Genomic DNA, 72,089 nt, shown 5'->3' on the forward strand with positions numbered 1-72,089 from the left:
CTCTGGTTATCCTTACTCATTGTCCAGCTTCGAAGCTCGATAATTTGGGTAACCTATACATTTGCTGCCTAGATTGGTAGTTATCTATACTTAGAATATCTTTTACACAAAGGACTACTCAAAAGATTGGTATTTCATTCATAAGAAAAGTGCAAGTACAACGTTTTTTTTCTTACCCAAGCTCAATGGCTTCGGGGTGTACATCCACAATTCAAAAAAAAAAGGGAAGGGAAAAAAGAAGAAGAAGCTATCATGCGGGAGGATTGCCAACCATATTCGAGGGATCCAGCACTTCAACCTCGTCATCACTCTCCTCCCTTGACGAGTCAGGCTCCTCATCTGTTGCCTTGGCCACTTCGGGGGCTAAGCCCGACATCGTAATGGCACCGAGGTCGAGATCAGGGAACATCCGCTAGACCAGGTACCTGCATAGCTTGAACCTGGAGCGATAGGAGCTCGAGCCATATTCAACCTGTAAAGTGCGAAACTCAAGGGACTCCTTGAAGTGCTCAACAGCTTGGTTCATTTCCTCTATTTGCGCCTCCTGGATGGTGGTCTGGAGGATTTGGGTACGCTCCTAGACCATGGCCTCGAGGTTTTCAACCTCTCACTGAAGTCGCGCCTTCTCTTCAGTTAGTGCGGAGATCCGCCCTTCCAGGACCAGGATCAGTTGCTTGTAGCCTTTAGCTCCCTTTTTGACTTGAAGTGCTTAGCCCTAAACTAGGACCAGCTCGCGATGAAGCTTCTGCAACTCCACCTTGGCGTCCTGAGTTTCCTTTGAATGGATCGTAGATTGGCAAGCCAATGCATGAATAGTAGAGTTAGACAGTTTTGTATGCCCTTAGCTTCAATCTGATTTGATGTACTTTTGTTATTTAGTGGAAATAAATAAAGTGCATATTTGATTCATGTTGTTTGGTTTAATTCTGTGTAAAACCCTAAAACTGGACATTTATAGAGACTCATGTTAGTTTTAAATGTTCACAGCCGTTGGATAAGTCTGGGGAGATTTATCCTGCCAAGGCTGATACTGGTGTGCCACCAAGTGTTGGGATGGCCTGTCTCAGCCACCAGGGTAAGACCCGAGGCACATGCAGTATGGGATTACTTGAATCCTTGAACCGGACTAGATTTCCAGTATTGCCCTGGACCTTGGAGATAGATGGGCAAAACTGGAGAGTTACACCTGACCCCTAGACTCGATTATGACATTTCACTAGGTGTTGGATCAGGCTGCCTTTGATATGCCATTCAGTGAGATCCTTAGTGGGGATCAAAACCTGGGTATGTTGGGGCAGTTTGAGAATTCATCTGAGTGGGTGATCATAGTGACAGAATCAGCCACTTTGTTGGACAAAGGGTAATGATCGGGAATGCACTCTCTCTGATGGAAACCAAACTGCCGGCAGTTGATTTCAATCGTTGGAATTTTGTTTTGCAAAATTAATTATTTATATATATATATGTACGGTTTCGAATTGTTTGCAAATGGTTTTAATTCCCAGGATCCATGTGAGAGGAGAGTGCGGCACTGTTCCTTGCAGCCGAGGGAGAGGTCCTCTCTTGTCGGGCAGTGCTTGATCATTAAGGGCTGAGAGGTTAAGTGTAAGACCATTGAGGATAATACCTGATGGGCTAATCTTGCACCTGCCCACAGTCCCTGGGTTTTTATAAGATGGCTTGGCCCAAGGACCACTTAATGTAAGTGTTGGGCCCATAGGGTCCATATGATGGACTCAAGGGGTTCATTGAGTTTTTCAGTGAATTCGGCTGGGCCTTGTATTAAAGGCTGGGCCGAACCCATGTGGCTGGTGTGTAGATCAATGCTTGGGTCCCACGCCATACAAAGAAGCCCAACTGGGCAGCGGATTGGAAAGTAATTAGACACTGAACACTTAATGGGCCAAAAGCCCATTTCGAGGTGAGCTGATATGATCACCCATCCATGGGGCGAATTTGAGATTAAAGTTAGTAAAAGGATTGGGCCTTTAGCCTTATCCACTCTTAGAGACCAAATTCAAATTAGATTTGAATCTGGTAACCTCCTGATAAGATCAGGAGTAAGCTAATTCTATCTGCAAAAGGATTAAGATTATCCCCTATCCAAATACTGATTTGGATTGGGATAACTCCTAAAAAGGAGGTTTCTTAATCAAGAAGAAAGGAGGAAATTTCGAACCACCTTGAAGAGGTATAGGATACCTCCTGCGAATTTAGATATGATCTGATTCATACTCTCCAGAAAAACAGGAAAAGCAGTTCAGCCTTTTTCGTTTTGGAGATCTCCTCCTGCCGCCGCCATCTGCCATTGCAAGATTAGATCTTTGCAGAAAAGAAAGTCAAGAAATCTGTTCTTGACATCAGTCTTGCAAGAAAGACTGAAAAAGATTCAGTGTTTAGTACTTCTAGAGGATTCTTGTGAAGGATCCAGTGTGTAGGATGCACCCTGCTGGTTCTGTTCCATTCACAGCTGTGTCATCTTCAACAGGAACGGATCTTGGAGCATTCTTTGGGCGTGAACACCAACTTTGGGAGATACTACTTCTCCGGATCAGGTATATTCCTCCCATTTATCTTTTGGTACAGATCTGGTTTGATTATGGTTCAAGTAGGATCCTTGAATACTGTATTCTAAATTTAGGGAATATGATTCCCAGTTGAGAGAAGGTAGGAAATTTTTGAAATTCGCCCACCCATTCCGCAACCTTTATGGCATCCATTTGATGGATCCTACCATTCTTTCAGTGGTATCAGAGCCACAGGTTCGAATCTTGAACCAAAAGAAAATCAGATCTGACCCTGCGCAGATGGATAGAAGGTGTTCTTTCAGGATTTGCGCAGATTGTTTTTTTATTTCAAGAAACTGTTTCTTGTTAAGGGCGATTGATCTGAAATTAATTTTATTAAATCCAAAATTTATTTAGAATTGTTCTTTATTTATTTTGATTTAATGGACTGTTCGAACCTGGAGATCACAGTGCAGATTTGGCGCAGATAGTCTGCGCACCCTTTTTCTTTCTATTTATTTATATTCGGTTTGTAAATAATTTTTTTTTTATTTTAGACTGAATGTATAGGATTTGATCAAGAATGTAATTAATAGAAATAGGATTTCTGTTATTTTTTCTTGATTAAAGAAGAAGGAAGAAGAAGGCGGCGCTGGAGATTTGCAGTTTGAGAAATCGCTTTCTGCGATTTGCAGTTTGTGAAACTGCAACCCTTGTGATTAACCTTTGTTTTGCAGGTGGTGCGAACAGTCCATAGTTTGATTTGTGATTGTTTGAAATCAAAATTATTAATTTCAGATCTTTCATGAATTAATTCTTGAATTGAAAATCAGTTTTGGATCCTCTCGGACTAGATTGGACCAAAACTGTTTGGACCGAATCTGGGGTTCGATAGGGACTGTTTTTCAGTCTGTATTTCTCACACTTGCTGTTCCAAATCTGATGTTCAATTACAAGGATTAATTCGGCCCACCTGTAAAGCCCAGTTTTAAAGGGTTAAAACTGCAAAAGGCCCATTACTGTGAGATAAGCTGTATGGGCCAAACTGCTATCTACGATTCAGCCCATACACCTAGTAGTCATTAATTGTTAATGACTTAGTTTTTAAATGGGCTATTCAATGGGCTTTACAGCAGTTAATTGATTGGATCAATTCCTCCTTTACATGTGATGTTTGGATGTTTGATGTGCTGCGACCATGGGCCATAAGTACTTGGCCCATGAAGACTCGTTAGTGGCTCTTGCGCACACCATGGCTGAATGCACATCATTGCCATGGTTTCCTTCAAGGTCATTGGATGACCCCTCTTTGCTTGGTGGGCCCCACAACCCTGAAAAGGGATGCGTACGGAACCCCTAGCCGATTAAGGCCCACCAGAAATCTGACTTTATGAAAGTCAGTGGGAGCCACTCTGGTTTGACCTAAATTAAATCTAGGGCGTTTTTGTTCCCTCCAGCAAATATGAATGCATGTGATAGGGAGACCCATATGATGGACTCTCTAAAGGCCTTCCATCATTAGCACAATGATGGGTCCTTCAGTAATGAGGAAACGCACCATAAAATTGGGCTATCCATTTGCTGTTGGATCTATTAGAGTGTTTCATAAGATGATAGGGGCGTCATAGACCGATGTGGGAGGGGCTTCACCAGAAAATGGGAACTCTCTCACGGTACCTTGGCGTAACCTGAATATGATGGGTAAGCACTCACTGGACAGAAAGGTTTACCTGAAAACGGCTCTGAACCTTGTCTGACAGAGGCCAAAGGGAAACTCATTTGATGAGTGGATATGATCCGTCACAGAAAGGTGGTGAGGTTATGCAGCTGAAACAGTTGGCTTCACGCACCCCATGTGATTTCCCACATTTCCAGAGACATTTCGTCGTCTCCGTCACTGAGAAAGGAGGGAAATCTCAGAGATGAACAAATGGGAATGGAACATAGATTAAAAGCCATATCTATGTAGGTAACATGAATCAAACTAAGGTTGTGGACTAATGATTTTGCTATTTTATCAGAAAATGGCAAACAGTCAATTTGCAAAGCTTCTAGACGATAACAAGCTAAAAGGCCCAAACTATGCCGACTGGTACAGAAATCTTATGCTGGTCCTAACTTTCAAAAAATTAGACAAGGTAGTGAAAAATCCTGCACCGGAACGTCTGAGTGATAGGGCTTCTGAGGCCCGGAGGAGGGACTACCAAGAGTGGGAGGATAAGAACTCCCTAGCCCGCTGCTTTGTCGTTGCCTCATTAGACAACTCAATACAGAGGCAGTTCGATCAGATCGAACTAGCCAAGGACATATTGGACAGTCTAAGAACAATGTATGAAGAGCAGAACCGTTCTACTCGACAGAAGGTCCTGAAATTGTTCATGACCGCGCAGATGACCAAAGGGTAGAAAGTTCATGACCATTGTCTTCGGATGATGGGTTACATTAACTAACTTGAAGCTCTTGGATCCGGGCTAGATCTTGGCACGCAAGTGGATGCCATCCTCAATTCTTTGCCCTCTTCCTTCAATGCGTTCACAATGAACTACAATATGAATAAGCTGAATGTCAGCGTCCAGGAACTCAGCAATATGTTGCAGAGAGCCGAGGATCTACTCAAGAAGGATGAGCCTGTGGTTATGCTTGTTGAAGCTAACAAATCGGGCAAGAAAAAGAGAAAGGCAAAGAAGCCTCAGAAGAAGGCTACCAATCCTAAGAAGCAGAAGAAGAACAAGGCATCTGATGTCTGTCACTTCTGCAAGTAGACCGGCCACTGGAAGAGGAATTGTCCTGCCTACCTGGAATCTAAGAAAGGTAACATCGAAACTTGTGTCATAGAAACTAACTTGTTAGTTACTTCTGTGTCCTGGTGTGTTGACTCCGGGGCTTCAACTCATGCGTGTAACTCACTGCAGGGGTTCAAAGTTAGCAGAAGGTTGAGTGAAGGTGAAGTGACATTATTCTTGGGAACAACTGCAAGTGTTGCAGCAGCGGCAATAGGAACCGTAGAATTAGTTTTTAAAGAAGGAATGCTTGTACTTAAAGATTGTCTTTATGTACAGAACTTGAGAAGAAATTTAATTTCTGTTTCAAAGCTGTGTGCTGATGGATATACTGTTTATTTTAGTAATATGATTACTGTTAAACGGAATAATAAATTCATCGCATGCGGGGAACAAGAGAACGGTCTCTATGTTCTACATCCTTCTCTGGAAACTAACTTAACCGAAACTACGTCGGTCGAAAATCCCAAGAAAAGGAATCGTGATACAGTAAGTCCCACGTGCCTCTGGCATTACCGACTTGGCCATATCGGTATTGACCGAATCACAAGGTTGGTAAAGGATGGTCCTTTGGATTTTCTAACTGTAGAAAATCTTCCCACTTGTGAACCTTGCCTTCAAGGTAAGATGTCTAAGCGGCCATTTGACGGTAAGCCTGAAAGATCTGAAGGCACACTTGACCTAATACATACTGATGTATGTGGTCCCCTGAGTGTTAGGACACAGAATCAACATGTGTACTTCATCACCTTTACAGATGATTTTTCACAATATGGTTACGTGTACCTAATGAGACATAAGTCTGAATCATTTGAAAAGTTCAAAGAGTTCAGACAGGAAGTCGAGAAACAGTTAGGGAGAGAAATTAAGGCCCTTCGATCAGATCGAGGTGGCGAGTATCTCTCTGACGAATTCAGGGACTACTTAAAGGCCAATGGGATAGTGTCACAATTAGCTCCTCCTGCTACACCTCAACTCAACGGTGTTTCAGAGAGGAGGAATAGGACCTTGTTGGACATGGTCCGATCACTTCTCGTACGCTCACAATTACCCACATCCTTTTGGGGATACGCATTAGAGACTGATATCTACGTGCTGAATCGGGTTCCAACCAAATCAGTTCCTAAAACTCCATATGAACTTTGGACCGGAAGGAAGCCAAGTGTAAGACACTTGAAGATTTGGGGTTGTCCTGCACACGTTAAAAGAACAAGTGCGGACAAGTTGGAATCTAAAACCAGTCGTTGCCTGTTTATAGGCTACCCAAAGGATTCGGTGGGTTATCTATTCTATGACCCGAGTGAGCAGAAAGTGTTCTGTAGTCGAAATGCCCAGTTCTTAGAATCCGATTACATCCTGGACACCCATCGTCAGGAAATAGTTCTTGATGAGGAAAGCTCAGGAGCAGTGGGAGATGTCCCACAAATTCCAGGTAATGACCAACCTAGAAGAACCACCCGGGTATCCAGACCACCAGTCCGATATGGTTATGACCAGGATAGTTACCTGGTGGAAACCTTGACTAGTGAAGAGGATCCCGTGACTTACGCGGAAGCTATGTTAGACATAGACTCCCAGAAGTGGGTGGAGGCCATGAGAGCTGAAATGGACTCAATGGAGACCAATGGAGTATGGACTCTAGTGGATCCGCCCCCCGGGGTAAAAGCAATTGGTTGCAAATGGATCTACAAGAGGAAGAAGGGCCCCGATGGCAGGATTGAGACCTTTAAAGCTCGCTTGGTGGCGAAAGGGTATACTCAGAAAGAAGGCATCGACTATGAGGAAACCTTTTCGCCCGTGGCCATGCTTAAGTCTATTAGGATCCTGCTAGCTGTAGCAGCGTACCATGACTATGAGATTTGGCAAATGGATGTCAAAATCGCGTTCCTAAATGGAGATCTTAGTGAATATATCTACATGCAGCAGCCGCAAGGCTTCATTGCTGCTGGTTAGGAACACATGGTATGTAAACTTAATAGATCCATATATGGACTTAAGCAGGCTTCTAGGAGTTGGAACATCCGTTTTGATTCTGCAGTCAAAACGTTTGACTTTGAGCAGAATCCAGATGAGCCCTGTGTTTACAGGAAGTCCAGTGGGAATAAGATCACCTTTTTGGTGTTGTACGTGGACGATATCCTACTCATTGGGAATGATGTAGGAATGTTGACTTCGGTCAAGGTATGGCTATCACAGCAGTTCTCCATGAAAGATCTTGGAGAAGCTTCATACATACTGGGTCTTCGACTCTATAGAGATAGATCGAGGCGGATAATTGGATTATCCCAGGCTGCTTACATTGACAAAATTGTCAAGAGGTACAACATGGAGAACTCCAAGAAAGGAAACGTTCCTTTCAGGCACGGAGTCACTCTCTCCAAGAAGATGTCTCCCAAGACTTCTGAGGAGATTGAGAGCATGAGAGACATTCCCTATGCCTCAGCCGCAGGGAGCATCATGTATGCCATGCTGTGCACTCGCCCTGACATTGCTCAGGCGGTGAGTGTAGTAAGCAGATTCCAGGCAAACCCAGGGCAGGAGCATTGGACTGCTGTGAAGAACATACTCAAATACCTTCGAAGGACAAAAGAGTTTTGTCTGGTATTCGATGGTAGTTCACTGCAAGTTCTAGGGTATACTGATGCCGATTTCCAGTCGGATCCAGATGATAGAAAGTCTACATCTGGGTATGTTTTCACGATAGGATCGTGTGCTGTTTGCTGGAAAAGCAGCAAACAGGGGTCCACTGCAGACTCCACAACCGAGGCCGAGTACATTGTCGCAAGTGAAGCTGCCAAGGAAGCCGTGTGGATGAAGAAGTTCAAACACGAATTGGGAGCGATTCCATCTAGCACATCTCCCATCCCGTTGTTGTGTGACAACAGTGGAGCGATCGCCCAGGCTAAAGAGCCTCGGGCTCACTCGAAGTCAAAGCACATCGAGAGAAAGTACCATGTACTGCGGGAGATCGTTGGTAGAGGGGACGTCCTGATTCAGAAGGTAGCATCAGCGGATAATGTGGCAGACCCATTGACTAAGCCACTGACACAGAAGGTGTTTGAGAAACACGTGGAAAGTATGGGACTCCGGCTTGTACCAGATTGGACCTAAGTGCATGTGGGAGTTGTTAGACAGTTTTGTATGCCCTTAGCTTCAATCTGATTTGATGTACTTTTGTTATTTAGTGGAAATAAATAAAGTGCATATTTGATTCATGTTGTTTGGTTTAATTCTGTGTAAAACCCTAAAACTGGACATTTATAGAGACTCATGTTAGTTTTAAATGTTCACAGCCGTTGGATAAGTCTGGGGAGATTTATCCTGCCAAGGCTGATACTGGTGTGCCACCAAGTGTTGGGATGGCCTGTCTCAGCCACCAGGGTAAGACCCGAGGCACATGCAGTATGGGATTACTTGAATCCTTGAACCGGACCAGATTTCCAGTATTGCCCTGGACCTTGGAGATAGATGGGCAAAACTGGAAAGTTACACCTGACCCCTAGACTCGATTATGACATTTCACTAGGTGTTGGATCAGGCTGCCTTTGATATGCCATTCAGTGAGATCCTTAGCGGGGATCAAAACCTGGGTATGTTGGGGCAGTTTGAGAATTCATCTGAGTGGGTGATCATAGTGACAGAATCAGCCACTTTGTCGGACAAAGGGTAATGATCGGGAATGCACTCTCTCTGATGGAAACCAAACTGCCGGCAGTTGATTTCAAACGTTGGAATTTTGTTTTGCAAAATTAATATATTTATATATATATATATGTACGGTTTCGAATTGTTTGCAAATGGTTTTAATTCCCAGGATCCATGTGAGAGGAGAGTGCGGCACTGTTCCTTGCAGCCGAGGGAGAGGTCCTCTCTTGTCGGGCAGTGCTTGATCATTAAGGGCTGAGAGGTTAAGTGTAAGACCATTGAGGATAATACCTGATGGGCTAATCTTGCACCTGCCCACAGTCCCTGGGTTTTTATAAGATGGCTTGGCCCAAGGACCACTTAATGTAAGTGTTGGGCCCATAGGGTCCATATGATGGACTCAAGGGGTTCATTGAGTTTTTCAGTGAATTCGGCTGGGCCTTGTATTAAAGGCTGGGCCGAACCCATGTGGCTGGTGTGTAGATCAATGCTTGGGTCCCACGCCATACAAAGAAGCCCAACTGGGCAGTGGATTGGAAAGTAATTAGACACTGAACACTTAATGGGCCAAAAGCCCATTTCGAGGTGAGCTGATATGATCACCCATCCATGGGGCGAATTTGAGATTAAAGTTAGTAAAAGGATTGGGCCTTTAGCCTTATCCACTCTTAGAGACCAAATTCAAATTAGATTTGAATCTGGTAACCTCCTGATAAGATCAGGAGTAAGCTAATTCTATCTGCAAAAGGATTAAGATTATCCCCTATCCAAATACTGATTTGGATTGGGATAACTCCTAAAAAGGAGGTTTCTTAATCAAGAAGAAAGGAGGAAATTTCAAACCACCTTGAAGAGGTATAGGATACCTCCTGCGAATTTAGATATGATCTGATTCATACTCTCCAGAAAAACAGGAAAAGCAGTTCAGCCTTTTTCGTTTTGGAGATCTCCTCCTGCCGCCGCCATCTGCCATTGCAAGATTAGATCTTTGCAGAAAAGAAAGTCAAGAAATCTGTTCTTGACATCAGTCTTGCAAGAAAGACTGAAAAAGATTCAGTGTTTAGTACTTCCAGAGGATTCTTGTGAAGGATCCAGTGTGTAGGACGCACCCTGCTGGTTCTGTTCCATTCACAGCTGTGTCATCTTCAGCAGGAACGGATCTTGGAGCATTCTTTGGGCGTGAACACCAACTTTGGGAGATACTGCTTCTCTGGATCAGGTATATTCCTCCCATTTATCTTTTGGTACAGATCTGGTTTGATTATGGTTCAAGTAGGATCCTTGAATATTGTATTCTAAATTTAGGGAATATGATTCCCAGTTGAGAGAAGGTAGGAAATTTTTGAAATTCGCCCACCCATTCCGCAACCTTTATGGCGTCCATTTGATGGATCCTACCATTCTTTCACGGAGATCCGCCCTTCCTGGACCAGGATCAGTTGCTTGTGGCCCTTAGCTCCCTTTTTGACTTGAAGTGCTTAGCCCTAAACTAGGTCCAGCTCGCGATGAAGCTTCTGCAACTCCACCTTGGCGTCCTGAGTTTCCTTTGAATGGATCGTAGATTGGCAAGCCAATGCATGAATAGTAGAGTTGGCCTGGCAAAAGAAGACCAAGGTCAGTAAAAAAAAAAGAATTGAAGGTAGGATACTTACCACCATATAGTGGCTAGCAGCTAGCCCCAAGATCCGAGTTGAAGGCATGTCAGCTCATTTCGTGACCTCGTCATGGAAAACGAGATCCCGGCTCTTGTGCACCGCAAGCGTGTGATCCATTATAATTTCTTGTGTGCTTGCGGGAGCACTCTTCGGTTCGGCGTCTGCCTCCTCAGGCACAGATGAGCCTCCCAGTTCCTGGGGACGAGCTTCCCTCTCGCGGTCCTTGCCCACGACTGCTTTAGGGAATGCAGACGGGGCCTCCTCCTTGGGTGGCTTAGTGGAGATCGACTCCACAGCTAGAACCTCTGTTGGGCCAAAGGGTGAAGAGTCGGCTTCCTCGTGAGGTCTCTTTGCGGCCCTTCGCTTCTTCTTCTGGGAGCTCTTCAAGAGACTCTCTACATCGACCTCTGTCATTGTGGCTGCAAAAAATAAGACAGCTAGTCAAGAAGCTTAAAATATATTTTAAATAAGTACCCAAAAAAGAAACCTACCGGGAAGGCTCAAACCATCTCGCACCAGCGCCTCCTCGGCCAAGAAGCTTTTCCTCTCGAGGTTGATGTCCCTCCAACAATTAATCACTGCCCTGGTCTCTGCATCCAAGCTCACCCCAAGGTCCTTGGTAGCCACCCTCCAGTGGGTTGGGAAAGACTACCCTTTTGGGTTATGGACAATGAGATACCGCCTTTTCCAGGTAGGAACCTTGTTCGGGCAGTCAGATAAGATTTTGAATTTGGGCTTGGGAGATATGTAATAGCTCTGTCTTATGTTCTTGCACAGACAGGCTGGGTTTCGCTTGATCGCACAGATCGATCTGAAGATGTCAAGGGTTAAACATCAGTTATAGGCATGGAACAATGAAATAGTGCCAACTATGTTCCAAATAGAGTTTGGATGAAGATGGTAAATAGTGATGTTGTAAAATCTAACTATTTCTATCAGAAAAGGATGAAGAGGGAAGCGCAGCCCTGCTGCGAGCTGCTCATAAAAAATGGCGATCTCATGGTGATCGTGAGCCCAAGTAAATTGACCTAGAGGAAGACTAAAAACTAAGCTGTTGAGAAGGCAGTAACGGGACACTAAGTACATTACGTGTCAGAAGTTAGGGTGGAAGGACCGAACTCATCGGGATCCTGACCTCGGGAAGAAGATGGGGCTCACGATTTGGAGGACGGACCCGCATCCTGAGCTTCTATCTCCCCGAGCTGAGGTGGCTCGACTTGTCACATCATGAACTCCCTGCAGCAGGTCAAGACCCCTAGCTTAGGGAGTGGGGAGCAATTGATGAAGGGGAATTTGGCACGACCCCATAGCAGGGAGACACGTGGATGTGACTCGAAATAAGTGACAAATCAACATGACCATATCGACACGTGGACATGACTCCCCACACCAGGTCAAGACCTTGAATTAAAATTACTTCGGGCAAAGATCAGCCCGGTACCAACTCGTGACTAGGACAGCGGTACCAAGTCCGCTACAGGTCGAGTTCAAATAGATGAGCCACCTTGGAACAAGCCTACCTCGGTGCAAGATCACCTCGGTACTAAGGCACTTTGGCATTCAAAGCAGTTAAGGTCCGTGGAATGCAAGCTCAGGCAAATCGCCACTAGGTAGCTCACTACCAAGTCGCCCGACACTTCACTGGCAGCCCGCTACCTAGTTTGGTCGACCTCCTTATGACAACCCCAAGGATATCATCACCGTACCCTGCATCCTACGGGATCACACTCTGTAATGACTACATTAGCTCACCTACTCCCCGATTCAGGCAGAGGTGGGCAACCTTACCGGTTGGTGGCACTATTCCCACCTAACACGAAAACGGATCCCGTCATAGTGAGGATCTAGGAACCACTTCACCAAACCCGCAAGGAATCAAGTATATAAAGATTTCACCCCCCAGGGGCAAAGGTAATGCGTAATCTTGCTCTCTAGCTCTCTAATTCTTTGATATCATGTTCAATCTCTCTACTAAAGTGCTAACTTAGACATCGGAGTGTCCCCACCGGATAAGCCACCGCAGGATCTCTAACTCATTTCTTGCAGGTACCTCAGTCCACGTCGTTGGTGACAGTCAGATCGTCTCTAGTAGGGAGCAGATGGATTACGCCACATCACCAACTTTTGACAATCAAACAGTTATCAGAAGAGTAAAAAGCATACTTTTCGTCTTTGTTTGTTTCTTGCATTTTCTTTGCAAATTCTTGATAAAGGATGTATTATTATCTGGTTGCTCTTCTTCAATTAAATCAATATTTATTCAACACCCACTTATAGTTTAAGATTCAATGTTCACCCGGTCAAAAATTTTTTTTTTTGGTGAATCAGTCGAAGTTCAGAATATTGACAAAAAGGAAGCAGCCATGAAAATGAAAATTAAGCATGAAAAGGAACCTGCTGTGCTCGGTCTAACTATTTTTGTTCCCATCTTTAGTAAATAATTGGCTTTCCAACATTATTTTTGGAGTATAATTGCGGTCTTCCTTCTTTCTGGTATCGTTCGATCTATTTAATAAGAAGAGAATGAAAAGGAGCTAGCCTTGTATGGCCATGTCACGTCTGTAGACCATAGTCAGAACTCAGAACTGTTAGTAAAATGGAGAATATGCTTCACCGTTTTCGATTGCTTCTTCTCCTTCTGTGTTGCTGCATGAACAGCATTCCTGCTCTTGACGCCAACACTGATCGAGAAGCTCTGCTATCCTTCAAATCCATGGTTTCTGACCCTCGAAATTCTCTTATTGGGTGGAATCAGAGTGTCCCTTTGTGTGCCTGGTTTGGTGTCTCGTGCACCACCACTCAAAAGCGAGTCCGCTCACTACTCCTTGTCCGACTCGGGCTTTCCGGTACCATCCCCCACCAGCTCGCCAACCTCACCTCTCTTGAAATTCTTGACCTTTCCAGCAATGATTTCCATGGCCCAATTCCTCAAGAGTTCAGTCGTCTCGCTCGCCTTCAACATCTCATTCTCCTTAACAACTCCCTCGCCGGTAGCATTCCCGTTGCTCTCTCTCGCTGCTCCAACCTTGTAAACTTAACTCTTCCATGGAATCAACTTACCGGTAGCATCCCCATCGAATTTGGTCGTCTCTCTATGCTCAAAATTCTCGAACTCTCGAAGAACAACCTAACAGGTATCATCCCTCCTACACTTGGAAATCTCTCTTCTCTTACCGTGCTCGGCCTTTCACAAAACGAATTAGTGGGTAGAATTCCCAATGAGTTGGGCCATCTCAAAAACCTAGTCATTCTTCAGATCTCTGTGAATCAACTCACTGGTGAGATCCCTCATTCGATTTTTAACATCTCCTCTCTGGAGTATATCTCTGTAACACAGAATAGCCTCGTCGGGAAGCTACCGGTCGACATGGGTGTTGGCCTTCCGAATCTAAGGCAACTCTACATGGGGATGAACAAGCTTGAAGGACCAATACCTAGTTCATTATCCAATGCTTCACAAATTCAAGTCCTCGATCTTTCTTCAAATCTATTTCAAGGATCATTTCCTTTACTTGGCGGGCTGAAAAATCTAATCTCCTTGAACCTAGGCTATAACAACCTTACTTCTACCACGGAGCTCAACATTCAAATTTTCGAATCTCTAGCAAATTGTATCCAATTGGAGAAGTTCATAGTACCTTCTAATCAACTGGCTGGAGAACTACCCAGTTCTACAGAAAATCTATCCTCTCATCTCCAAGAGTTCTGCGTGGACAGAAATTTTCTGTCAGGCGGATTCCCACAAAGGATAGAGAAGTTTCGCAACCTCACGGTCTTATCACTCTACAAGAATTCTTTTAAAGGCGCCTTACCGTCCTCCATAGGACAGCTTCACAACCTACAGAGGTTTTCTCTTTACCAGAACATGTTCTCCGGAGTGATTCCGGATAGCTTCCGCAATCTTACTCAACTATATCAGCTGTTTATGGCAAATAACCAGTTCTCTGGTATAATTCCCCAAAGTATAGGGGATTGCCAGAGTCTACAGGAATTGGGTCTAGACGGTAACAGACTTAGTGGAAGCATACCCAAGGAGATTTTCAGGCCCTCAAACTTAAGGATCCTGAGCTTGGCTCGAAATGCTCTAACTGGTTCTCTGCCAACTGAAGTAGATGGGCTTCATCAGCTTATGTTCTTGGACATCTCTGACAATCAGCTATCAGGTGCTATTCCAGCAACCATTGATCATTGTTCCAATTTGCAAAATGTTAGCATGGCTAGAAACAAATTCAATGGCTCAATCCCAAGGTCAATTGGCAAATTGGCGGGGCTAGAGAGCTTGGACCTTTCATCTAATAATCTTTCAGGTCCATTCCCAGATGAGTTGGGGAATCTTAGGGTGTTGCAGAAATTGAATCTATCTTTTAATGATTTGGAAGGACAAGTACCAAGAAACGATTTCTTCAAAAACCTTAGTCGGGTTTTTCTGCAAGGAAATACTAAGCTCTGTATTGTTGAGGATGAGATTGCAGGAAAATTGGGAATCCATACTTGCACTAGTACTACAAGAAGAAGGGAAAAGGGATCTGTTGCACCCAAGACCATCATTCCAATTGTTAGCATCGTTACGCTTGGCATTCTGTTCTACTCAGTAAAGGTATTGATAGCCCAGAAGAAGAGAGGTAAGGGGAGTAACTCGCTTCTCTCCTTCGAAGGGCAGCGGCCTAAGATATCCTACTCACAGATATTGGCTGCTACAAATGGTTTCGCTGCGGAGAATCTGATAGGGAAAGGTGGATATGGTTCTGTTTATAAAGGAATCATCAATGGCGGTATAGAAACAGGTGAAGATGGAAGCCCTACCCTAATTGCAGTAAAAGTTCTCGACCTGAAACAGAGCAAAGCAGCTCAGAGCTTCACGGCAGAATGTGAAGCGTTAAGGAATGTTCGGCACCGGAACCTTGTGAAGGTCATCACTTCATGCTCAAGCATTGATCATAGAGGAGACGAATTCAAAGCCTTAGTTATGGAGTTTATGTCCAACGGAAGCCTTGACAAGTGGCTGCATCCAGAGGACACCGAGTCTGGTTTGAGTCTGAACTTGACCCAGAGGCTAAACATTGCCATTGATGTGGCTTCTGCCATGGATTATCTACATAATGACTGTGACCCACCTGTTGTTCATTGTGATCTGAAACCAAGCAACATACTTTTAGACGACAACATGCGCGCTCACGTTGGGGATTTCGGACTGGCAAGGCTTCTCTCAAAGTGTCCAACTCAAGTGCAGAGCAACACTATAGGAGTTAAGGGTTCTATTGGTTACACCGCTCCAGGTATCAAACGCAAGAACTCCGATTAGAAATAATAAAACATTCTCAAATTATTTTCTTCTATTTCATTGTTCATAGAATTCTCATTATGGATATTTAAGATTTGAATTAATCCTCTTTTTGGTGTCTTAGAATACGGTATGGGAGGCAAAGCTTCAAAAAGTGGGGACGTCTACAGTTATGGGGTCCTACTGTTGGAGATGTTCACAGGAAAGAAACCCACTGATGAGATGTTTAAAGATGGTAGATGTCTGAACCAATTCGCATCAGCAGTGTATGGGAATGGAATTTCGGAAATTGTTGATTCAAGGCTCTTTGAAGATGATAATGGTTCAGAGCACAACGGCAGCACCAGCAATTCTAGCTTTGATAAAATCACTACCATTAGAAGTAGCAGCAGCTCTACCAATAATTCTCGTAGAAGGGAAGAATGTCTGGAAGCAGTTGTCAAGGTTGGTTTGTCATGTACAGCAGCTTTGGCTAAGGATCGTTTAACCATGAGAGAAACTCTAACAAAGCTTCTTCAGAACAAACAGACTTTGTTAGAGTCATGAAATTGACAACTTTCCTCTGTTTTCTCTGTGGTTTATGGATTTGCATATTTGTATAACAGTTAAACCAGACTTTGTATTTTGAACGAGAGGAATGAATTATCTACCATTTCTACAACCTTTGAATTTTTATAATGGGAAGCTCGAGCAAGAGACGCATTAATATACAAAATTATCTGTTGAGAAAAAGGAAAGAAAACACAAAACAGAGCACACAAGGCACGGATTGCAATAGGAATTCATTCAAGCCCCAAGGCACCAACACGATAATATCAGATAAAATGAATTCAAACCTCAAAACAAGAAAGTTTTATATTATTGAAGCAAATTGGTCTTTTCATGCATTAAAGAAGAGTTAATTATAATTAATACGAGAAATGATCTGATAATTACAATCGTTTTTTCTATTTAAATTTTTAAATTAGAAGGGTCAAAAGTTGGTTCATGCATTTAGTAAGAGTATTGTATCTCTACAATTCATGAGACGACCCACGAAATCAATGGTTCAAGAAGGTCAACTTTTAGAAGATAATTGTTGGATATATTCAGATTGTTCAAAGCTTTTTCCAGTATCATGTCTTTCCGCCGGTATAATTTTTTATTTTGTTTGTAATGGTTAGTGTTAGATAAATTCAGATACGACTGCTTCAAAAAATTAATTAATTGAAGCCTATAAGCTGAATACCACCGTTGGTTTTCCTGGGTTCCATGCTGAAGAAATGCCTTTATTTTTGGGTAAAATATTTAAACTTTTTATAAATAAACTTAAACTTACCCTAAACTTTCAAAACTAAATTAATTGTGGACGACCCAGATGAAACATACCCTCCGTTATAAAATATAAAAATGTTAAAAACCCGTTAACATAAAACATTACTTGAGCTGTTTAATATCTTTAAGAGTTCTGCTTTGCCCTTCTTTTCTCAGCTAATATAGATCTAAGTTTTGCTAACTAAACTATAGTTTTAAGGAAAATGGATGATCCACACCTACTGGACAAAATGTCTGAGTGGGATCAATCTAGAATACCTCTCCCCCACCACACACACCCAATCTCCCTATCTTGCATAGTTTGCCTAACATTAGGAGATCACTATTCTGGTCATCGGTTTTTGGGTTAATGGTTTAATCATTTGGTTTGAATAGATAGTTCGTTCTAACGAAAAAAATTAAAAATAAAAAATGACCATAAACCATTGAACATGTTGATGGATAGATAGTTTAAGCCAACGGATCATTGACTGATTCAATAATTTTTGGCCAAAGACTGGACTTAGGGTAAAATGGAACCAATTGCATGAACAATTTTCGGGCCAAATGGTCCAACCATCTGAATCAGAGGCATTTAAGGCATCACATATATGTAGGGAATCCCACTCTTCAAGATAAAGTGTATTGTTTAACGAGTCAGACTTAATTTGGTCTTCAAAAAAACATCCAAATGTTTGAGGAAGACTTACCACAATGAATGGTAGGCCTCCCAACCCAATCCGTCTCTAAGGCTACGATTGTGAATCAGCCATCCACAAGACTGCCCAATACGGGGATGTGCTATGGGATGTTGTGGGGCGAAGTCTTCCCTCAACTTTTTTATTCTCTTGCTTTCTGTCAAATCAAATGTAGCCTAAAAAAAAAAAAAACATACTGACCTATGCATTTTCATTTGGCCAATGGGGAGTGACTTGTGATCCTCTCCCTTAAGGCTCAGTTTGGAAGAAATACAAAATGCAAATTCATAGAGTATAAAACCTTGCATTTTATATTATTTTGTATATATTTATTTTCAAACTAAACCTAAAGCCCAAAACCCCCGACTTTGATGAAGTGAGATTTATCCCCGGCTCCCAACTTTAGCAGACTATCAAGCTAGCTGGGGCCTTGCACGTCTACCGTTGGGGACGTGTAATACAAAAATGGAAAATTATTCATGACCCCCGCCCGCCCCCCATCAATGCTCTTTGGGTCGCTGCCGAAGGCCATGATTTTCTTCTTCTATTTTAGCCTGAGCAATGAGCTTAGTAAAAGTGAAGTCAAAGCTTGTGTTTTACCTAACGTCATTAACCAGGTCCAGCAACAACAACGAAATCAAAGCCTCGATCAAGTGACGTCGTTAAAGGGCATCCGTTATCAGCTATGCCTCATACCTCATCGGGTGCCGGTTATCTCGATTCTCGAACCACCATTACATATTTACATATTTACATTACATTACATACCAATGGTCGATGGGGCCGAAGAAAAGTCTAAATAAGAAACTGTACCATGCGATTTACAAAAACAACCATCACATGCAAGTATTAAAGTATTTTATTTGGACAATTTCAACAATTCTCTCCTCTCTCTTTTCTCCCTTATTCTTTTCTATTCGTTCACGTGACAATCCTCGGCAAACCATTTGAAAACCAGCACGAGTGGTGCATGTGCCTTGCACATATACGAGAGATCGAGACTTGAGGGATTGAGACTGGGACAAGTGGTGTATGTGCGTTGACTACATCAATTTTAATAGTCTATTCAAAGGATAACTTCATATTCCCTATGATAGACCGCCTATTAGATACAACCTTGGGGTTCGAGCTATTGAGCTTTATGGATGCTTATTCTGGTTACAATCAAATTGAGATGATTCGAAGGGTTCAACCGACTAGGTCAACAATGGGTTAAAAACATTGGTATCAGTTTGGGTCGATTTAATTTTGGTTAGTTTAGCCAAAACAAAACTTACCTAACACAGTACGGTTGGGAAATTGCTGAACCAAACTTGAATGGAAATACTAGAAAGTTACCTAGCGCGGTGGGGTCCGGGTCACTGGTCGACACACAAGAGATTTCATTGTCCTTATTAGTGACTATGGTTTGATTGATATGGGATTTCATGGACTAGCTTACACCTGGACCAATAAGCGTTCAGCTCACATATTAATTCGAGAGCACTTGTTCTGTGCAATTGCACCAAACTTGTGAAAATGGGTTCAATCTCGACGTTGTTAAGGGCAAGGGGAAGAAGAGAGATTGGGGGAGAGAGAGAGAGAGGAGGGGGAATGTGAAGTTGTGGAAGATGAACAGTAATTTTCTAGTCAGAATAGTTATTACAAGGTTAGTATGAGGATTAAAAAATATTATAGGCCGCAAGGCTAACGGAAGGGGGTATTTGTCTCATGATCATAATACACGGAGGTCTTTATCGCAAAACAATGTACATGGGGATCCTTATCACAGACCCCATAATACTGGGGTTGTTTGCAATTTACCCTAAATTTTATTAACAATACAAATAAGTCGTAGAAGGGATTGGGGGATGTAAAAGCCTTACTTTCCTAGAAAATCTATTTAGACGGAGGTCATCCAAACTATAAAACATATACAAATAAAAAGGATAAAGATGAGGAATTTTCTTAAAAATCTTCCCTCAACTTTTTTATTCTCTTGCTTTCTGTCAAATCAATCATAGCCTAAAACAAACATACTAACCTATACATTTTCATTTGGCCAATGGGGAACAACCTGTGACCCTCTCCCCTAAGGCTGGTTTGGAAGGAGTACAAAATGAAAATTCAAATTTGTAGAGTACAAAACCTTGCGTTTTATATTATTTTATATATATTTATACTCTTTTCAAATATAAAAGTGCGAAACCTTATATTTTGTGTTATTTTATATATATATATATATATATATATATATATATTTGCAGTGTACATTTTTATACTTGTATTCCTTCCAAATAAAACCTAAAACCTAAAGCCCAAAACCTGCGACTTTGCTGAAGTGAAATTCATCCCCAGTTCTCAACTTTAGTAGACTATCAAGCTAGCTGGTGCCTTGCACGTCTACCGTTGGACGTTTAATATAAAAATGGAAAATTATGGTTCATGCTTAAACTTTCAATGGTTTCAATCTATTTTTTCGATTTTAAGCCTTATTATTGATTATTACTGATGTAGCACAATCTGGTCACTCCTATCTGGCGCTCGAGTGGCTTCTGAGGGGTACCTGAAACTGAATGAGAGATGAAGAACTCCCGGGGGTTTTCCCGGCGGGAACGCTCCAATGCTTAAGTTAGTAATGTGTGTAGGAAGCTGAAAGAAAGCGAAAGCTAAGAGTGCAAGTTGCGTTGGTAATTCCAGATACCTTGTTCCTCGAGGGTGATCTCCTTATAGCAGAATTCCGTTGCTCCCAGCCCTCTGTCTTCTAACAGGGCAGGTATAACCGCCACTGTCAGTCTGCCGCAGCCACTACAGGCAGAGCTGAGGTGGCACATGCGGGGCCATCGCACAGGGTACGTGTCTGTCAGGCGTGGGACGCCTTCCTAAAGGTGGCAGGTGCGACGAGGGGACATGCCTACAATTCGCAAGCTTGTCAGGTACGGCAGTCGGGCAGGAAGCCATCCTATGGCATGCCGAGCTGCCCTCCTGCGGATTGCCCTGAACTGGGCTATCCCTTAAGTGATGGGCCACCTCCTGCCGGTTGTGCCGAGTTAGACGACCCGAGGTCTTTGTGCCTCGAGGCGTTCGAAGAGGAATTGGTGTGTTCTAGCTTGGGGGTGACTCGAAGTCCATTGGGAGGAGCTTGGGTCTCAGAAGGGGTCAGGGCACCCCGGAGCTCGGGACCCCCAAACTCCCTTGACCCCGGGTAGGAAATGCGGGCGAGGCGGCTTCCGGCGAGTAGTTTACTCACCGAGCTGCCACGCCGAGCTCGGTGGGAGTTCCCCACCGAGCTGTGCTCTTGTCCGTTGTGCTGAGTCACCGTTTGAGCTAGGTCACGTCTACATGTACATGAGCTACGAGGTCGGGCCAAATCACCCTCCATCAATTGCCCCCCACTCCCTGCGCTGGCGGCAGTGACCCAGCGCGGGGAGGCCATGATGCGCCGGGTGGATTTGATGCTGGTGTTTGTGTTGCATCGCAGTGCATTCCATCTAGCTGTACCAGCCTAGCACCTGGCTCGACCGAAAAGAGGTCTGGGACGCGTCCGGGTTACGCGTGGACTTCACGTAACTTGGACTTTGCAGACATCAAAAATGCGCTAAATCATTTTCGCCTCGAAGATCCCATGGTTGCGGCTATAAATGGGAGGTCCCTTGGCCATTTTCCAGTTCGTCCTGTCCTTCCAGCCCGGCTTGCGTTTCTTAGGTGAGTCCTCCCGAGCCTCCCTTTCCCTTCTAATTCGGTATGTCGTCTAGTGCAGATGACCTCATCGACGAACCCAAGGTGGGCACCTCGGCTCGGGATGTCCCCCTACTACCCAGCCGTTTGAAGTACGGGTGGCTTCGGGTCATCTGGCGTCTACCTCCCACCAAGGTCGGGAACCAGATCAGTTCGGTCCCTCCCCAGCGAGTACTTGTATAGTCTTTCCGCCGATAACTTCCCATGGGAGCACGGTCCCAATGAGATTGTGATCTTCAGGGAGCAATTGGTAGTCGGGCTCAAACTTCCTCTTCACCGCTTAATCATTGAGGTGTTGGTACACTTCAACATTACCCTAGACCAACTCCACCTGAACTCCATACGGAATGTGGTGGGGTCCATTTCTCTTTGTTTCAACCATTCCCTTTCCATAGACTTAGATGTCCTTAGTACAATATTGGCCATAAAGAAGAGCGCTTCGGGCGCTCTCCCCGGACATAGGCGGTCTTACTACCTGTCCCCCCACCCGGGTTTTAAGCTTATGCACAAGCTCTCAAGCAAAGTCCCAGCTTGGAAACGAGACTACTTCGTAGTCCGGAGTAGCATAGGGTGGCCCTTCCCCACCGATTGGAGGATAGCCGTTCAAGACCCTGGTGTCATCCTAGACGGGAAGATTAAGAAGGAGCTCCAGTCGCTGGCTAAGCCAGGGTTGCATTATAAGGACTTTACCTCTGAGGAGAAGCTCGCCTGAGCGGGCTTGAGTCCGGGTAGGTTTTTCCCACTTCGGCTTTTTCGCTCACACATTTGTTTTGAGTTACTGATGTCGTCTTTCACCGCAGGTCCCATGGAGGTGGAGAAGATAGATAACCAGAGACTCTTCCACCAGATGAAGAGGAAGAAGTGCATGGTAAAGAAGGCGCGCGTTGAGTCCCCGCCAGCTCCAGCCGAGCTTCGACCTCCGTAGACCTCTGCCTCGGGGCCCGAGGTGGTAGGCATGCCCATCGTAGACTTGGAAGAGGAGGTTGTACCTAAGAAGCCTGAGGTGACGGCGGAACCTGCCGTTGAGCCCGCCAAGGCCACTGCCGAGCCTACCCAGCTTGCTAGGGAAAGCACTCATCCCGCTACTGCCGAGACCTCTGAGAGCTCCACTCACGATGTGGAGATGACGGCTTCTAGCTTGGAGGGTCAGGGGAGCCAATCCGTCCTGAACCCCAAGTGCAGCCTGAAGAAGAGCACACTTGCTTCATATCCAGGGGAGGTTAGCGAGTGGGCCAAACTCACTCCTGGTCAGCTCGGCGCTCGAGCTGCTACTCATACCATGGTGGTGAGTTTCTCTTCTTCTCTTCTTTTTTCTTTCTTTTTTTTTGTGACTGGTTTCCTTTTCGCAGGTGAACACCGCCATTTGTGCCTTGACCCTCCAATCAGATCGGCACCTGAGGCGTGCTCTAGAGGCCGAGGAGTCTTCTCGCGTAGCCCACACCGAGTTGAGGGCAGCTCGCAGTCAGGTTCATCGCCTGGAGAGTGATCCCTCAGCTCAAAGGAGTTTTATCGTGGCATTGATGGCAGAGAAGGAGGAGCTGGCCCAAGACAAGGACAGGTTGATGGTCGAGGTGAATGGCCTTAAGGTCGGTCAGGAGGCCTTAGGGCTCGAAGTAAGCAGCCTCAAGGCAGAGCGGGATGCCTTGAAGCTCGAGGTGCAAGGCCTCAAGGAGGCGAAGGGGAGGTTAGAGCATGAAGTGGGGTACCTCCAGGAGGACATAAAGGAGAAGATTGCAATCTTCGAAGGTGCTCTTGAAGAGCGAAGACCCAAGCCATCATCAATTATGTCAAGTCTTCGAGATTCGATGATGTGATGACGGAGGCCTACCGTAAGGGCTTCAAGTTTAGTCGGTGGCTGATTAGGCACCTCTACCCCGAGCTAGATACGAGCGCCATCACCACTTCGCGGATCACTGATGACATTGTGCGTCAGTCAAAAGACGACCTTGATTCTAAGGATGAAGGTCCCGAAGATGGAGCGGAGGACGCCGGTCTGGACGTCGTTCCTAAGGGAGTCCCTGATAAAGGCAGCGAGCCCCCAAAGTAGTTTGCTCCTTATGTTTGTAACTTAATCTTTTCCTTTTCTGAACTGTAAATGTATCATCGTGGGCCTTCGAGCTCGGGTAAAAACTCTAGTACTTGAACTCTTTTTAATAAAAGTTTCTTTCAAGTATCTCTGAGTGCAAAAATATTTCTAAGTGTGAGTGGACTCCAAGTCGATCGATTTAATGTGAGGGTTACCCGAGTTGTCAAGCCACCGAGTTGGTGGTAAGGGTAACCGAGTGAAGTTGTGTTGCTTTGGGTTGCGCGGGTTACTGAACTGAGTGAGAGCAGCAAGGGTATAGGTGTTAGACAGTCTTGTATGCCCTTAACTTCAATCCGATTTGATGTACTTTTGTTATTTAGTGAAAATAAATTAAAGTGCATGTTTGATTCATGTTGTTTGGTATAATTCTGTGTAAGACCCTAAAACTGGACACTTATAGAAACTTGTGTTAGTTTTAAATGTTCACAGCCATTGGATAAGTCCGGGGAGATTTATCCTGCCAAGGATGATACTGATGTGCCACCAAGTGTTGGGATGGCTTGTTTCGGCCATCAGGGTAAGACCCATGGCACATGCAGTATGGGATAGCTTGAACCCTTGAACCAGACCAGATTTCCAGTATTGCCCTAGACCTTAGAGACAGATGGGCAAAACTGGAAAGTTACACCTGACCCCTGGACTCGATTATGACACTTCACTAGGTGTCGGATTGGGCTATCTTTGATATGTCAATCAGTGAGATCCTTAGTGGGAGTCAAAACCTGGACATGTTGGGGCAGTCTGAGAATTCATCTGAGTGAGTGATCATAGTGACAGCATCATCCCCTTTGTCGGACAATGGTAATGATCGGGAATGCACTCTCTCTGATGGAAACCAAACTGCCGGCAATTGATTTCAATCGTTGGAATTTTGTTTTGCAAAATTAATATATATAAATGTATATGTACAGTTTCAAAAGATTTGCAAATGGTTTTAATTCCCGGGATCCATGTGAGTAAAGTGTGTGGCACTGTTCCTTGCAGCCGAGGGAGAGGTCTTCTCTTATCGGGCAGTGCTTGATCATTATGGACTGAGAGGTTAAGTGTAAGACCATTTAGGATAATACCTGATGGGCTAATCTTGCACCTGCCCACAGTCCCATAAGGTCCATATGATGGGCTCAAAGGGGTCATTTAGTTTTTCAGTGAATTCAGCTGGGCCTTGCAATAAAGGCTGGGCCGAACCCATGTGGCTGGTGTATAGATCAATGCTTGGGTCCCATGCCATACAAAGAAGCCCAACTGGGCAGCAGATGGGAAACTAATTGAACACTGAACACTTAATGGGCCAAAAGCCCATTACGAGCTGGGCTGATATGATCACCCATCAATGGGCGAATCTGAGATTAATGTTAGTTAAATTGGGCTTATGACCTTATCCACTCTGGGAGACCAAATTCAAATCAGATTTGAATCTGGTAACCTCCTGATAAGATCAGGAGAAAACTAACTTAATATGCAGATAGGATTAAGATTATCCCCTATCGAAATATTGATTTGAATTGGGATAACTCCTAATTTAGGAGGATTTCTTAATCAAGAAGAAAGAGGAGAAACCTAAGAAAAATATCAGATTTTGAACTAGGGTTGGTATCCAAGATATACCTCTTGCGAATTGAGATTTGATCTCACACAGACTCCAGAGAGAAGAGACACAGTTCAGCCCTCTTTGTCCCTAGATTTCTCCTCCAGCCGCCGCCATTCCCTGTTGCAAGATTGGATCTTTGCAGCAATAGGAAGTCAAGAAATCAGTCTTGCAAGAAAGACCAAAAGATTCGGTGTTCAGAGTTTCCAGAGGATTCTTGCAAAGAATCCCGTGTGTAGGACGCACCCTGCTGGTTCCGTTCCATCCACAGCTGTGTCATCTTCAGCAGGAGCGGATCTTGGCATCTTCTTTGGGCGTGAACACCAACTTTGGTAGATATTGTTTCTCTGGATCAGGTATAATCCTTCCTATTTCCTTTTGGTTCAGATCTGGTTTGATTATGGTTCAAGTAGAATCCTTGAATATTGTATTCTAAATTTAGGGAATATGATTCCCAGTTGGGAGAAGGTAGAAAAATTTTTGAAATTCGCCCACCCATTCCACACCTTTCATGGCGCCCATTAGATGGAGTGACGTCGTTAAAGGGCATCAGTCATCAGCTATACCTCATACCTCATCGGGTGCCGGTTATCTCGATTCTCGGACCACCCATTACATATTTACATATTTACATTACATTACATACCAATGGTCAATGGGGCCGAAGAAAAGTCTAAATAAAAAACTGTACGGTGCGATTTACGAAAACAACCATCACATGCAAGTATTTGGACAATTTCAACAATTCTCTCATCTCTCTTTTTTCCCCTATTCTTTTCTATTCATTCACGTGACAATCCTTGGCAAACCATTTGAAAACCAGCATGAGTGGTGCATGTGCCTTGCACATGTACGAGAGATCGAGACTTGAGTGATTGAGACTGGGACAAGTGGTGTATGTGCGTTGATTATATCAATTTTAATAGAGTTTATTTAAAGGACAACTTTCTATTCCCTATGATAGATCGCCTATTAGATACAACCTTGGGGTTCGAGCTGTTGAGCTTTATGGATGCTTATTCCGGTTATAATCAAATTGAGATGGTTCAAAAGGTTCAACCGACTAGGTCAACAATGGGTTAAAAACATTGGTATCAGTTTGGGTCGATTTAATTTTGGTTAGTTTAGCCAAAACAAAACTTACCTAACACAGTACGGTTGAGAAATTGCTGAACCAAACTTGAATGGAAATCTGAATGGAAATACTAGAAAGTTACCTAGCACGGTGGGTTCCGGGTCACTAGTCGACACATGACAGATTTCATTGTCCTTATTAGTGACTGTGGTTTGATTGATATGGGATTTCATGGACTAGCTTACACCTGGACCAATAAGCGTTCAGCTCACATATTAATTCGGGAGCACTTGTTCAGTGCAATTGCACCAAATTTGTGAAAATGGGTTCAATCTCGACATTGTTAAGGGCAAGGGGAAGAAGAGAGATTGGGGGAGAGAGAGAGAGGAGGGGAATGTGAAGTTGTGGAAGATGAACAGTAATTTTCTAGTCAGAATAGTTATTACAAGGTTATTATGAGGATTAAAAAATATTATAGGCCACAAGGCTAACGGAATTGGGGAATAGTTATTACAAGGTTAGTATGGGGTCTTTGTCTCATGATCATAATACAAGGAGGTCTTTATCACAAAACAAAGTACATGGGGGTCCTTATCACAGACCCCATAATACTGGGGTTCTTTGCAATTTACCCTAAATTTTATTAACAATACAAATAAGTCGTATAAGGGATTGGGGGATGTAAAAGCCTTACTTTTCTAGAAAATCTATTTAGACCGAGGTCATCCAAACCTATGACCCTCCCACCTAAGGCTGGTTTGGAAGGAGTACAAAATGCAAATTCAAATTTGTAGAGTACAAAACCTTGCATTTTATATTATTTTGTATATATTTATACTCTTTTCAAATATAAAAGTGCGAAACCTTATATTTTGTGTTATTTTATATATATATTTGCAGTGTACATATTTATACTTGTATTCCTTCCAAACAACCTATGACCCTCTCCCCTAAGGCTGGTTTGGAAGGAGTACAAAATGCAAATTCAAATTTGTAGAGTACAAAACCTTGCATTTTATATTATTTTGTATATATTTGTACTCTTTTCAAATAGAAGAGTACAAAACCTTATATTTTCAAATATAAAACCTAAAGCCCAAAACCCCCGACTTTGCTAAAGTGAAATTCATCCCCGGTTCTCAACTTTAGCACACTATCAAGCTAGCTGGTGCCTTGCACGTCTACCATTGGACGTGTAATATAAAAATGGAAAATTATGGTTCATGCTTAAACTTTCAATGGTTTCAATCTATTTTTTCGATAAAACTTTAAGCCTTATTATTGATTATTACTGATGTAGCACAATCCGGTCACTCCTAGCTAGCGCTCGAGTGTCTCTTGAGGGGTACCTGAAACTGAATGAGAGATAAAGAACTCCCGGGGGGTTTCCTGGCGGGAACGCTCTAATGCTTAAGTTAGTATTGTGTGTAGGAAGCTGAAAAAAAGCACAAAGCTAAGAGTGCAAGTTGCGCTGGTAATTCTAGATACCTTGTTCCTCGAGGGTGAGCTCCTTATAGCAGAACTCCGTTTGCTCCCAGCCTTCTGTCTTCTGACAGGGCAGGTATAACCGCCATTGTCAGTCTGCCGCAGCCACTACAGGCATGGCTGAGGTGGCACGTGCGGGGCCATCGCGTAGGGTACGTGTCTATCAGGCGTGGGACGCCTTCCTAAAGGTTGCAGGTGCGGCGAGTGGACATGCCTACAATTCGCAGGCTTGTCAGGTAAGGCGGTCGAGCAGGAAGCCATCCTATGGCATGCCGAGCTGCCCTCCTGCAGATTGCCCTGAGCTGGGCTATCCCTTAAGGGATGGACCGCCCGCTATCGGTTGTGCCGAGCTAGCCGACCCAAGGTCTTTGTGCCTTGGGGCATTCGAAGAGGAATCAATGCGTTCCGGCTTGAGGGTGACCCGAAGTCCATTGGGAGGAGCTCGGGTCTCGGAAGGGGTCACGACACCCCGGAGCTCGAGACCCCCGAACTCCCTTGACCCCAGGGAGGAAGTGCGGGTGAGGGTCTGGAACCAATCCTATCAGCTGATCCATCTCAGAATTCACCCCTTAAATGACTAATCAAATTAGCCCAGTTCGAAATGGGCTTAAGGCCCACTATGGTTATGTATTCATTTAACCTTCCAAACTACTGCCCAGTTGGGCTTCCTTGTATGGCGTGGGACCCAAACATTGATCTACACATCAGCCACATGGGTTCGGCCCAGCCTTTGTTACCAGGCCTGGCCGAATATACTATTATGGACAGTGCACCCCCTGAAACCCATCAAATGGGCTCTATGGGCCCAACACTTACCCTAAGTGGTCCCTGGGCCAAGCCACCTTGTAACACCCAAGGACTGTGGGCAGATGCAAGATTAGCCCATCAGGTATTATCCTCAATGGTCTTACACTTAACCTCCCAGCCCATAATGATCATACACTGCCCGACAAGAGAGGACCTCTCCCTCAGCTACAAGGAACAGTGTTGCACTCTCTCTGGTATGGATCTCGGGAATTAAAACCTTTTGCAAATCATTTCGAAACCATAATATGTATACTTTTATATCTCATATAAAATATATTTTGCAAAACAAATCTCAACGATTGAAATCGGCTGCCGGCAGTCTTGGTTTCCATTAGTGAGAGTGCATCCCTGATCATTACCTTTGTCTGACAAAGGGGCTGATCCTGTCACTATGATCACCAACTCAGATGAATTCTCAGACAGTCCCAACATACCTTTGTTTTGACCTCCGCTAAGAATCTCACTGATTGGTACATCAAAGACAGCCCAATCTGACACCTAGTGCAGTATCATAATCGAGTCTAGGGGTCGGGTGTAACTTTCCAATTTTGCCCATCAATCTCCAAGGTCCAAGGCAATACTAGAAATCTGGTCCAGTTCAAAGATTCAATTAATCCTACACTGTATGTGCCTAGGGTCTTACCCTTGTAGCTAAGACAAGCCACATCAACCAACTTGGTGGCACCATAGTGTCAGCCTCGTCAGGATAAGTCTCCCCAGACCGATCCACTGGCTGTGAACATTCTAAACTAACACGAGTCTCATTAAGTGTCCAGTTTAAGTGCATTACACAGAAACATACCAAGGGAACATGAATCAAATATGTACTTTTATTCATTTACAATAAATTCATAAAGTACATCATTTTGATTGAAGCTAAGGGCATACTGATGAACCTACAATTTATCTATATTTTATGAGGTTTTTGCATGAAAATTTATGCTGGTTTAATTAGATTTTGCCCTATTTTAGCTTGATTGCAAGAAAGATTTTAGGGGCAGCCAAATCAAGAAAAAGAAGGCAAAAGCAAGAAAAGAAAGCCCAAAATTTATCAAGTTCAGCCCAGCCCAGCCATGAGAGCAAGGGAGTTTCATTCGGCCCAAGTAGTGCAAGCTAACTCTTTGGAAAATCCAAGGGAAGAAGCCTAGCAAAAAGGAAATTTCAGTCCAGCCCATTTTTAGCCCAAAGAACAGCCTAGAGTGTAGCCTACATGAGTTCAAAAGCAAGCTAAGTTGTAGCCCAAATAGCAGCCCAAAGGGAGCTAGGGGCGGAAACTCCTAGAAGTTTCTTGAAGAGAAGGAAGGAGCACTCTAGAAAGTTCATGAGGGGTGTAATACACCCAATTCTAGAGACTTCAAGAAAGGGCAAGAGAAGAGAAGAAGGTTAGGCACAAGGAAGAAGAAGAAGAAGAAGGGCTGAAGGAAGTTCAAGACGAGCAAGTTAGAAGAGAAGGTGAGTTCGAAATTGGGGGTTTGTGATTCAAAGATAATTTGTAATAATTCAATTGTAGTTTCATTCTCCTTTAATTTGAATTTTATTTCTTTGCTATATTTTCTTTCTTCTTTCTCCTTCTTCCATTCTTCCTTCATGTATTTCAGCTTGTAAAATTTCAGTTCAGCAATCTAATTCTTTTTTATTCATTCGAATGGTCATGAATTGTACTTGGAGTTTCTTGAATAAGGGTGTTTTTGTAGATTACTTCGACCAATTAACCTTCAAAACTCAGATCTGAATTCTCAAATCTGAGATTGCAAGATCTGAATTGGTTGAAAGAGAATTCAGATCTGCAATTTTCAGATTGGTCGAATGGATCTAAAGCTTGAAATTCCTAGAGTGCTTTAGAAAGACTCTAGGAATTCAGATCTACTATTCAAGAACTGAATTGGATGCAAAATTAGAGATAACTTGCACAATTCAGTTGGTGATCAATTCAGTTTTGAATTGATGCCTTAGAAGTGTTTGAAGAAATGCATGCATGGGGATTAGATTCTTGTTAGAGATAGAAGAATTGTCACTCATACATAGGATGAACATGTGTTTGAGAGAGGCTGTTCATGACCTTGGGGTTTCACCAAACCAAGGCTCAATTATGATTTATTCGAATGATCCAAATTGATAGATTGCTGAATTCTGAGATTGAAATTTACTGCTTACTCTTCTAACCTGATTTGAAGGCAATTGGACCAATGATTTAGATAGATTTTAATTTAGGATTTTTAGCTTTCATTAAAGTTTTGATTTATTCGTTAATTAGATAAGAAGTACTCAATTTAGTATTGATACTTGTTTCCTAAATCCTCGTGGGAACGATACTTCACTCACTACTTTATTACTTGAACGACTAGTGCACTTGCTAGTGTCACAATGAGCCACACATCAAGTTTTTGGCGCCGTTGCCGGGGATTTATAGAAGCAATATTAGGAAACATTGAGAATTCTTAATCTGGTATCATTCAGAATTGCATTCATAGTTGGTTTAATTTGCTTAATTTTACATTTTAGCTTTGAATGCAACTACTGTACTACTGTAGTTATGTTTCTTCTTTCTTAAGTAAATTACTTTCTTTTTCTGGTTTCAGTTTCATTTTAATAAAGGCATATTTGATTTCTATTCAATCTTGGTGTTGTTCCCTTCAAAAAGAAAAAAAAAGAAAAAAATTCACAAAAACATGAGTGTTGCAGATCTGAGTTGCATTCGGCACTCAGATCAGTAGATTTCAGATCTACAACACTCAGCCGAAAAGAATTGCTTGTGTTTCAGCCTTTTATTTCCTTTTCCATTACAATATATATATATATTTATATATATATATATATATATATATATATATATATATATATATATAAATATATATATATAATGAAAAAAATGGAAGATCTTTTGAACAACAAGAGGAGCAATTGAGAATTCGGATCAGAATTCAGATTTGAGTTCAGATCTGAGTTCCTCTAAACTCAGACCTGAACTGATGCAATTTTGAGGGGAATTGGGTGTCATCACCACCCCAATTCACCCTAGGGCACTTCTGCTATTCCCAAAAACAATTTGGTAGCAATAACTGAAGGTAAGGCAATTGAGAATTCAAATCCGAACTCAGACTTGAGTTCAGACCTGAATTCTGCTATTGCAGAACTGCTCAGTTCAAATCTGAGTTCAGATGAACTTAGACCTGAACTGATACAAGTTTGAGGTGAATTGGGTGCCATCATCAGCCCAATTCACCCTATGATACATCCGACATACCCCAAAGGTAATTGGATAGCAAAGAATGAGAAAGAAAATTCAGATCTGAACTAATACAGATCTGAACTATAGTTGAGGACTGAATTGATACAGAGCACATTTTGGATTTTGGGTGAACTGAACATTTGCTTTATCCACTTGTAACCGAGCTACATTAGCTAAGGAGGTGTATGTTTGGATTGAATAATTGTTATGCCTCAGATATTTAATAAAAATTAGCACTTTCCAAGTATTTCTATTAGCATTCAGATCTGTAGTAGGGCTGCTACAGTACAACAGTTAGCAGACCTGATTTCAGGTCAGGTTTGTGCTTTCGAACACCCACACATTCTTGGATGCTCTTTGCAAAATAAAAAAAAAAAAAAGAAAAAAAAGAAAAAAAAATTCTATGATGACCAGCTTTGATCTCTTTTGAGAATGAACTGAACTTGAACTCAGATCTGTTCTACAGCCTGCTAATTTGTAGCAGTAGCAATGCCAATAATGCAGACCTGATTTCAGATTTCTACAAAAGTTGTGTGGACCGAATAGCTTGCAATACCAAACATTGCAGACCTGATTTCAGGTTTCTGCAATCACTGAACATGAACTACTCAGGCTTGGATATCCATTTCTAAATTTAAAGTTTTTGTTGGCCAACTCTGTTTTCTAATAAAGTTACAGATATGAAGTGCAGGTGGTTTGATATGAGATCTGATCTAAAATATCTTTGGACTGAGTCTTGTTCTGTAAAACTGCTAACATCATTTCTGAATTGCAGCAATTAACAATACCAAACATTGTAGACCCGATTTTCAGGTCTTAGCAAGTGTTTGATATGCATCAGCTATACAGGTTTGGGCTTCAATTGTAGAGCTTAAAATCCTTAAACCAAGCCTAACTCAGGACTGGTTTTAGTTTATTTCAGGTCCTTTTAATATATTTTTCATATCAGATCTGATATCAGCCCTAAAGCATCACAGATTTGATTCTAACCTTAATGGATGTATAATGCAGTGTATACCAATGAGTGTGTATGAGATATACAGCTCAGATTTGAATTATTATTTGTTAATTTTCTCTGGACTAACAATACCAAAGACATGTAGATCTGAACTCAACTAAATTGGATCTGAATTCAGATGTTGCAATCGATGGATGTAGATAAAGGAACCTTGAATAAGATGTTGGTTTAGATCTGCTTTTAGTATAATCGGCTTCATTTATTCATGATAGGATGTAGGTTTTTGTATTCCAATAATTCACTTTACATTTTCAGTTGTGATAAGATTAGTTATTTATTTTCTTTTGTGAATATTGCCCTTTTTATTGCTTTGACCTTAACAGTTTATGATAAGCAGACCAGAACTGGAAGAGATCCTTTATGACCCGGAGATTGAACGGACTCTCCGTGTCCGTTTGAGAGCTGCTAGGCAAGTCAGACAAGAAGCATAAGAAATGGCTGAACAAAGAACTATGATGGATTATGCTAAGCCCACCCTCACCGGGACTGCCTCCAGCATTATCAGGCCAGCTATTACTGCCAATAACTTCGAAATTAAACCGGCCATAATCCAAATGATACAAAATACGGTTCAATTTTGTGGTATGGCCCATGAAGATCCAAATGCCCATATTGCTAACTTCTTGGAAATCTGTGACACCTTCAAACACAATGGGGTAAGTGATGATGCCATCCGGGTGAGGTTATTCCCATTTTCTTTGAAGGATAAAGCCAAAGCTTGGTTGAACTCATTATCGGTAGGATCTATAGCCACATGGGATGAAATGGCTAGCGATTCCTCTCTAACTATTTCCCCCCTCTAAAACTGCAAAAATGAGGAATGATATTACTACATTTTTCCAACAAGAGGGGGAATCTCTCTATGAGTCCTGGGAATGTTACAAGGAGCTACTAAGGAGGGTTCCTCACCATGGCCTTCCGATTTGGCTGCAGGTGCAAACATTTTATAATGGTCAGACCAATTCAAACAAGACCATCTTAGATGCAGCAGCTGGGGGCTCCATAAACTACCAATGGCATTCAGAAGTGACACTAGTTAGAAAGCAGCATGGCCTTCATAATGTGGATACATACACAACTCTCTCTGCACAAATAGGAGCACTTAGAAAAAAATTTGATGAGATGCAGATGGCAGCTATGCATGTGCAGTATGATAAGTGTGGGGGAGGCCATAATAGCACTGAATGCCAAGTTGGCAGTCAGTCTTTTCAGTCCACAAAATAAGTAGACTTTGTTGGCAACTTTACAAGATAGCCAGGAAATCAGTACCATCATGCCCATAACCCTAGATGGAGAGGCCACCTGAATCAGCCATGGCAGAATCAGCATGCACATAAGCCTTTCCACCAAAACTTCCATCAGCCGGAACCAAAATCTAACTTGGAGGAGCTGATGACCAAGTTCATAGCTAGTGTGGAAACTAGATCTCAGAATAACGAAACATCGATAAGGAACTTGGAAACTCAGGTTGGGCAGCTAGCACAGATGATTTCAGAAAGGGTTTCGGGTACCTTACCTAGTAACACCGTGGTAAACCCAAGGGAACAAGAGGTTGTTGGGAGAATTCCAAATTCAGATACTTAGTCATAAACTATCTTACTTGCTTTTTGTTTTTATTTTTCATAGCATTTAAGTTTAGAATTTAATTGAATAAAGATATTGATCTCCTCTTCTAGTTTGCAATTGATTTCTAGCAGAAGAAGTTTTCCACCGACAACATATTGCAGAATTTAAGAATGATCTTCAAGGAAGTCCTCTAAACACCTCCTATTACTTGATGATGCTCTTGCTAGTTTTATTGTTACTGCCTAACACTACGAGCATTGAGGACAATGTTCATCTTAAGTGTGGGGGAGTGAGCCCGAGGCTAGGGTATGGGGGCTGAAACCATGCACCTCATTCACCCCAACACACATATGTAGGCAATGACATAACCAAAAAAAAAAAAGACTGGAACTCCTCAAGTTCATTACTATCTATTTGATGATTTTTAAGAAGGATTTCAATGAGTTGAGGGAGACCAATGTATTTGCTAAGTTTTTATTCTTGCAAATGACCCAACTTAGTATATGCATGAGAAAAAGGGGACTTTAATATATCTTTCAGCATGACTAGCCCTAACTACCTTAATGTGTATGAAAGCATTTGATTTCATGGTTAATGGTCAAGAGAGCTAGTGCACATCTGAAGTGCTGATTCTTGAGGTTCAAAAAAGGACAAAAGCCCAAATTGACTCCACTATTTTGAGCTGAATAGTAAAACTAGCAGCTCAAAACATGAGTTTTTTTTTATCTACCTCAAGCATGTGACCAGTGTGAGATGGAGCATAAAATGCAATCACACCGAAAAAAAAAAGTGTGTGAGATGGAGCATAAAATGCACTCACACAGAAAAAAGAAAAGGGTGAGATGGAGCATAAAATGCACTCACCCTAGAAATAAGTAATGATGCTGACAGTTGAGGTCCAAGAGGGCATACTAAGTTGAACTCTCATTAAAATAAAGTTACAGATGTGAAACTTAGTGTAATTTGATTATTAACTTTGACAATTAAGGAGCTTAATTATATATTGATTGGGAGTGAAGGCTGGACTTTAGTGAAATTCGTATTCTCCTTTCCTTGGATCTTATACATATGTTAAATGGTAATTTACAAGAATAAGAGTTGAGCACTTACAACAATTCACCGACTACTCAATGCATTTCTATCTTAAAAAGTTCACCAGGTAAATAGTGAAAACTGAAGGGGGGAATGTTCAGTTTATGGTTGATGTCTTTGCTTGAGAACAAGCAAAAGCTTAAGTGTGCGGGTATTTGATGAACCTACCATTTATCTATATTTTATGAGGTTTTTGCATGGAATTTTATGCCGGTTTAATTAGATTTTGCCCTATTTTAGCTTGATTGCAAGAAAAATTTTAGGGGCAGTCAAATCAAGAAAAAGAAGGCAAAAGCAAGAAAAGAAAGCCCAAATTTTATCAAGTTTAGCCCAGTCCAACCATGAGAGCAAGGGAGTTTCATTCGGCCCAAGTAGTGCAAGCTAACTCTTTGAAAAACCCAAGGGAAGAAACCTAGCAAGAAGAAAATTTCGGCCTAGCCCATTTTTAGCCCAAAGAACAACCTAGAGTGTAGCCTACATGAGCTCAAAAGCAAGCTAAGTTGTAATCCAAATAGAAGCCCAAAGGGAGCTAGGGGCGGAAACTCCTAGAAGTTTCTTGAAGAGAAGGAGGGAGCACTCTAGAAGGTTCATGAAGGGTGTAATACACCCAATTCTAGAGACTTCAAGAAGGGGCAAGAGCCCCCTTGAAAAACTATATAAGGAGGCCTCTAGGAGGGGGGAGAGGTGTTTAATTGGGCAGTAGATTGGAAACTAATTGAACATTGAACACTTAATGGGCCAAAAGCCCATTACGAGCTGGGCTGATATGATCACCCATCTATGGGGCCAAACTGAGATTGATGTTAGTTAAAAGGATTGGGCTTATGACCTTATCCACTCTGGGAGACCAAATTCAAATCAGATTTAAATTCGGTAACCTTCTGATAAGATCAGGAGAAAACTAACTTAATCTGCAGATAGGATTAAGATTATCCCCTATCGAAATATTGATTTGAATTGGGATAACTCCTAATTTAGGAGGATTTCTTAATCAAGAAGAAAGAGGAGAAACCCTAAGAAAAATATCAGATTTCGAACTAGGGTTGGTATGCAAGATATACCTCCGACGAATTGAGATTTGATCTCGCACTGACTCTAGAGAGAAGAGACATAGTTCATGAAGGGATATGAAATCCATCATATGGACGCCCAAGATTGTGGAATAAAGGGGGGGCGAATTTCAAAAATTTTTCTTTCCCTTCAACTGGGAATCGAATTCCCTATTATGAAAATCATATTTTCAAGGATCATTCTTGAACCATAAACTGAACCAGATCTGAACCAAAAGGAGGAGAGAGAGATAATACCGGATACAGAGAAATAATGTCTCTCAACGGAGGTGTTCACACCCAAGGTAGAAACCAAAATCAGCTCCCACTGAAGATGGCGCAGTGCAGGGTGGAGCAGAATCAACAGTATCCTTCCTAAGAACTTGATTCTTCCCAAGAATCACCTGGGCGGCTAGTGAATACAACTCCTACCAATCTTTTCTCCAAAAGATTGGAATTAAGATCTGATCTTGATTTCTCCTAAGCAATGGAGATCGAACTGCTATAGGCGGCGGTTGTAGGAAAGAGGCGGTTAGAGAGAATTTTCAGGCTGCAGAATTCTCTCCTCTGTGATCTCAGCTCTGAGGACAAGACTGTTGCTGGTGATTGTGTGTCTAAAGGCTGCCAGCCCCTCTTCCTTTATAGACTTAAAGGGATCAACTCCTAATCCCATTAGGAGTTGCTAACCCAAATCATATATGGATTAGAAGTCCCTTTAAGATAAGGGATAAACCTTATCTTATCTGCAGATTAGATCAACTTAGGAAGTTTCCAAATCTAAATCTCATTTAGATCTTGGACTCTCTGAGTGGATAGGGTGTGGGCCCAATCCTATCAGCTGATCTTATCTCAAAATTCGCCCTTTAAAGACTAATCAAATTATCCCAGTTCAAAATGGGCTTAAGGCCCATTTAGGGTTATGTATTCATTAAACCTTCCAAACTGCTGCCTAGTTGGGCTTCCTTGTATGGCATGGGACCCAAACATTGATCTACACATCAGCCACATGGGTTCAGCCCAGCCTTTGTTACAAGGCCTAGCCGAATACACTGTTATGGACAGTGCACCCCCTAAAACCCATCAGATGGGCTCTATGGGCCCAACACTTACCCTAAGTGGTCCCTGGGCCAAGCCACCTTGTAACACCCAGGGACTGTGGGCAGATGCAAGATTATCCCATCAGGTATTATCCTCAATGGCCTTACACTTAACCTCTCAGCCCATAATGATCATACACTGCCCGACAAGAGAGGACCTCTCCCTCGGCTGCAAGGAACAGTGTTGCACTCTCTCAAGTATGGATCCCGGGAATTAAAACCTTTTGCAAACATTTCGAAAGCATAATATATATACTCTTATATCTCATATAAAATATATTTTGCAAAACAAATCTCAATGATTGAAATCGGCTGCCGACAGTCTTGGTTTCCATCAGTGAGAGTGCATCCCCGATCATTACCTATGTCCGACAAAGGGGTTGATCCTATCACTATGATCACCCACTCAGATGAATTCTCAGACTGTCCCAACATACCCAGGTTTTGACCCCCGCTAAGGATCTCACTGATTGGTATATGAAAGACAGCCCAATCCAACACCTAGTGCAGTATCATAATCGAGTCTAGGGGTCGGGTGTAACTTTCCAGTTTTGCCCATCAATCTCCAAGGTCCAGGGCAATACTGGAAATCTGGTCCAGTTCAAAGATTCAATTAATCCCACACTGTATGTGCCTAAGGTCTCACCCTGGTAGCTGAGACAAGCCACCCCAACCAACTTGGTGGCACCACAGTGTCAGCCTTGTCAGGATAGGTCTCCCCAGACCGACCCACTGGCTGTGAACATTCTAAACTAACACGAGTCTCATTAAGTGTCCAGTTTAAGGGTATTATACAGAAACATACCAAGGGAACATGAATCAAATATGCATTTTTATTCATTTACAATAAACTCATAAAGTACATCAATTTGATTGAAGCTAAGGGCATACAAAATTGTCTAACAGTTCCCACTTGCACTTAGGTCCAATTAGGTACAAGTCGGAGTCCCATGCTTTCCACGTGTTTCTCAAACACTTTCTGTGATAGTGGCTTTGTCAATGGGTCTACTACATTTTCCGCTGACGCTACCTTCTGAATCAGGATGTCCCCTCTACCAACAATCTCCCTCAGTACATGGTACTTCCTCTCGATGTGCTTCGACTTCGAGTGGGCTCGTGGCTCCTTAGCCTGAGCAATAGCTCCATTGTTGTCACACAACAATGGAATGGGTGATGTGCTGGATGGAACTACTCCCAACTCGTGAATGAACTTCTTCATCCACACGGCTTCCTTGGCAGCCTCACTTGCGGCAATGTACTCGGCCTCGTCGTGTTGTCTGTAGTGGACCCCTGTTTTCTACTTTTCCAGCAAACAGCACACGATCTTATCGTGAAAACATACCCAGATGTAGACTTTCTATCATCTGGATCCGACTGGAAATCGACATCTGTATACCCTTGGATCATTAGTGAGCTACCATCGAATACTAGACAAAACTCTTTTGTCCTTCGAAGGTACTTAAGTATGTTTTTCATAGCAGTCCAATGCTCCTACCCTGGGTTGGCTTGAAATTTGCTTACTACACTCACTGCCTGAGCAATGTCAGGGCGAGTGCACAACATGGCATACATGATGCTCCCTACGGCAGAGGCATAGGGAACGTCTTTCATGCCATCAATCTCCTCAGAAGTCTTGGGAGACATCTTCTTGGAGAGAATGACTCCATGCCTGAAAGGAACATTTCCTTTCTTGGAGTTTTCCATGCTGTATCTTTTGACTATTTTGTCAATGTAGGCAGATTGGGATTAATCCTATTATCTGCTTCGATCTATCTCTATAGAGTCAAAGCCCAGTATATAGGAGGCATCTCCAAGATCTTTCATGGAGAATTGCTGCGAAAGCCATACTTTCACTATAGTCAACATTCCTACATCATTCCCAATGAGTAGAATGTCATCCACATACAGAACCAAGAAAGTAACCTTATCTCCACTGTACTTCTTGTAAACACAGGGTTCATCCGGATTCTGCTCGAAGTCAAACGATTTGACGGTAGTCAAAACGGATGTTCCAACTTCTAGAAGGTTGCTTAAGTCCATAAATGGATCTATTAAGTTTACATACCCTATTTTCCTGACCCGCAGCTATGAAGCCTTGCGGCTGCTGCATATAGATATCTTCAGTAAGATCTCCATTCAGAAATGCAGTTTTGACATTCATTTGCCAAATCTCATAATCATGGTATGCTGCTATAGCTAACAGGATCCTAAGGGATTTAAGCATGGCCACAGGCGAAAAGGTTTCCTCATAATCAATGCCCTCTTTCTGAGTGTACCCTTTTGCCACCAGACGAGCTTTGAAGGTCTCAACCCTACCATCGGGGCCATTCTTCCTCTTGTAAATCCATTTGCAACCAATTGCTTTTACCCCGGAGGGCGGATCTACTAGAGTCTAGACTCCATTGGTCTCCATTGAGTCCATCTCTGCTCTCATGGCCTCCACCCACTTCTAGGAATCTATGTCCAACATAGCTTCCGCGTAAGTCACGGGATCGTCCTCACTAGTCAAGGTTTCCACCAGGTAACTATCCTAGTCATAACCATAACGGACTGGTGGCCTGGATACCCGAGTGGATCTTCTAGGTTGGTCACTACTTTGAACTTGTGGGACATCTCCCACTGCTCCTGAGCTCTCTTCATCAAGAACAATTTCCTGACGATGGGTGTCTAGGATATAATCGGTCTCCAAGAACTGGGCATTTCAACTATAGAACACTTTCTGCTCACTTGGGTCATAGAAAAGGTAACCTACAGAGCCTTTTGGGTAGCCTACAAATAGGCAATGGCTGGTCTTGGGTTCCAACTTGTCCGCACTCGTTCTTTTAACGTGTGCTGGACAACCCCAAATCTTCAAGTGTCTGACAATTGGTTTCTTTCCGGTCCAAAGTTCATATGGAGTGTTCAGAACCGATTTGGTCGGAACCTGATTCAGCACGTAGATCGCAGTCTCTAATGTGTAACCCTAAAAGGATGTGGGTAACTCTGAGTGTATGATAAGTGACCAGACCATATCCAATAAGGTCCTATTCCTCCTCTCTGAAACACCATTAAGTTGTGGTGTAGCAGGAGGAGCTAATTGTGGTACTATCCCATTGTCCTTTAAGTAGTCCCTGAACTCGTCAAAGAGATACTCGCCACCTCGATCAGATCGAAGGGCTTTAATTTCTCTCCTCAATTGTTTCTCGACCTCTTGTCTAAACTCTTTGAAATTTTCAAAGGATTCAAACTTGTGTCTCATTAGGTACATGTAACCATATCGTGAGAAATCATATGTGAAGGTGATGAAATACACGTGTTGATTTCGTGTCCTAACACTCAGGGGACCACATACATCAGTATGTATTAGGTCAGGTGTGCCTGTACATCTTTCAGGCTTACCGTTAAATGGCCGCTTCGTCATCTTGCTTTGCAGGCAAGGCTCACAGGTGGGAAGATCTTCTACAGTTAGAAAATCCAAAGGACCATCCTTTACCAACCTTGTGATTCGGTCAACACCGATGTGGCCAAGTCGGTAGTGCCACAGACACGTGGGATTAAGTGTATCACAGGCTCTTTTCTTGGGGATTTCAACCGATGTAGTTTCGGTTATGTTAGTTTCTAGAGAAGGATGTAGAACATAGAGACCGTTCTCCAGTTCCTCGTATGCGATGAATCTGTTATTTCTTTTAATAGTAATCGTATTACTAAAGAAGACAAAATAACCATCTACACACAGTTTTGAAACAGAAATCAAATTTCTTCTTAAGTTTTGTACATAAAGACAATCTTTGAGTACAATTTTTCCTTCTCTAAAAATTAACTCCACGGTTCCTATTGCCGCGGCTACAACAGTTGCAGTAGTCCCCAAGTAGAGAGTGACTTCTCCTTCACTCAGCCTTCTGCTTACCTTGAACCCCTGTAGTGAGTTACACGCATGAGTTGAAGCCCCAGAGTCAATACACTAGGACGCAGAAGCTACCAATAAATTGGTTTCTATAACACAAGTTTCGAAATTACCTTTCTTGGATTCCAGGTAGGCAGGACAATTCCGTTTCCAGTGGCCGGTCTTCTTGCAGAAGTGACATGCATATGATGCTTTGTCTTTCTTCTGCCTTTTGCCTTTGGTGGCTTTCTTCTGAGGCTTCTTTGCCTTCCTTTTTCTCTTGCCCGTTTTGCTAGCTTCAACAAGCATAGCTACAGGCTCATCCTTTTTAATCAGTTCTTCAGCTCTTTGCAACATATTGCTGAGCTCTTGCAAACTGACATTCAGCTTGTTCATGTTATAGTTCATGATGAACGGATTAAAAGAAGGAGGCAAAGAATTAAGGATAGCGTCTATCTGGGTTGCAAGGTCTAGCCCGGATCCAAGAGCCTCTAGTTTGTTGATGTAACCCATCATCCAAAGACAATGGTCGTGAACTTGTTGGATGCCTCGAACTCGAAGCGTAGCGTGTACTCCAGTTTTATGCTGCTTGGGCCGTGCAGAACTATTCCAGCACCGCTTCCCTGTTGGTTCGAGGAGCCATCTATGTGAAGGATCCAGGGCTTCTCATCCCAGTTCGCAGTTGGCCGAACTAGGAGAGGTGCCACACTGGCTACTACTTCACGGGGTTCAGACTCGACCGATCCGGGAGCTTCGGGCTCACCCGAGGTGGGAGCCTCACGCTCAACCGGACTGGGAACTTCGGAGCTGAATGTGCATTCGGCTATGAAATCTGCTAAGGCTTGAGCCTTAATAGCAGTTCGCGGCTTGTACTAGAGGTCGTACTCGCTGACCTCAATGGCTCACTTCGTCAACCGACCAAAGACCTCGGGCTTAAGCAAGACTTGCCTTAGATGTTTGTCGGTAAGGACGATAACAATATGGGCTTGGAAGTATGGGCGGAGCTTCTGAGTTGCAATTATCAATGCGTATGCTAGCTTCTCCATCTCGGGGTATCTCATTTCTGCTCCCTGCAATACTTTACTAACATAACAGATGGGTCGTTGGACCCGATCTACTTCCTTTATTAGTACCAAATTGACCACTTCGTCGTTCGCCGAGAGGTATAGTTTTAAAACGTCACCCTCCTCGGGCCGGGTTAAGATCGGCACACTACCGAGGTAATTTTTGAGCTTGTCAAGCGCGAGCTGACAGTCTCAGGTCATTCGAACCTTTTGCTCTTGATTGCCTTAAAGAACAGTAGACAACGGTCTGCCAATTTGGACATGAAGCGGTTCAGAGCGGCTATGTGGCCATTCAACCTCTGAACCACCTTCAACTTATAGGGTGGTCTCATGTCTAAGATGGCCTTAACCTAATCCAGGTTGGCTTCAATTCCACGCTGGTTAACGATGTATCCTAGGGAGTTCACACCGGACATCAACTTGTTTGGATTTAGTCTCATGTTAAACTTATGCAAAATTTCAAAAATAGAATGCAAGTCTTGTATTAATTCATGCGAGAATTGAGTTTTGACGACCATGTCGTCTACATAGCATTCTACTTTTCTATCAATTAACGGCGCAAACAATTTATTTAGAAGTCTCTGAAAGGTTGCCCCCGCATTTTTCAACCCGAAGGGCATAACCTTGTAACAATAGAGGCCGAATTCTGTGATGAAGGCAATCTTTTCTTCGTCTGCTGGGTCCATCTTGATCTGGTTATAGCCCGAATAGGCGTCCAAGAAACTAAGCAACTCATGGCCTGAGGTCATGTCCACCAGATGGTCAATTCGGGGGAGCGGGAAGCAGTCTTTCGGGCAAGCCCGGTTGAGGTCGGTGTAGTCGATGCACATGCGCCACTTGTCGTTGGCCTTCTTTACCAGGACCGGGTTGGCTACCCAGCTCGGGTATTGGACTTCTCTTATAAAGTCCGCTGTGAGGAGCTTCTCGACTTCCTCGTCAACTGCTTACCACCGTTCCGGGGCTAGGTTGCGTTTCTTCTGTCTAACGGGCCTCACTACAAGATCAATGTTCAGCCTGTGAGTTATGAGTCCAGGGTTTATACCGGGCATTTCTGCTGCAGACTTCCTCATCGACTGCTTTCCATCGTTCCTAGTTGGCGCTCGAGTGGCTCCTGGACGGAAGCGCCGATCTGGAGCATCCGAGTTGGGTCTGCTGTCGAGGTTGGGACTGCAACTGTTTCTTCTGTGGGCGCGGCTCGCTCTTCGCCTTGCTCCGTGGGTCATTCCAGTTCGAGGTCATCGGCCACCTTGGTTTTCTCTTTTAGGGCGGCAATGTAACACTTGCGGGATTCAAGCTGGTCGCCCCGCGCTACTCCCACACCGAAATCCATTGGGAACTTCATAGCCAAGTGGTATGTGGAGACCACCGCCCGTAGGACATGGGCGATTGGTCGACCTATTATGGCATTGTAGGGAGAAGGGGTCGCCACCACCAGGAAGCTGTGTTTGAGTCTAACAATACAAGACCATGTGCTGATCTCTACTGGTACTGATATTTTCCCAAGGGGGCAGACTTCCTCTCCGCTGAAGCCCACTAAAGCGGTGTCCGTAGGCTTCAGATCGCTTCTCTACAACTGAAGCTGGTGAAACGCAGCCTTGAAGAGGATGTCAGCTGAGCTGCCTAAGTTCATGAGTTCGCGTCTGACCTCGAAGTCGTTGATCCTCAGCTTTATCACGAGCGCGTCATCATGGGGGTAGTGAACTCCTTGCGCGTCGTCTTCCGTGAAGAAAATAGGATCTCCCGTCTTCAGCTGCTTTGGGGGGTTCTGCTCTTCTCGGGCGGCCTGACGTCCGAGCTGTTGCTGAGGTGCAACCCGCAACGATCAAACCTCCCACTATCATGTGGATGGTCCCCCGAATTGGCCTCTCCTTCGGAGGCTACCTCTACAGTTGTTCGGCCGGCCTACTGCTGGACTCCGGAGCATCTCTGCCATGCTCCCCTTGCCGACCTATTCTATTACCATTATTATTATTATTATAATTATTCTATTCAAAATTTCTCAAATATCCACGACGGATGAGCTCTTCTATCTCATCGCGAAGGATTTTACAGTTCTCGGTGTTGTGAATGTGGTCTTTGTGAAAACTACAATACAAACTCTTATTTCTTTCATTGGGATTCCCCTTCAGACGGGTTGTCCACTTCACGTATGAGGCGTCCTTGATTGCCATCAGGATTTCAGCCCGCTTCGCGTTCAGTGGGGTATAATTAGCTCGGTCCGGTCCAGGAGCTTGGAACAATTGACCCGGCTTCGGACCTCGAGTTGTTTCCTTTTTCTTCGGGTGTCCCCTTGACTGGAAGGCTCTTCTCTTTTTCCTTTTTCAGGTGCGCCCTCACCCTTCTGGTTGATCTCCTCTTCAGTGGCTATGAACTTATCTACAAGTTTTAGAAACTCGGTTATGGTCGCGGGTTGGTTGACGATCATATGCCACTTGAACTCTTTGTGATTTACGCCCTTCTTGGCCGCTGCAAGGCGCACGGCGGGATCCAGGCGTGGTATCTGCATACAAGCGTCGTTGAACCACTTGATATAACTCCTGATGGACTCTTCTTCCCTTTGCGCTATGTTGAAGATGCTTTCTTCAGTTCGCGGGCAGCGTTTGCTAGTGACGAAGTGGGATGTGAAAGCTTGCGCGAACTGTGCCCAACTTTTTATTGATCCGGGCGCCAAGTTCCGGTACCACGTGCAGGCTACTCCTCTAAAAGTATTGGAGAAGGCCACGCACATGCACAACTCGCTAGCTCGCACTAGGTGCATCTGTGACTAAAAGACGTCTACATGATCATTCGGGTCGAACGACCCGTCATACTTATCAAGAGGGGGGAGCTTGAAATCTTCGGGCATCGGGACCGCCAGGAGTTCAGAAGATAGGGGGGACAGAACTGAGAGAAGGGGAGCTTTAGCTTCGGCCGAGCTTACCTCTTCTTTGCCCAAGAGCTCAGGCAAATCGTTAGTGGCAGATCGGCGAGCTCGGCATTGGCGCCTCTGCTTCTTGATGGGCTCGGCATTTGTGCTACTCACTTTCGTGCTATCCAAAAGAGTTTGCACCGGGGGTAGCTCGGTCCACTTGTGATGGCTAAGGACAGAAGGATCTTGCTTGGAATCTATTGCGAGGATCTCAAACCGGTTTTCGAGGATCGGGGTTCCGAACTTCGACTGTTGGGGCGACGCAGATCTGCCAAGCCGGGGCCCTCCTTACCTGTCCGCCCGCGGCGAGGTCAGGGTAGCCGGTCTCTCTTGTGTACCGTGGAGGGAGGTTTGGTTTTTTGGGAGATTTTGCGGGAACTCTCCCCGGTCGGAGCTCTCGCTTTGACGGCGAGACTTGGCTTGCTGCGAGGCTCTGTGTTGAGGCTGGAGCTAAGGCTGTTGGAGTTGAGGTTGGGGCAGCTAAGGGAACTGCTGCTGATACTAGTACTGGGAGACCTAGTGCAGTACGTGCTGTTGATATAGCTGGAGCTGCTGGAACTGTTGCATTTGGACCTACATGGCCCTCATGCACTGCAGTAGGTCTTCTAGTTGGTTCGGGCTGGCCGCCAGGGGCACGACCGAGGGTTCGGAGAACGTTGCCCCGACTGTATCTGGAAGTGGGGCAACGACAGGTGCCATTGTGAAAGGCACGCTTAAACTGGGGATTTCGTCCACTGAGAGGGGGGCGATAAACTATCCGATACAGACAGTAGGGAGCTGAGATTGTTCCCTAGAGTTATCCATCTCTGTGCTTCGTCCGTCATTGCTAGAGGAAGCCATGAACATTGGATTGTTTCAAGGAAGAAGAAGGAACCAAAAAATTTTAGGGAGAAATGATGTAGCACAATCCGATCACTCCTAGCTGGCGCTCAAGTGGCTCCTTAGGGGTACCTGAAACTAAATGAGAGATGAACTCCCGGGGGGTTTCCCGGCGGGAACGCTCCGATGCTTAAGTTAGTATTGTGTGTAGGAAGCTGAAAGAAAGCGAAAGCTAAGAGTGCAAGTTGCGCTGGTAATTCCAGATACCTTGTTCCTCGAGGGTGAGCTCCTTATAGCAGAATTCCGTTGCTCCCATCCCTCTGTCTTCTGACAGGGCAGGTATAACTGCCACTGTCAGTCAGCCGCAGCCACTACAAGTAGAGCTGAGGTGGCACGTGCGGGGCCGTCGCACAGGGTACTTGTCTGCCAGGCGTGGGACGCCTTCCTAAAGGTGGCAGGTGCGGCGAGGGGACATTTTTGCAATTCGCAGGCTTGTCAGGTACGGCAATCGGGCAAGAAGCCATCCTACGGCATGCCGAGTTGCCCTCCTGCAGATTGCCCTAAGCTGGGCTATCCCTTAAGTGACGGGCCACCTGCTGCCGGTTGTGCCGAGCTAACCGACCCGAGGTCTTTGTGCCTTGGGGCATTCAAAGAGGAATCGGTGCATTCCGGCTTGGGGGTGACCCGAAGTCCATTGGGAGGAGCTCGGGTCTCGGAAGGGGTCCGGGCACCTTGGAGCTCAGAACCCCCGAACTCCCTTGACCCCGGGGAGGAAGTGCGGGAGAGGCGGATTCCGGTGAATAGTTTACTCGCTGAGCTCGGTGGGAGTTCCCCACTGAGCTGTGCTCTTGTCCGTTGTGCTGAGTCACCATTTGATCTAGGTCACATCTACGTGTACCTGAGCTACGAGGTCGGGCCAAATCACCTTCCATCAATTCGGCTATGGTTATCACATTCTTGAGATTGGGCTGAGGAGCCCGATCTTCTTGATGTCTGTTGTTTTTCTTCGTCAGGCCATGCCTTCTCCTTGCCTGACCAACACTTTTTGTGTCGAGGCAAGAGGAGGGACGACTTGAGGAGGTTGTGCTGCAGAGCCTAGCGTTTGCATCATCACCAAGATCTGGTTTACCTTCTATTGCATCGCCTGAAATTGGACTTGGTCAACCATGGCTTGTGAATGAAGTTGTTGTTGAGGTTCACATTGTGGATTGCGGTGAGAGCGGGATCCCCAAGATGGGGATCAGCCTATAGAGCAACCGGATATGTTTCTTCGAATCTTTCTTGATTGCACAAAAAGAGAGTTTGGAATGGATTTTTTTGCGGTTCCCACAAGCGGCGCCAATCTAATGCTGCTCGATCCAAAGTATTTCTTAAATCGATGTCATAGTCAGATAATCCCATCGACTGGATGAGGCTGAGGTGGAAAGACGAAGCTACACTCCAAGATCTAAAACCAAGAAAGTGGTTGAAGGCCCAAGGAGTTATTCCCTGGGTAGGTACTCCGGCTTTCAAGTTAGTCAAGAACGATGGGTGGTTGTGCTGAGCAATTGAGAGAACAGTGCTAGTCCGAGCAAAGTAACAATATGGAGGCCGAAGAGTCAAAAAGTCCCTTACCTTGAGTGGGGATTACCTACTTATAGCCAAAGATCCATGTCCGATTCGAATGAGGTTTCTGGGGTTGAGGGGATGAGGTTGTCCATCGAGGTCTTCAGGATAAGACTTAATCCCCGGTAGAGCTATCTTCCTTATCCGTACGATGATCTCCTATTCTGGTCGTACTAATCTGATGATGTGGTGCTGATGTGGTTGAGGTGATAAGGCAGTCACAGAAGTGACATGTGGCATTCGAGGCCAGTTCAACCATAACCCAAACAGTTAGTATCATTTTTGTGTGTATAGATGTTACAACTCTTTTGTCCCAGCTATCCTATGGGATCAAATTTACCACCATAGCTCTACTGCAATGAAGGTCATCAACCCATTTATTTAGGCTGTGCTTGGCTGCAGTGCTAATTTATTTGTACTAGTATAAAAGCATGGGAGTACAAATGTAAAAAATGCAAATTCTTGTTTAATTTTATTTTGGATTTTACTTTATTTTGTTTCGTGTCTTAATTTACTTCACTTATACCGTAATCAAACAAAATAAACTAAAATTTAAAACAAAAATAGAATAGAATTTACACAAATCACTTTCCTCTACATCTTCCTTCAAACCAAACATAGCAGAAAGGCTTTCATGGAGAAAGAAGGAGCTATAATGGGTGTTTAGACTTAAATTATGAAATTGGGTTGGCAGATACTCTACCAGATATTTTGTCTTGAAAATTGTTGATAGAGCTAAATACATACAAATAGAAGCTTTTGGACTTCACATCGATTATGATGAGCTTGTCACTGCGGCTTGCTCTGCTTAAAGGTTAATGTTGGTCCATATGGAAGAGTACTGTGAGGAACAATTAGGACAAGATGAATTTGATCGACGAACAGAATGAGCATAATTTAGAGCAAGAGTTTTCAAACCTGCAAGGGGAGGAGGACTATATGGGTCCGGAATAGCAACCTTATATTTTTAGTTACCTGTCACCTGGGTGGTACATGCTGATTTCATCACCTGCATCGTCTGAGCTCGTTGATATCTATCGACAACCCCAATCATCTTTTTCTTTGATAGGAATGAAAATTGCTTTAATCTCCGACCAAATGTGATTGGGGACAATATTTCACATACACTGTTGGGAATAAGCCTGCTATCTCACAATAGCCAAATAACACTTAATTTGAACTGAAGCAAAGTAATTCTCATTCCCTCTTTGTGCAATTAAACGAGCATGCAAGCCAAACAATATCAACCAAATAGAAAGTGTATGCAATAAAAAAAACACAATCCACACATAAAGACACAAGATTTTAATGTGGAAAACCCTCCAAAACGAAGGGAAAAGAACACTAGGCAGCTGTGAAATGAATTTTCAGATATCTCAGAGGTATTTCTAGAGTTTGTTTGTGCTTTGGAAGTAACAAGCCAATGCTAGATGGTTATACAGATGCAGACATGGCTGGTGATATTGACTCTAGAAAGTCTACATCAGGGTTCTTGATTACCTTTGCAGGGGGAGCTGTTTCGTGGCAATCAAAACTACAAAAGTGTGTTGCTTTGTCTATTACTGAGGCTGAGTATATTGCCATTATAGAGGGCTGCAAAGAAATCTTGTAGATGAAGAAGTTCCTACAAGAGTTGGGCCATAAGCAAGAAAAGTTTGCTCTATACTGTGACAACCAAAGTGCAATCCACCTTAATAAGAACTCTACTCTCCACTCAAAGCATATAGATGTGAGTTATCATTGGATTCGAGATGTGCTAGAGATGAAGTTGCTACAACTTGAGAAAGTTCATACTAGTGATAATGGCTCAGATATGATGACCAAGACTTTCTCAAAGGAAAAGCTTGTTATTTGCAGGAAGGCCACTAGTATGGGACTGCCACCCTCCACGTGAGAAGTGAGGGGGGAGATTGTTGGTTGGGCTCTCTTCCCACGTGGAGGGCCCACAAAAACATAAAACAAAAATGGAGGCGGGGAGTTGGAAGTTGAAGAGACTCATAAAAGTACCCTCTTCGACTTCGCATGCGGAAAAGAAATGGAGGAGTGTTAAAGAAAAAAAAAAAGAACTTGGGCGAACTGAACCTGTTCGGTGAAGTCTACCACCGAAAATAGAAGAGAGAGAGAGAGAGAGAAAGAGAGAGAGTGAGGGGAAAGAAGAAGAGAAGTTTTGAGTTCTCATGGGTGAAGAATACGAACTTGCATAGTGATCTTTTCTCCAATCGTCTTGGGATTTCAGTATGTAGTCAATGGCGCCTCAAGTTGCATATCTACTGGTTTGATTTGTTATTCCTTTCCTCTATTATCATTTGGGTGAGATTTATTTTTTGTCTTTGAGTTATTTGGTAATTTGTGATGAAATCCACCCTTTCTTGGGTGAGTAGTTGATGCTGATATCCTCTAGATTTACTGCTAGAGAAGAACTTTGTTGTATCCCATTAAATTTATTAGTGAAAGTTTTATGTGGGTAGTTGCCCATGGTTTTTCCCTTCGTTTTGGAGGGCTTTTCACGTTAAAATCTTGCGTCTTTATGTGTGGATTGTGTTCTTGTTATTGCATACTCTTTCTATTTGGTTGATATTGTTTGGCTTGCATGCTCATTTAATTGCACAAAAAGGGAATGAGAATTACTTTGCTTCAGTTCAGATTATGTGTTATTTGGCTATTGTGAGATAGCAGAGCCAGGTTCCTTTGAGCATGCAAGCCAAACAATATCAACCAAATAGAAAGTGGTACCATTTCTTGTGCTAATTAAATGGAGGATTCAACTAGTAACAACAGTGGCACTATGATTAGGCTCACTAATTCAAACTATTCAATATGGAAGTCTAGAATAATGGATTTGCTCTGTTGTTATGACTTTGAAGACACCATATTAGGTGATGAAGGCAAGCAGAGGGTATGTCTGATAAAGATTGGCAAAAACTAAATAGAAAGCCAGTTAGAAAAATCAGGCAATGGGTGGATAATACTATGTATCAGCATGTTACTAATGAGACTAACGCCCATAAGGCGTGGACTATTCTGTAGGAGTTATATGAGAAAAGAAATTATTAGAATAAAGTTTTTCTTTTCAAAAAGCTTATGTGTTTGAGATATCAGGATGGAACTTTTGTTTCTGAGCGTTTGAATATCTTTCAAGGTATACTGAACCAGTTGACTGCCATGGAGGTAAAGTTAGATGAAGAGATTCATGCTATGTGTTTGATTAGCTCTTTGCTTGATAGTTGGGATACCCTTGTGTTTTCTCTTGTAAACTCTTCTCTAAATGGAGTACCCATTTTAAAAATGGTGAAGGAGAGCATGTTGAATGAGGGGAACAGAAGGAAAGACCGAGGGTTAACAACGTAGAGTCAACTTCTATTACTGAAAGGCAAGGGAGAAGCAAAAGTAGAACTCCAAAGAATCGTGATAGCAATGACAGTTCTCAAGGAAGATCAAAGTCAAGGAAAGAGATTAAGTGTTATCACTGTGGAAGGCCATGACACAAGAAGTTCCAATGCAGAGTACTTAAGAGGGAAGAAAACAAAGAAAATGGCAAAGAAAAGAAAGAAGGAGCCAACACTGTAGCAGCTGTAGTTAGTTATGATGTTTGTATTATATGCGATGGTGGAAGTGTCAATCTCACATGTCAAGATTCACAATGGGTTGTTGACTCTGGTGCTTCATATCATGTCACTTCTCATCGTGATGCTTTCTCTTCATATTCTAGTGGTCAGTTTGGTCATGTGAAGATGGGGAATGATAGAGAGTGCAAAATTGTCGGTATAGGAGATGTATGCTTGAACACAAATACTGCTTGCAAATTGCTCTTGAAGAATGTGAGACATGTTCCGGAGATTTGCTTTAATTTGATTTCCACTGGGATGCTTGATGATGATGGCTATCATAACTACTTTGGTGAAGGAAAATGGAAGCTCACTAAAGGGTCCTTGGTGGTAGCTTGGGGAATCAAGTGCAATTCTCTCTATGTGACAGAGGCAAAATCTTGTGGGGGAGAGGTAAATGCAGTTGAAGACTCTTCCATTAGACTTTGGCATACACGGTTGGGTCACTTGAGTCAGAATGGTTTGCGGATTCCTTCAAATAAGCATAATGTTCCAGGTTTGAACTTTTCTGACTTGAAGTCATGCTCTCACTGCTTAGTAGGTAAACAACATAGAATCGCATTTAAAAATTTCTGCCCTTCTAGAAGAGCAAATGTTCTAGATTTGGTCCATACTGATGTTTGCTTTATGGACTCTTTGAGTCTTGGTGGTGCTCACTAAAGATCAAGCTTTAGATGTCTTCAAGTATTTTCATGCTGTAGTTGAGAGGGAAACTGTAAGGAAGTTGAAATGTGTCCATGCAGATAATGGTGGTGAATATAGAGGGTCATTTATAGAATATTGTAGAACTCATGGGATCAAGTTTGAGAAGGCAGTGCCAAAAACACCCCAACACAACGGTATTGCAGAGAGAATGAACCGTACTATTAATGACAAAATTAGATGTATGCTCTCTCATGCAAAGCTGCCTAAGTCCTTTTGGGGGGAGGCAATGAGAATAGCAGTTGACTTGATAAATCTTTCTCCTTCGGTTCCTTTGAATGGTGATGTTCCTGAAAAAGTTTGAAAATGAAGAGATGTATCTTATGATTATTTAAAAGTTTTTTGCTGCAGGGCATTTGTTCATGTTCCTAGATATGAGAGATCCAAACTTGATAGCAGAACGGAGCAGTGTATCTTTCTTGGGTATGGTCATGAGGAATTTGGGTACAGGTTTTGGAATCCAGTCAACAAGAAACTCATCAGAAGCAGAGATGTAGTGTTCCTCGAGGATCAAACTAGTGCAGACTTTGAAAGGCCAGATATGCCAAAGTCTACAACTCATGAACCAGTTGACCCAGGTATGGTTGGTCCACCAGCTGCAAATATTGGAACTAGAAGACATGTACAAGAAGATCAAGATGAAAATACTCCTCCAGTGGATAATGAGCCAGTAAATGAAGAAGAGCAAGCAGATGAACAGAATAACTCAGAGCCACCAGAAGAGCCTCAGTTGAGAAGATCTACCAGAGTGCATCAACCTTCTATAAGATACTCCCCTACTGAGTATGTAATGATTACTGATGGGGGAGAACTAGAGAACTATCAGGAGGTTTTGTCTCATGAGAAGAAACAAGAATGGTTAAAAGCCATGCAAGATGAGATAAAATTCTTGCATGAGAACCATACTTATGATCTAGTAAAGCTACCAAAGGGTAAGAGGGCCTTGAAGAATAAATGAGTTTACAGATTGAAGAGTGAAGAAAATTGCTCACAACCACGGTACAAGGCAAGATTGGTTGTGAAGGGATTTAATCAGAAAAAGGGTGTTGACTTTGAAGAAATTTTCTCACCTATTGTGAAGATGTCATCCATCAAAGTTGTTTTAGGATTGGCTGCCAACTTAAACTTGGAAATTGAACAACTTGATGTGAAAACCGCCTTTCTCCATGGTAACTTAGAGGAGGAGATTTACATGGAGCAACCTGAAGGCTTTGTGTGACAAGGTAAAGAAGATCTTCTCTGATGATGATTTTGTTATTTTCCTGCTTTATGTGGATGATATGTTGATTGTTGGTCATGATGTTGCAAAAATCAATAAGTTGAAGAAAGAACTCAGTAAAGCTTTTGCTATGAAGGATTTGGGTTCAGCTAAACAGATCCTTGGCATGAAAATCATCAGTGACAAAAAGAACAAGAAGCTTTGGTTATTCCAAGAAAAGTACATTGAAAAGGTTTTAGAGAGATTCAATATGAGGAAAGCAAAACCGATTGTATCTCTACTTGCAGGTCATTTCAAGCTTAACTCCAAGCAATGTCCTATAAGTGAGAAAGAGAAGGAAGAAATGAAGGATGTGCCTTATGCATCAGTAGTTGGTAGTTTGATGTATGCTATAGTATGTACAAGGCCAAATATAGCTCATGCTGTTGGTGTTGCTAGTTGCTTTCTCTCTAATCCAGGAAAAGAACTTGGGTAAACTGAACCTATTCGGTGAAGTTTACCAGTGAAAACAAAAGAGAGAGAGAGAGACAGAGAGAGAGAGAGAGAGAGAGAGAGAGAGAGTGAGGGGAAAGAAGAAGAGAAGTTTTGAGTTCTCATGGGTGAAGAATACGAACTTGCATAGTGATCCTTTCTCCAATCGTCTTGGGATTTCAGTATGCAGCCAATGGCACCTCAAGCTGCATATTTACTAGTTTGATTTGTTATTCCTCAACTCTATTATCATTTTGCTGAGATTTATTTTTTGTCTCTGAGTTATTTGGTAATATGTGATGAAATCCACCATTTCTTGGGTGAGTAATTGATGCTGATATCCTCTAGATTTACTGCTAGAGAAGAACTTTACTGTATCCCATTAAATTTATTAGTGGAAGTTTTATGTGGCTAGTTGCCCGTGGTTTTTCCTTTTGTTTTGGAGGGTTTTCCACGTTAAAATCTTGTATCTTTATATGTGGATTGTGTTCTTGTTATTGCATACACTTTCTATTTGGTTGATATTGTTTGCCTTGCATTCTCATTTAATTGCACAGAGAGAGAATGAGAATTACTTTACTTCAGTTCAGATTAAGTGTTATTTGGCTATTGTGAGATAACAGACTTATTCCCAACATACACTTGTCTTGCTCCCAATACATCTGAATATCCCTCTCTCTCTCTCTCTATAATTCACACACCTGTGTACTCTCTTTCTTGGTCAAGATACAAGATTACTTCTTTTGCAAAAGACAAAGTAGTATTTATACGAGATGCACCAGAACTGGGTTTTACCACACAAAACTAAAAATGGAACAAGTTTTGCGAATCTTGTAGTATCAACCATTGATGTGAATTCAATGTCCTGTGGTTCTAGGACCAAGGTGTCTCAGCTGCCATTCTAGGCTAACTACTAGTCTAATTGACATATGAGTCCAGATGATTGGTTGGAAGAGTGCAGCATGAGCAATACTCTGAACTGGAATTCTAATTCCATCACTAATCACTAAAGCTATGTTTGGTTTTAAAAAAAAGGTAGAAAAATGAAGGAAAAATCAGATAAACCTATACAAGATTTGTAAATATATATATATATATATATTTTTTTTTTATCTTTCCCTTCCTTTTCTTGTATTTTCATTCAAACCAGACATAGCCTAAGGGATGGGGGGATGTAAAAGCCACATTCCTCTAGAAAATCTATATACAGTACTAAGATCATCCAAATGGAATCCCAAATCCATCATTCTTCGAAAGCCTTTGGTCATTAGCGGATAATTGTGAAAGAATGGTAGGATCCATCTAATGGACGCCAAAAAGGGGTTGCGGAATGGGTAGGCGAATTTCAAAAATTTTCTACCTTCTCTCAACTGGGAATCATATTCCCTAAATTTAGAATACAATATTCAAGGATCCTACTTGAACCATAATCAAACCAGATCTGTACCAAAAGATAACTGGGAGGAATATACCTGATCCGGAGAAGCAGTATCTCCCAAAGTTGGTGTTCACGCCCAAAGAATGCTCCAAGATCCGTTCCTGCTGAAGATGACACAGCTGTGAATGGAACAGAACCAGCAGGGTGCGTCCTACACACTGGATCCTTCTCAAGAATCCTCTGGAAGTACTAAACACTGAATCTTTTTCAGTCTTTCTTGCAAGACAAATGTCAAGAACAGATTTCTTGACTTTCTTTTCTGCAAAGATCTAATCTTGCAATGGCAGATGGCGGCGGCAGGAGGAGATTTCCAAAACGAAAAAGGCTGAACTGCTTTTTCTGTTTTTCTGGAGAGTATGAATCAGATCTGATCTGAATTTGCAGGAGATATCCTATACCTCTTCAAGGTGGTTCGAAATCTCCTCATTTCTTCTTGATTAAGAAACCTCCTTTTTAGGAGTTATCCCAATCCAAATCAGTATTTGGATAGGGGATAATCTTAATCCTTTTCTGCAGATAGAATTAGCTTACTCCTGATCTTATCAGGAGGTTACCAGATTCAAATCTAATTTGAATTTGGTCTCTAAGAGTGGATAAGGCTAAAGGCCCAATCCTTTTACTAACTTTAATCTCAAATTCGCCCCATGGATGGGTGATCATATCAGCCCACCTCGAAATGGGCTTTTGGCCCATTAAGTGTTCAGTGTCTAATTACTTTCCAATCTGCTGCCCAGTTGGGCTTCTTTGTATGGCGTGGGACCCAAGCATTGATCTACACACCAGCCACATGGGTTCGGCCCAGCCTTTAATACAAGGCCCAGCCGAATTCACTGAAAAACTCAATGAACCCCTTGAGTCCATCATATGGACCCTATGGGCCCAACACTTACATTAAGTGGTCCCTGGGCCAAGCCATCTTATAAAAACCCAGGGACTGTGGGCAGGTGCAAGATTAGCCCATCAGGTATTATCCTCAATGGTCTTACACTTAACCTCTCAGCCCTTAATGATCAAGCACTGCCCGACAAGAGAGAACCTCTCCCTCGGCTGCAAGGAACAGTGCCGCACTCTCCTCTCACATGGATCCCAGGAATTAAAACCATTTGCAAACAATTCGAAACCGTACATATATATATAAATATATTAATTTTGTAAAACAAAATTCCAACGATTGAAATCAACTGCCGGCAGTTTGGTTTCCATTAGAGAGAGTGCATTCCCGATCATTACCCTTTGTCCGACAAAGTGGCTGATTCTGTCACTATGATCACCCACTCAGATGAATTCTCAAACTGCCCCAACATACCCAGGTTTTGATCCCTGCCAAGGATCTCACTGATTGGCATATCAAAGGCAGCCTGATCCAACACCTAGTGAAATGTCATAATTGAGTCTAGGGGTCAAGTGTAACTTTCCAGTTTTGCCCATCTATCTCCAAGGTCCAGGGCAATACTGGAAATCTGGTCCGGTTCAAGGATTCAAGTAATCCCATACTGTATGTGCCTCGGGTCTTACCCTGATGGCTGAGACAGGCCATCCCAACACTTGGTGGCACACCAGTATCAGCCTTGGCAGGATAAATCTCCCCAAACTTATCCAACGGCTGTGAACATTTAAAACTAACATGAGTCTCTATAAATGTCCAGTTTTAGGGTTTTACACAGAATTAAACCAAACAACATGAATCAAACATGCACTTTATTTATTTCCACTAAATAACAAAAGTACATCAAATCAGATTGAAGCTAAGGGCATACAAAACTGTCTAACAAATTGGTGGAATGAGTTATGGAAAACTAATTTAGTGATTGTTTTAGGGTGAGGAAAATTTAGAGATTCCTCATTTTTGACGGGAATGAATGCCCCACCTTGAACCCAACCATTACCGGGGGTGGGGCAGAAATGGGATAAAAAATTTTGTGTAAGGGGAAGAGACGAAAGAAAATGTGCCCCACTTTAAACCCACCTTGTTGTCATTCCTAAGCTGCAGGCTGACCTGACCCATGATCTGTCCTAACATGCATGGAGTTTCATCACCTGTATAAAGGTGGTTGATGACTATATATTAAATCATTAATTGCACATAGAATTGTCTATACGGAACCTTCATCAGCTACCTTTGCTGTTTTGATAAATTAGATAATTAAAAAGGAGGCAAGGCAAACATTCTACGTTGAATTAATTAATTCAATATTCATCAAATACCTTGAAGAATAATGAGAGCTCCATTCAATATTCAATATTATTATGTGTTCAATTCATCCCACAAGATTTGGATATTCACATGCTAATGCCATAATCCTTGTTTTTATTGTTAATCTCGAACTTTAGGTGGAGACGCCACCACCTTAAAATTTCTCATGTCGTAGCACTCAAAGGTTATTAACTAGGTGAGGTCTTCTATCTTTGCTCCAAACTATTACATGTTTAATTGCTTTTGGTAATTTTTCTGTAGTCAATACAAGTCAAGAAAGAAAAAAATTACAATAGAGAGAGAGAAATAAAAATACAAAGGCCAGTCAACTTGATGACTATTGAATTAATTAATAATTCCTTAATTATAGAACTATTTAAAATTAAAATTAATGGAACCTTTTATCACGGTTTTTTTGGTGTAAGGCAATATTATATAGTTTTAATTTTATTGGTACCACAATACAAGCCACCTGCGACACATCCTTCTTAAAGATGAGATAATCGGTTCAATGTTGTGGTCAATTTCCTTTCGCATTATAGTACGTAGTCTTTGATAATGGTTAATAAAATTTTAAGGTGTTCATCCCTCCACCTACACTATATTTTGGGGTAACAAAAAAACAAAAAAAACTAAAAGCTGATGATGGACTGAATGATTTTACCAAATTATGCCACAATTTAACCTTCACAGAGACAACAAAAATGCAACCAAAGTTTTGATTAGTCTTTGTCTTGGCTAAAGCAGAATTTTTGCTAATATGAACTCCAGCCCTACCCAATCTGTTATCAGGTGGGGTGTAATTCCAAATTCATGGAACCGGTAACTACCTAGTTAGGGTCATTCCAAGGTTTAGGGTTTTACCCTACCTGAGCGTACAAACCTAAAGAATTGGCCTTAAAGTGACCAAACTTTGCTTGAAAAGATGTTGGGATGAGTTGAACTGCCTACAGCCTAATCCTCAATGTGAATGTGGTGCAGCAAGGTTAATGTCAGATATTACTGTATCAAATAGGCTAATGCAGTTTCTGATGGGGTTTAACGATAGTTTTGACAATGCAAAGGACCAGATTCTTCTCATGGAGCCATTACCATCTGTCAACAAAGCATATTCTATGCTATAGAAGGTAGAGAAATAGAGAGCAATCCAAATGACATTTACTGATAATAATGAGAACACAACCTTATTTGCAAAGCCTCAAGAAAATCTGAACTACAAGAAAGATGCACGAAAGCCAAGTGCAGGGAGAGAAAGTTACAAGAAGACTGATTTTAGTATAAAAGAAAACGAAAGACAGTTTTATGATCATTGCAACAGGAATGGACACACAAGGGAGACTACCTTCAAAATACATGACTATCCTGATTGGAATAAACCCTTGAAGGATCAGAGAGCAACTGAGAGAACTAATGCAGTTAATTCTACTGAGTCAACACTTGATTTATTGACTAACAATACTGAGAAGAGATACAAAACAACTATCCAGGTTCATTTAGCAAGAAATTGCAAAGGTGCTCAAAGGGAAGATGATTATCAACAGTAGCTATGCTAGCGTTGCAATTTATGAAGATTATGCAGGTATAAATTTTGCTCTTACTTTTGCTTTAAACACATTTGATTTATATGGACATGGGGTTTGGATTGTTGATACAGGTGTCTTAAATTATATGTGCAATGATCTAGATTAAAAAAAATAAAAAACAAAAAAAAATACTGAAACAGTATAATACGCCCCACCATAAGATGCAATTTACAGTAGAAATTCTCTCTAAATATTTCTCTATTTCTTGATAACTGATAACCCTATGTGCGAATTGGCAACAAGACCCTTGAACTAGTGATGCAATAAGGACCCATTTGAAGGGAAGTGGAGGCATGGAAACACTAAGGTTGGCATGACCAATTTGATGCCAGAAACCAAGAAAAGTCTCCCACTGGGTGAGGGTTTCGTCAAGGATAACGAATCCAATCTGCCCATTTCCCATTTTGTGATGTTGGTGTTGGAGTCCCATCCCATCTCCTGTTGCATGTAGAGAGCCATAACTTGCAGTCTTCAGATGAACAACATCAAGGGTAAATCTGGTATTTTGAAAAATAAATATATTTATATCCGCCTTATTTTTATTTTGAAAATATCGAAAGGGAGATAACCATACATACTTTCAAAATCATAATCATAGAGGAGGTTTTGTTACGACCAAAGCATAGAAAGAGGTTTTTAATAGTCATTTTTATGGTGCATGGAGCGCCTTCGCCACCTACTTTATTGCTTTGGTAAGTTACGTAATTAGGAGGTAAAGCAAGATATAAGACACTTCTATGTAGTAGAATTATTTAATTCAAGAGTCATCAACCATGACCTCTATGCAAGTGAACTGCATTGTTTTGTGTTTGATTTTGGTTAATCTGTTTTGTCAAGCATTCCAACTACAGTTGCATTGTTGTTGAAATTGTCCAATTTGATGCATTAAATTAGTCATCGACCTTCAAGTATTTAAGTCAGAATTGTAACACGTGGCATCAAATACTTGTTCGAGTAAAATAGAGAGAGAGAAAAAAAATTGACAAGACCTGACCAAAGTGTCATTTTATGTTGATCTGAAATTTGACGTTTGAAAAGATGTATCTATCTCCCTGTCTATATAATTGATATCAATTCACAAGCAGGTATTTCATGCCAGCAACATTAATAGCCTAATCATTGGGCCAATTCTTGATCCTGAGCCCACCCCTAATATAAAACCCAAAAGTGTGAAACCAAGGCCAAAACCTGTTATATATTCATTCTATCTTTTAATTTCATACTTTTAAACTTTTATTGGTATTTCATGCCAGCAACATTAATAGCCCCTCTCTTTTCCAAATTTTGAGTCAATGCTCGAACAAACCAGTTAACATATCAATGAACCACCCCTTGAGTTTCCAATTTTAGGGCATGGTTGAACCAACTAGGGGCCTGATCACAATTCAGCCAATCAAATCAATCAAGAGTAGTTATGATAGTGTTCATAGAATTTGACCACAATATGGGGTCCTTTGGCAAGTTATTTTTGAAAGATCTCCTTGAAGCTCTGGCAGTCAAAAGATATAGTGAGCTTTTGCATTAAGAACTTGGTAGTTAGAAAATTGTTTAGTTAAGTCGTGTCTTTCCATGCAAAAACGAATTGATAAAAACTAAAGAACTCCACTTAAAACTTCTCAAAAATTATTCAAAACAGGCTTCATACATCTTTTTGGCATAATGTCTTTTGATGTTAAATCTTCTCTCAACCAAATAGGAAAAGACGAAATTGCAGAATTCCAAACTTCTTAAAAACCGACAGTTCACATAAAAAGATACACCAAATGGGACCATAATATTGACGTCATTTGTGGTGAATGGAGTCTTCTTCATGTATATAGTGGTGTATGATGACCGTTGATATAATAATAGTGGTAGTCAATTTAGATAAATCAAATTTAAATAATCCACCAACGCTTATCGGTTTCTCGTTTGCCCATACTTAGTATGGACCTAGGATACACTTGTTCGGATTTAGTCTCATGTTAAACTTATGCAAAATTTCAAAAATAGAATGCAAGTCTTGTATTAATTCATGCGAGAATTGAGTTTTGACGACTATGTCATTTACATAGCATTCTACTTTTCTGCCAATTAACGGTGCAAATAATTTATTTACAAGTCTCTGAAAGGTTGCCCCCGCGTTTTTCAACCCGAAGGGCATAACCTTGTAACAATAGACGCCGGATTCTATGATGAAGGCAGTCTTTTCTTCGTCTGTCGGGTTCATCTTGATTTGGATATAGCCCGAATAGGCATCCAAGAAACTGAGCAACTCATGCCCTGAGGTCATGTCCACTAGACGATCGATTCGAGGGAGCGGGAAGCAGTCTTTCGGGCAAGCCCGGTTCAGGTCCGTGTAGTCGACGCACATGCGCTACTTTCCATTGGCCTTCTTTACCAGGACAGGGTTGGCTACCCAGCTCGGGCATTGGACTTCTCTTATAAAGTCCGCTACGTGGAGCTTCTCGACTTCCTCGTCGACAGCTTTCCACCGTTCCGGGGCTATGTTGCGTTTCTTCTGTCCAACGGGCCTAACTACAGGATCAGTGTTTAGCCTGTGAGTTTTGAGTCTAGGGTTTATACCGGGCATTTCTACCGCGGACTTCCTCGTCGACTGCTTTCCACCGTTCCTAGCTGGCGCTCGAGTGGCTCCTGGACGGAAGCGCCGATCTGGAGCATCCAAGTTGGGTCTGCTATCGAGGTCGGGGCTGCGACTGTTTCTTCTGTGGGCGCAGCTCACTCTTCGCCTTGCTCCGTGGGTCGTTCCAATTCGAGGTCATCGGCCACATTGGTTTTCCCTTTTAGGGCCGCAACGTAACATTTACGGGATTCAAGCTGGTCGCCCCGCGCTACTCCCACACCGAAATCCGTTGGGAACTTCATAGCCAGGTGGTATGTGGAGACCACTACCCGTAGGACATGGGTGATCGGTCAACCTATTATGGCAGTGTAGGGAGAGGGGTCGCCACCACCAAGAAGCTATGTTCGAGTTTGACAACACAAGGCCATTCGCTTCTTCGGCATGGGCAAAACCAAGGAGAGTGGTCCTTAAGTCGCTCCTTGAGCCTAAGGGGTAAAAACACCGAACTGAAGAAGTCCTCGGTAGGTCGTGCCCAAAAAGGACAAACTGGCATTCAAGCAAGTTGCCCATGCACGGAGTGCATTGCGTGGAGTTAACCCTACTAATAGCCCTAGCAGACAGCTCAGGGACACAAGCACTTGGAAAAATTCCACTTTGGTTACCCTTGCTCATTACCAAGCTTGGTAACTCGATAGTTCGGGGTAACCCGTATAGTTTGGAGTAACAAACAATTTGTATTTTGGTTATCCTTACTCGTTGCCCAGCTCCGTAGCTCGACAACCTGGGTAACTTGTACATTTGCTACCTAGATCAATAGTTATCTATACTTAGAATATCTTTTACACAAAGGACTACTCAAAAGATTGGTATTTCATTCATAAGAAAAGTGCAGGTACAAAGATTTTGTTCTGACCTAAGCTCAACGGCTTCGGGGTGTACATCCACGATTCAAAAAAAAAGGGGGGGGAAGGGAAAAAAGAAGAAGAAGCTATCACGTAAGAGGATTGCCAACCATATCCGAGGGGTCCACCACTTTGACCTACAGAGTGCGAAACTCTGGGGACTCCTTGAAGCGCTCAACGACCTAGTTCCTTTCCTCTATTCGCGCCTTCTGGATGGCAGTCTTGAGGATCAGCTACTTTTGATCCTCTGTTCCCTTTTTGGCTTAAAGTTCTTTGCCCCGAACTTGGTCCAGCTTGCGGTGAAGCTTCTACACCTCCACCTTGGCGTCCCAAGCTTCCTTTGAATGGATCGCAAATTGGCAAGTCAGTGCATTAATAATAGACTTGTCCTAGCAAAAGGAGACCAAGGTCAGTAAAAAAAAAAAGAAAGAATTGAAAGCAGGATACTTTCAACCATATAGTGGCTAGCGGCTAGCCCCAAGAGCCGAGCTGAAGGCATGTTAACCCATTTCGCGACCTCGTCGTGGAAGACGGCATCCCGGCTCTTGCGCATCGCAGGCATGTGAACCATTATACTTTCTTGTGTGCTTGCGGGAGCACTCTCCGGTTAGACGTCCACCTCCTCGAGAGCAGATGAGCCTCCCAGCTCTTGGGGATGAGCTTCCCTCTCGCGGTCCTCACCCACGATCGCTTCGGATGCAGACGGTGCCTCCTCCCTAGGTGACTTAGTGGAGATCAGCTCCGCAACCAGAACCTCGATTGGGCCAGAGGGTGAAGATCCATCTTCCTGGCGAGGTCTCTTCGTGGCCCTTCGCTTATTCTTCTGGGAACTCTTCAAGAGACTCTCTGCATCGACCTCTGGCATTGTGGCTACAAAAAATAAGATAGTTAGTCAAGAAGCATAAATGATATTTTAAATAAGTACCCAAAAAAGAAACCTATCGGGAAGGCTCAAACCAGCTCGCACCAGCGCCTCTTCGACCAAGAAGCTTTTCATCTCGAGGCCAACATCCCTCCAAGAATTAATCACCGCCCTGGTCTCTGCATCTAAGCTAACCCCGGGTCCTTGGTAGCCACCCTCCATTAGGTTGGGAAAGACCACCCTTCCGGGTTACGAACGATGAGATACCGCCTTTTCCAGGCTGAAACCTTGTTCAGGCAATTGGATAGGATTTTGAATCTGGGAGAGATATAATAGCTCTGTCTTACATCCTCGTGTAGATAGACTGAGTTTTGCTTGATCACACAGATCGAGCTAAGGATGTCAAGGGTTAAAGTTCGGTTATAGGCGTGGAACAAAGAAATAGCACCAACTATGTTCCGAATAGAGTTCGGATAAAGTTGGTCAATAGTGATGTTGTAAAACCTAATAATTCTATTAGAAAAGGATGAAGAGGGAAGCGCAGCCCTGACGTGAGCTGCTCCTCAAAAATGGCGAGCTCATGGTGATCGTGAGCCCAAGGAAATTGACCTAGAGGAAGACTAAAAACTAAGCTGTCGAGAAGGCGGTAACAGGACACTAAGTACATTAACCTGTCAGAATTTAAGGTGGAAGGACCAAAGTCATCGAGATCCCAATCTCGGGAAGAAGATGGGGCCCCTGATTTGGAGGACGGACCCACTTCCTGAGCTTAGGTCTCCCCGAGTTGAGGTGGCTCGACTTCAGTGATAGAGGTTCCCTCTAAAGACTGAAGAGGGGAGGCACCCTGCCAAGAGCTAATCTCCCCGATAGGGATAGCAACACCCTCCACCTCGTTAGCACTATCTAAGAGCCTATCTACACTAGGACTCGACATGATTGAAAAGTAGGAAAAACTAAGGAACGAGGACTCACCGAAAAGAAAGGATAAATTGGAAAACTGAAAGAAGACCAAAATAGGAGACTTTGACGCGATCTTGGGAGAACCTAATCACAGAATCCATGATGAGAAGAATGAGCCTCAGGTCCCCCTATTTATAGCCACTATACCGAAGATGCAATGGTCAAGAGCAAAACAATCTGATGGCTCCTAAGAAAACCAGCTACATGACCCTCGAGATTGAAGACAATTTGGCGCATTTTTTTGGCATCCGCGGAATTTATAGATCATGTGACATCCACGCGTAAACCGCACGTGATCTGATAGAGCAGCTTGGACTTCGAGCCAAATCCACTTGTCACATCGTGAACTCCCCGCACCAGTTCAAGACCCCTAGCTCAGGGAGTGGGGGCAATTGATGAAGGGGAATTTGGCTCGACCCCGTAGCAAGGAGACATATGGATGTTACTCGGCATAAGTGACAACTCAACATGATCAGATCGGCACATGGACATGACTCAACACAGGTGATAGCTCAGCATAAATTAGCTCACTATAAAGCGACCTCAGGTACCCTGAATTAAAATTACTTCAAGCTAAGATCAGCACAGTACCAGCTCACGACCAAGACATTAGTACCAAGTCTGCTACAGATCGACACACAAGAGATTTCATTGTCCTTGTTAGTGACTGTGGTTTGATTGATTTGGGGTTTCATGGACTAGCTTACACCTGGACCAATAAGCATTCAGCTCACATATTAATTCGGGGGCACTCATTCAGTGCATGTGCACCAAACTTGTGAAAATGGGTTCAATGGACTTAATCTCGATGTTGTTAAGGGCAGGGGGAAGAAGAGAGATTGGGGGGGAGAGAGAGAGGAGAGAGAAGGGGAATGTGGAGTTGTGGAAGATAAACAGTAACTTTCTAATCAGAATAGTTATTACAAGGTTAGCCTCTTTCTCTCTCTCTCTATATATATATTTCTAATAGTCATCAAATACCTCGAAGAACAAAAAGTGGCTACCAAATAACTCTATTAAGAATTATTTGTTAAGTTCAATTCATGCCACAAGATTCGCAGATATTCATATCATCATCCTTGTTAAACTCTACAAACAAGATGACTTTTGTTTTTCTTATTAATCTCAAACTTTAGGCGGAATGACCACCTTAAAATTACTCATGTCCGTAGCTTTTTTTTCATTTCCTTTCTCACTTTCCATCCTTCTTCCAATTGGTTCTTTACTTGGTTTGGTCTTTCATTTTGATCCAACTGTTTCATGTTTAACAGATTTTGGAGAATCTGCTCTACTCAATTCATCTTTAATTGATTTTGATGAATCAGTTCTAGTCTGGACAAATTGTGAAAGAAAAGAAAAGAAAAAAAATAAAAATTAAAGCAAATAAACTTCAATTTCATTATTGTGAAAATGGCCTAGCCCTCGAACTTCTAGCATATTACTCAGCATAGTCATACGTGACCTCACAAGATGTGCTCCAGCACTACGATGCATCTAAATCAGAAAAACAAAATAAAAGACCTAAAAAGTCAAGAACCAATTAGCAGGGATGGAAGGAAGAAAGGAAATATTGAAGCAGTCAATGGGATCTTTGATTCTCCCTCTAAGATGACTGGGTATTCCCTGAAGTTAATAGCAATGTGGATAGATTTCGATACGGCCCAAGTTGTAGCGAGGTTGATGGATGAAAAACCGATACTTTGGGCATTGACATCTAGAATTGATCTGAGGTGATCTCATGCAATGCAAGCAATACTGGAGCAGCTGTCCTCTGTGTTATAGGATGCATCGAAGTTAACTTTAGGGCAGGCAGGTTTTCAAGATTTACGCACACTGTTATTCTCTTCCTCTTGAATGATTTGTTTAATCTTCTCAAAGTAGTTCACAACTTATATTTATGATGATAGCTAGAGCCGAAGGGAAAATCAGATAAACCTATACAAGATTTGTAAAGGTTTTTTTTTATCTTTCCCTTCCTTTTCTTGTATTTTCATTCAAACCAGACATAGCCTAAGGGATGGGGGGATGTAAAAGCCATATTCCTCTAGAAAATCTATATACAGTACTAAGGTCATCCAAATGGAATCCCAAATCCATCATTCTTCGAAAGCCTTTGGTCATTAGCAGATAATTGGTGGAATGAGTTATAGAAAACTAATTTTTATTGTTAATTTGATATGTTTTTTAGTGATTGTTTTAGGGTGAGGAAAATTTAGAGATTCCTCATTTTTTATGGGGAATGAATTTCCCACCTTGAACCCAACCATTACGGGGGGCGGGGCAGAAATGGGATAAGAAATTTTGTCTAAGGGGAAAAGACGAAAATAAATGTGCCCCACCTCAAATCCACCTTGTTGTCATTCCTAGGCTGCAGGCTGACCTGACCCATGATCTGTCCTAACATGCATGGAGTTTCATCACCTGTATAAAGGTGGTTGATGACTATATATTAAATCATTAATTGCACATAGAATTGTCTATACGGAACCTTCATCTGCTACCTTTGCTGTTTTGATAAATTAGATAATTAAAAAGGAGGCAAGGCAAACATTCTACGTGGAATTAATTAATTCAATATTCATCAAATACCTTGAACAATAATTGAGAGCTCCATTCAATATTCAATATTAAGAGTTATTTATTATGTGTTCAATTCATGCCACAAGATTTGGATATTCACATGCCAATGCCATCAGGTAGGGTATAGTACTAAATTCATGGAACCGGTAACTACCTAGTTAGGGTCATTCCAAAGTTTAGGGTTTTATGTACTAACCTAAAGAATTGGCCTTAAAGGGACCAAACTTTCCTTGAAAAGATTTTGGGATGAGTTAAACAGTCTACAGCCTATTCCTCATTGTGAATGTGGTGCCGCAAGGTTAATGTCAGATATTACTGCATTAAACAGGCTAATGCAGTTTCTGATGGGGTTTAACGATAGTTTTGACAATGCAAAAGGACCAGATTCTTCTCATGGACCCATTATCATCTGTTAACAAAGCATATTCTATGCTAAGGTAGAGAAATAGAAAACAGTCCAAATGACATTTATTGATAATAATGAGAGCACAACCTTATTTGCAAAGCTTCAGGAAAATCTAAACTACAAGAAAGATGCACGAAAGCCCAGTGCAGGGAGAGGAAGTACAAGAAGACTGATTTTAGCAAGAAAGAAAACAAAAGCCAATTTTATGATCATCGCAACGGGAATGGACACACAAGGGAGACTATCTTCAAAATACATGGCTATCCTGATTGGAATAAACCCTTGAAAGATCATAGAGCAACTGAGACAACTAATGCAACTAATTCTACCGAGTCAATATTTGATTTGCTGGCTGACAAGACTGAGAAAGATACCAAACAACTATCCAACTTCATTCAATAAGAAATTGCAAAGCTGATCAAAGGAAAGCTGATTGTCAACACTAACCATGCAAGCCTTGCTATTTATGTAGATTATGCAGGTATAAATTTTGCTCTTACTTTTGCTTTGAACACACTTGATTTATATGGACATGGGGTTTGGATTGTTGATACAGGTGCCTTAAATCATATGCGCAATGATCTAGATTAAAAAAAATAAAAAACAAAAAAAAAAGTACTGAAATATTTCTCTGTTTCTTGATAACTGATAACCCTATGTGCGAATTGGCAACAACACCCTTGAGTACTCTGTTTCTTGCTCCCAATACATCTGAATCTCCCTCTCTCTCTCTATAATTCACACACCTGTGTACTCTCTTTCTTGGTCAAGATACAAGATTACTTCTTGTGCAAAAGACAAAGTAGTATTTATATGAGATGCACCAGAACTGGGTTTTACCACACAAAACTAAAAATGGAACAAGTTTTGCAAATCTTGTAGTATCAACCGTTGATGCGAATTCAATGTCCTGTGCTTCTAGGACCAAGGTGTCCCAGTTGCAATTCTAGGCTAACTACTAGTCTAATTGACATGAGTCCAGATGATTGGTTGGAAGAGTGCTGCATGAGCAATACTCTGAACTAGAAATTTAATTCCATCACTAATCACTAAAGCTATGTTTGGTTTAAAGGAAAAGGTAGGGAAAGGAAGGGAAAATCAGATAAACCTATACAAGATTTGTAAAGTTTTTTTTTTTTTTTTATTTATTTTTTAATCTTTCCCTTCCTTTTTCTTGTATTAGCCTAAGGGAAAATCATATATATATATATGTCATTCTCAAATCTAAATCCTGAATTGTCATAAATGTCAACCGAGTGGTGGCTTATGTAAATTGAATTACGGCCCAAATCCATATTTCAGAAAAAATATAATGTTGTTACATAAAGAGTGATGTACTATGCCATGTAAATTAAATTACCGTTCTTATAAGGGCCAAATCCAAAGTTGGCCTAATCATTGGGCCAATTCTTGAGCCTGAGAGCCCAACCCTAATATAAAACCCAAAAGTGTGGAACCAAGCCCAAAACCTGTTATATATTCATTCTATCTTTTAATTCCATACTTTTGAACTTTTATTGGTATTTCATGCCAGCAACATTAATAGCCCTTCTTTTTTCCTAATTTTGAGTCAATGATCGAACAAACCAGTTAACATACCAATGAACCACCCCTTGAGCTTCAAATTTTAGGGCATGATTGAACCAACTAGGGGCCTGATCACAATTCAGCCAATCAAATCAATCAAGAGTAGTTATGATAGTGTTCATGGAATTTGACCACAATATGGGGTCCTTTGGCAAGTTATTTTTGAAAGATCTCCTTGAAGCTCTGGCAATCAAAAGATATAGTGAGCTTTTGCTTTAGAACTTGATAGTTTGAAAATTGTTTGGTTAAGTCGCATCTTTCCATGCTAAAACGAGCTGATAAAAACTAAACAACTCCATTTAAAACTTCTCAAAAATAATTCAAAATAGGCTTTGTACATCTTTTTGGCATAATGTCTTTTGACGGTTAAATCTTCTCTGAACCAAATAGAAAAAGACAAAATTGTAGAATTCCAAACTTCTTAAAAACCGATAGTTCATATAAAAGGATATGCCAAACGGGGCCATAATATTGATGGCATTTGTGGTGAATGGAGTCTTTTTCATGTATATAGTGGTGTATGATGACCATTGATATCATAATAGTGATAGTCAATTTAGATAATCAAATTTAAATAATCCACCAACGCTTATCGGTTTCTCTTTTGCCCATGCTTAGTATGGACCTATGGACCTTTCCACTAGTATCTTGTTAGACGTAGGATACACTTGTGAAACATGAATGAATGAAAAATAAGATGTATTTATATAATCGGTTGAGATCTGAATTATAACTACAGCCAATATGAGTAGATGGACGGTAGTACCGAAGATCCTACACTCTCCCCTACTTGCACTGCTTGCAACCCTCAGAGGCAGAGCTTGATCTTCATGACACTCATGAAGGGCTATGCGGTGCATACTTAGGGGGCAGGGCTCTTGCTCAAAAAGTACTACGACAGGGGTATTACTGGTCCACAATGAAGGTAGATGCACTCGAGCTCATCAAGAAATGCGATAAATGCTTGAGACATACCAACATCCATCATCAACCTGCTACCAACCTGAAGTACCTCACTAGCCCATGGTCCTTCACACATTGGGGAATCGACATTATTAGACCATTCCTACCAGTGACAACGCAGAGGAAATTTCTGGTAATAGCGGTGAATTGCTTCAGAAAGTGGGTGGAGGCGGAACCACTGGCAACAATCATAGCCCGAAGTGTAAAAAACTTCTTTGAAAAAGTATAGTATGTCGCTTCAGCCTACCCAGAGTCCTCATCTCCGACAACGGTAAGCAGTTTGAAGATATCAAATTTCAAGACTGGTGTGCCGAGATAGAGATACAACAGAACTTCACTTCAGTAGCGCACCCCAAAGCAAATGGGTAGGTGGAAGTCACGAATAGAGCTATACTTTGAGGACTAAAAGATCACTTAGCCCAAGCTAAGGGTCTATGCGTAGATGAGCTGCCTAGTGTGCTACGGGCCTATCGAACTACTGTCAAGACCACCACTGGTGAAACCCCCTTTAACCTCACCTACGACATGGAAGCAGTATTTCCAGCAAAAATCAAAGTACCTACATTACGCTTAGAGGTGTACGACGGAGAAGCAAGCAATGATGAGCTTCATACCAACTTCGCCCTAGTAGAAGAAGTATGGGACCTCGCGTATATTCGAGCTACAACTTACCAGTAAAGGGTAGCTTGGTACTATAACACCCAGGTAAAAAAGAGACACTTTCATGTCGGAGACCTAGTCCTTCGAATAGTTATGGTACCTGAGCCTGGTGTAGGTAAGCTCGGACCAAACTGGGAACGTCCCTACCGAGTGAAGCAGGCACTCGGGGAAGGTACGTACAAGCTTGAAAAGTTAGAGGGAAAATAGGAACCTTGGGTTTGGAACATCATCAATTTAACGGGCCTAACTACAGGATCAGGGTTGGCTACCCAGCTCAGGTATTGGACTTCTCTTATAAAGTCTGCTGCGAGGAGCTTCTTGACTTCCTCATCGACATCTTTCCACTGTTCTAGGGCTAGGTTGCGTTTCTTTTGTCTAACGATCCTAATTACAGGATCAGTGTTCAGCCTATGAGTTATGAGTCCAAGGTTTATACCGGGCATTTCTGCCACGGACTTCCTCGTCGACTGCTTTCCACCGTTCCTAGCTGGCGCTTGAGTGTCTCCTGGACGGAAGCGCCGATGTGGAGCATTCAAGTTGGGTCTGCTGTCGGGGTCAAGACTGCGATCGTTTCTTTTGTGGGCGCAGCTCTCTCTTCGCCTTGCTCCGTGGGTCATTCCAGTTCGAGGTCATCGACCACCTTGGTTTTCCCTTTTAGGGCGGCAACGTAACACTTACGGGATTCAAGCTGGTCGCCCCGCGCTACTCCCACACCGAAATCTGTTGGGACTTCATAGCCAGGTGGTATGTGGAGACCACCGCCCGTAGGACATGGGTGATCGGTCGACCTATTATGGCATTGTAGGGAGAGGGGGTCGCCACCACCAAGAAGCTATGTTCGAGTCTGACAACACAAGGCCATGTGCCGATCTCTACAGGTACTGATATTTTCCCAAGGGGGCGGACTTCCTCTCCGTTGAAGCCCACTAAAGGGGTGTCTGTAGGCTTCAGATCGCTTCTCTGCAATTGAAGCTGGTGAAGCGCAGCATTGAAGAGGATGTCGGCTGAGTTGCCTGAGTCCACAAGTACGCGCCTGACCTCGAAATCATTGATCCTCAGCTTTATCACGAGTGCGTCATCATGGGGGTAGTGAACTCCTCGCACATCGTCTTCCGTGAAGAAAATAGGATCTCCCAACTTTAGCCGCTTTGGGGGGTTCTACTCTTCTCGAGCGGCCTGACGTCCGAGCTTCTGTTGAGGTGCAACCTGCAACGATTGAACCTCCCACTATCATGTGGATGGTCCCCCGAACTGGCCTCTCCTTCGGAGGCTGCCTCTGCGGTTGTTCAGCCGGCCTGCTACTGGACTCTGGAGTGTCTCTACCATGCTCCCCTTGCCGACTTGTTCTATTACCATTATTATTATTATTATTATTATTCTGTACAAAATTTCTCAAATATCCGCGACGAATAAGCTTTTCTATCTCGTCGTGGAGGTTTTTACAGTTCTCGGTGTTGTGACCGTGGTCTTT

At 42.7% G+C, this 72,089-nt stretch overlaps 2 protein-coding genes and 1 non-coding gene across 3 annotated transcripts; 2 read left to right on the forward strand and 1 right to left on the reverse strand.

The window, feature by feature from the left end:
- The first annotated feature begins 13,038 nt into the window (after nucleotides 1-13,038).
- Nucleotides 13,039-16,529, forward strand: LOC148851658 (uncharacterized). Its single transcript, XM_088943389.1, has one exon. The coding sequence runs from the start codon at nucleotides 13,184-13,186 to the stop codon at nucleotides 15,887-15,889; it is 2,706 nt and encodes a 901-aa protein (XP_088799515.1). The 5' UTR covers nucleotides 13,039-13,183; the 3' UTR covers nucleotides 15,890-16,529.
- Nucleotides 16,001-16,414, forward strand: LOC148851659 (receptor kinase-like protein Xa21). The gene has a single exon (XM_088945699.1). The coding sequence runs from the start codon at nucleotides 16,001-16,003 to the stop codon at nucleotides 16,412-16,414; it is 414 nt and encodes a 137-aa protein (XP_088801825.1).
- A 17,142-nt stretch (nucleotides 16,530-33,671) lies between the features above and the next one.
- On the reverse strand, nucleotides 33,672-33,778 carry LOC148851660 (small nucleolar RNA R71). Its single transcript, XR_016100114.1, has one exon. It is a non-coding gene; the product is annotated as a small nucleolar RNA R71 (small nucleolar RNA).
- Nucleotides 33,779-72,089: the final 38,311 nt, after the last annotated feature.

Source organism: Nelumbo lutea, chromosome 5, assembly GCF_056320005.1.
Source record: "Nelumbo lutea isolate HS-2025 chromosome 5, American lotus-T2T, whole genome shotgun sequence".
In the NCBI taxonomy this organism is placed as follows: Eukaryota; Viridiplantae; Streptophyta; class Magnoliopsida; order Proteales; family Nelumbonaceae; genus Nelumbo; species Nelumbo lutea.

Bases quoted from the DNA above. Each gene is read 5' to 3' on its own strand.
- LOC148851658 (XM_088943389.1), top strand. From the start codon at position 13,184: ATGGAGAATATGCTTCACCGTTTTCGATTGCTTCTTCTCCTTCTGTGT.
- LOC148851659 (XM_088945699.1), top strand. From the start codon at position 16,001: ATGGGAGGCAAAGCTTCAAAAAGTGGGGACGTCTACAGTTATGGGGTC.